This window comes from Spinacia oleracea, chromosome 3 (assembly GCF_020520425.1).
Source record: "Spinacia oleracea cultivar Varoflay chromosome 3, BTI_SOV_V1, whole genome shotgun sequence".
In the NCBI taxonomy this organism is placed as follows: domain Eukaryota; kingdom Viridiplantae; phylum Streptophyta; class Magnoliopsida; order Caryophyllales; family Amaranthaceae; genus Spinacia; species Spinacia oleracea.
The window spans coordinates 64007950-64059623 of NC_079489.1; the positions used below are offsets into that span (position 1 = coordinate 64007950).

Here is a 51674-nt window from a genome sequence, read left to right on the forward strand (position 1 = left end):
AAATATGGTCTGCGAACCATCAAATAGTTGTAATTAGTTATAGCTTATCCTATTTGAAGAAAATGGTGCCTCCCACGGAGATTTTCAAGACGGACTTTGAAGTCAAAGCTTCAAGATGAAGTCGGGCCATACTAGATCACAAATATCTTATGCATGTTTTAAGTTATTTATTGTTTTAAATATGTCTTAAAATGCATGAGATCAAAAGCTTGATTATGTTGCATGATTAAGGATTTTAGTTCACTTAAAATCTAACCAACATAGTAAGAGCCTTAAGTTCCAAACTTAAAAAAATTGAGTTAAAAGGTGCCATGCCAAAATATACACTTGCTTGGATATCCTTTACATCAATCTAGTAATAGTTTTCGCTCAGCGAGGTGTTACTTATTGGTCCTAAAGGGGCAAGGTACACAAATAATTGTGAGTACATGTTAGTTTTGGTGAAACTCAACGATATAAGTAAGGAGTCCTTTTATGTCGTGGCAAATTCGATAGGTTTACCTAATAAGTTCTTAGACGTACCTATCAACCAAGAATAGTTTCTAGACTATTAGCAAAAGGCTTTTGCTTACCTAAGATGTTCTAGGATTAAGTCGACAAACTGTGCTTAGTTCTTCAATGATTTTAGGATCTTGGAATCATTTTATTCACACCTGCCGGAACACATAATTTGAATAAAATGCTTAATAAACATTGAATTATGCATGTATGCTAGAATTTAAGTTTATTAAGAGAAACTGTGAATGGTTATTTATTTGTTTATTCTTTTCAATTGTAGTTTTTTAAATATGGCAAACAACAATTCATTCAACATTCGATCAATTCTCGAAAAGGAGAAGTTGAACGGGAAAAACTTCCTTGACTGGCAAAGGAACTTGCAAATAGTTCTTATGCAGGAAGAAAAGGAGTATGTCCTAGATGAGGCGATGCCCGAAGCTCCAGGTGACGGGGTCACTCAGGCAGCCCTCAATCGTTGGATTGATGCCAACAAGGATGTGAAATGTCTAATGCTCGCCACCATGAGTGCGGATCTGCAGAAAACGTTCATCAACTCAGATGCTTTCACAATCATCAGTGAGTTGAAGAACATGTTCCAAGATCTGGCTCGAGTCGAAAGATTCGAGACTCATAGGCAAATTCTTGAGACCAAGCTTAAGAAAGGCGAGCCCGTAAGTCCACATGTTCTCAAAATGATTGGACTCATTGAGAATATGAGTCGGCTGGATCAGCAATTTTCTCAGGAAATGGCTATAGACACCATCCTCCATTCTCTTCATAGCGGGTATGATCAGTTCAAACTGAACTACAGTATGAATAGTCTGGACAAAACGCTCACTGAGCTTCACGGTATGCTGAAGACCGCTGAAAAGACGCTCAAAAGTGATAAGCAGGATGTGCTTATGGTGCGTGGGGGCAAGTTCAAGAAATCTGGAAAGAAGAGGAATGCTAAGAAAGGTGGCAACAAGGCCAGCCCAACTAAGCAAACTGGCGCCAAATCTGCAAAGAGGAAGGTCAGTCAACCCACTTCTGAATCCGAATGCTTCTACTGCAAGAAGAAGGGGCATTGGAAGAGAGATTGCTTGAAGCTAAAGGAAGATCAGAAGAACGGAACAGTCGTTCCATCTTCAGGTATTTTCGTTATAGACTGTATACTTGCTAATTCAACTTCTTGGGTATTAGATACAGGTTGTGGCTCACACTTATGTTCCAATCCACAGGGACTAAGAAGAAGTAGAAAGTTAAGCAAGGGTGAAGTCGACCTACGAGTGGGAAATGGAGCACGGATTGCTGCATTAGCTGTAGGAACTTACTATTTGTCGTTGCCCTCCGGGCTAGTTTTGGAACTGGAAGAATGTTTCCATGTTCCAAGTCTTACTAAAAACATCATTTCAGTTTCTTGCTTAGATGCTAAGGGATTTTCCTTTATAATAAAAGACAATAGTTGTTCGTTTTATTTTAAAGAGATGTTTTATGGATCTGCTAGATTAGTCAATGGACTTTATTTATTAGATCACGACAAACAAGTATATAACATAAATACCAAAAAGGCCAAAAAGGATGATTCAGATCTCACCTATCTGTGGCATTGTCGATTAGGCCATATAAACTTGAAACGCTTAGAAAGACTTCAAAGGGAAGGAATTCTAGAACCATTTGACTTAGAGGATTATGGTAAATGCGAATCATGTTTACTTGGCAAAATGACAAAGCAACCTTTCTCTAAAGTTGGAGAAAGAGCAAATGAACTATTGGGTTTAATCCATACAGATGTATGTGGACCAATGAGTACAAATGCTAGAGGTGGTTTCAGCTACTTTATCACTTTCACTGATGACTTCAGTAGGTATGGTTATGTCTACCTAATGAAGCATAAGTCTGAATCCTTTGACAAATTCAAGGAATTTCAGAGTGAAGTAGAGAATCAATTAGGCAAGAAGATCAAGGCACTGCGGTCTGATAGAGGCGGTGAATATCTGAGCTATGAATTTGATGACCATCTGAAAGAATGTGGAATTCTATCAGAATTGACTCCTCCTGGAACACCACAATGGAACGGTGTGTCAGAACGGAGGAACAGAACCTTGCTAGACATGGTCAGGTCAATGATGGGTCAGGCCGAACTTCCATTAGAATTTTGGGGACATGCACTAAATACAGCTGCACTCACTATAAATAGAGCTCCGTCTAAAAGCTGTCGAAAAGACTCCATACGAATTATGGTTTGGAAAGCCTCCAAATGTGTCTTTTCTTAAGATTTGGGGATGTGAAGTATACGTCAAACGATTAATTTCAGACAAACTTCATCCAAAATCTGACAAATGTATCCTTGTGGGCTATCCAAAGGAAACAAAGGGGTATTACTTCTACAATACATCTGAGAACAAAGTGTTTGTTGCTCGAGATGGTGTCTTTTTGGAGAAAGATCACATTTCCAAAATGACAAGTGGGAGAAAAGTAGACCTCGAAGAAATTCGAGTCGAACAACAAACTCTAGAGAATGCTCAAGATGACATTCAGGATGAAACTCAGAGATCTTTAGAAGAATCTGGTGAGAATCATGGTCAATCTAGAAATGTTACCCCGCGTAGATCGCAAAGATATAGATCTCAACCGGAAAGGTACTTAGGTATTTTGACGAACGAGAGCTATGACGTTCTATTACTTGAAAGTGATGAACCTGCGACTTACAAGCAAGCTATGACGAGCCCTAGCTCCAAGCAATGGCAAGAAGCCATGCAATCTGAATTAGACTCCATGTCTGAAAACCAAGTATGGGATTTGGTCGATTTGCCAGATGGCTACCAAGCCATTGGAAGCAAATGGGTTTTCAAACTGAAAAAGGACAAGGATGGGAAACTTGAAGTTTTCAAAGCTAGATTGGTTGCAAAAGGTTACAGGCAAGTCCACGGTGTGGATTACGATGAAACCTTTTCACCAGTTGCAATGCTAAAGTCTATTCGAATAATGTTAGCAATCGCTGCATATTACGATTACGAAATATGGCAGATGGATGTCAAAACTGCTTTCTTAAACGGCGTTTTAACAGAAACTGTGTTTATGACACAGCCTGAAGGTTTTGAGGATCCAAAGAATGCTAAAAAGGTATGCAAGCTAAAGAAGTCAATCTACGAATTGAAGCAGGCATCCAGGAGCTGGAATATACGTTTTGATGAAGCAGTCAGTGACTTTGGTTTCATTAAGAACGCGGACGAATCTTGTGTATACAAGAAGGTCAGTGGGAGCAAAATTGCTTTCCTAGTATTATATGTCGACGACATATTGCTTATCGGAAATGACATTCCTATGTTGAACTCTGTCAAGATTTGGCTTGGGAAATGTTTTTCGATGAAGGATCTAGGAGAAGCACAGTACATATTGGGCATCAAGATTTACAGAGATAGATCTAAAAGGATGATTGGACTTAGTCAAAGCACTTATATCAATAAGGTGCTTGATAGGTTCAAGATGGCGGACTCCAAGCGAGGCTACCTACCCATGTCTCATGGAATGACTCTAAGCAAGACTCAGTGCCCAAAAACACTTGATGAGCGTAGACGAATGAATGGGATTCCATATGCATCATTGATTGGTTCAATAATGTATGCTATGATATGTACACGCCCGGATGTTGCGTACGCACTCAGTGCTACGAGCAGATACCAGTCAGACCCAGGAGAGGCGCATTGGACTGCTGCCAAGAATATTCTGAAGTACCTGAAAAGGCACAAAGATGACTTCCTGGTCTATGGTGGAGATGATGAATTAATTGTTAAAGGCTATACGGACGCAAGTTTCCAAACCGACAAAGATGATTTCAGATCACAGTCTGGGTTTGTCTTCTGCCTCAACGGAGGAGCAGTAAGCTGGAAAAGTGCTAAGCAAAGCACCATTGCGGATTCTACAACTGAAGCGGAGTACATTGCTGCACATGAAGCAGCAAAGGAAGCTATATGGCTAAGGAAGTTCATAGGAGAACTTGGTGTAGTCCCCTCCATTAAAGGACCAATAGCCCTGTATTGTGATAATAACGGAGCTATTGCACAGGCAAAAGAGCCTAGACACCACCAGAGAGTCAAGCATGTACTTCGTAGATTTCACCTTCTACGAGAGTTCGTTGAAAGAAAAGAAGTCGAGATAAGCAAAATTGGAACTGATGACAACATATCAGATCCATTAACTAAACCTCTGCCGCAAGCGAAGCACAACTCGCACACTGCAGCTATGGGAATCAAGCATATTGGAGAATGGCTTTGATGTCTCTGTTTAATGTTTTAAAGTTTTAGAGTTTAAACCTTTGTAAAACATTATTGGTTAATCATTCACAATAAATGAAAGGAATTCATTTTTCCATTTAATTTGTGGTTTATTAAATGATGAGTCCCTTCAACTTGACGATATATTCAAGATAGACTGTCAGGACCAGTCCTGTGACTAAGAAATGTCTATCAAGTGAACTTGAATGTCAAAGGTTGAAAATGGTCCCTAATCGGAGTTTTCTATAAAATTGGACGCATAGAAAACGTTAGACGATTAGAATGCAAGATGACTAGTAGTTCTGTTTCTTGAACTATGTGGACATGGCAATGTCATAATCATTTGCATAGATACTTACTTTGGGAAGACTAGTATCGGACAAGACCTATGAAACTTTACTGTAAGAGATGAAAGTCTGTCATAAGTAAATTTCATTAAATTATTAGACACTAAATCCTCAATACCTGAGTGATTTGAGATTACTTGTTTGAGAACTGGTTGCTTTGACGTTGACCAACCGTCGCACCGTAAAAGGAGGCTATAAAGGCAACGCTCAGGTAATCACCTATCAAACGAAGTCTAATCTCAAGATCGCAAGATTGGGATTGTCCTCCCATAAATCGGGAAGAGATGCTTAAAAGTTGTACAAGGTCACTCGGAGAGCTAGAAACTGTGAAATGCATGGCCGTGCTCGGATGAATCATAGGCTATGATTATCTGTTTATTTGATCAGTTGAACTCTGAAACCGAGGAACACCTCTGGACATAATAAGGATGACAACTCTTACCTTATGTTCAAGAGAAAGCATCGAGCGACAAAGGAATTAGGAAATGCACACTTGTCCCTAAGGACAAGTGGGAGACTGAAGGAAACAATGCCCTTGGTCCAAGTATGCATTCTATGTTAAGTCTAATAAATGCGGTTCAGTATTAATTAACAAGTTAATAATTCAGTGAGATCAAGTGAGCTGAATGCCTAGCTAGAGGCCGCTTCAGTTCAAGTGGAATTAATGATATTAATCCACAGCTTACTCTTGACTGAACCCGTAGGGTCACACAAATAGTACGTAAACGGATCAAGTATTTAATGGCATTAAATACTCCATCTATGAATATTCGGAACCGACGGATCTTGGTTTCAGTGGGAGCTAAGATCGTCACAGGCAAGAAATGAATACTCCGGAAACGATGATATTGCCGGAAACGGAAATATGGATCGTATCGGAAATATGAATATTATCCAAATCGTAGATGTTGCCGGAAACGGAAACATGGTACGTATCGGAAAATATTATTGGAAATGGAAATATTACCAGAATCGGAAATATTGCCGGAAACGGAAATATTGTCAGAATCGGAAATATTACCGGAATCGGAAAATAATTCCGGAAACGGAAATATTAAATATTTGTTCGAAACGGAAATTAATTCCGGAATCGGAAATATTAAATATTGTTCGTATCGGAAATAAATTCCGGAACTGGAAATTTAATCGGAAGCGTATCGTACGAATTAGCATCGGACGAGGCCTGCCGGACGAAGGCCCAGCACGAAGCCGGGCCATCGCCCAGCAAGCACGCGCGCCACAAGCCCAGCCAAGGCAGCGCCCAGGCCTACCGCAAGGCAGGCCCAGCGCGCGCCAAGGCCACGGATGCGTGGGCCGCGCTGCGTGGGCTGCTGCTCGCACGCGCATGGGCAGCCCTTGTGGCTGCCGTGTGTGTGTGAGTTTGTGCTCATGCGTGATTCCTAAATCTACAAGAGTCAGTGTATGATTAAATTTCTATTCCTAATTGGATAAATTAATTAAATAGAATTCATGTAGGATTCTAATTTCAATTAATTCGTATCCTACAAGGATTACGATTCCTTTTACATAACTCTATAAATAAAGGCCTAGGGGTCATTATTTATACACAAGTTTTAAGTATTCAAAACTAAGATTTTTAAGCAGAAAAATCAGCCAATATTCTTGCCTACCTAACCGAAAATATTAGAACCTTAAGGGCGATTCTAGTTGGTCAATCTTAAGGCGGATCCGGACGTGCTGTGGACTATCTACGGAGGGACGACACTTGGAGTCCTAAAGACTTGTTCTTGTTCGGTTCGGGCGCAGCTAGGGAAGGCACGCAACAAAGAGTATGCATCTAAACTATGCTAAATGATTATGTGTAAATAATATGTTTCCTGGCTTTATGGTTTTTCCGCATGATTTATGAACTGTCATATGAATCATAACCTAACAGGTGTTGCGCCACAGCGCTCCTGGCTCGCCAAAGCAAAGCAGCAGCAGACGCGACGCAGCACAGGGGCTGCGCGCAACGTGGCCAGCGATGGCTGCGTGTGCGTGTGGCGTGTGGCTGTGTGTGCCTTGTGCAACAATTGGTCGAACGGGGCGCAGCAGCCTCGTGGCTCGATGGGGCTTGGGCGCAAGCCCAAGTGCCTCGTCTTGCTACGATCGATACATTTTGTTTTTAATTTGAGATTTTCAGTTCGGAAATAATTTTAATTAACTTTAAAATTAATAATTTAAATTGTTTTCTCGGAATTTAATTATTAGAAATTTTAATTTATACTAATTATTTTACTAAAATTAAACCTTAAATTAATTTAAATTCGTTTAATTCAACTGAAAATAAATTAAATGGATTCGATTATAATTTTATATGAGCTTTAAATTTTAATTAAACTTGTATGTTTCCGGTTAGACTAGAAATACATTTTTTATGTTTAAAATTAGTAGAGCATATAAAGTTATTGGTTTAAGTGGGAGCCTTTAGTCATAAACTCTTGATTAGGTCTACAATCCTTTAAGGTTAAACAACTTGATTAGAATTAATAAGGACTGAATAATTGGTAGATTATTGGTGCCCTTGATTAATTGCTGCAAATATTTATGTGATGCATAACAATGTGTTTACTAACCAGCTATGTGGGCCATTCATGATAATGAATGGGTGAATGGTATATATTGTATATGTACTGTTTTGCAGGTTATTGAAAGTGACTAGTATGGCCCAAATAGGATAGAAAATATGGTATGCGTACCATTAATTTGAATGTAATATTGGTCTAAAGTACCAAATCTTATTGCTTTTAAATATGGTCTGCGTACCATCAAATAGTTGCAATTAGTTTAATTATAGCTGATCCTATTTGAAGAAAATGGCGCCTCCCATGGAGAAATTCAAGACGGAGTTTCCAGTCCATTTTCAAGACGGACTTTGAAGTTGAAGCTTCAAGATGAAGTCGAGCCATACTAGATCACATTTATATCTTATGCATGCTTTAAGTTATTTATTGCTTTTAAATAAGTCTTAATTATGCATGAGATGTTAGGTTATGATACATATAACATAATATAAATCATGCGGAAAAACCATTAAAGCCAGGAATGCAAATTAATTGCCACATAACAATTAGCATAATTAGGATGCATACTCTTTGTAGCGTGCCCTCCCTTGCTGCGCCCGAACCGAACAAGAACAAGTCTTTAGGACTCCAAGTGTCATCCCTCCGTAGAAAGTCCATAGCACGTCCGGATCCGCCTTAAGCTTGACTAACTAGAATCACCCTTAAGGTACTACAAATTTTCGGCAATATGGGGCAAATAGATGACTGAATTTTTTTTGCTCAAAAATTCTCTCTTTTTGAATACTTAAAAACTCATTATAAATTTTGAGCATTAATCACTTATTTATAGGGGTATGGAAAAGGTATTGGAATCCTACTAGAAAACGAATTAATTAACTAGAATCTAATTAAAACTCTATTAATTAATTTATCCATTAGGAATAGGAATTTAATCATTAAACGAATCCTACACGATTTAGGTTTCATACACAAGCACAAACACACACACGCACGCACAGCAGCCCACGAGGGGCGCCATGCGCGAGCGCGCGCGCTGAGCCCAGGCCCAACAAGTGCTCGCAGCCCACGAGGGGCGCCCGCCTGTTGGCCTTGCTCGCGCTGCTGTGCACACATCCTGGGCGCGCTGGGCCTGGCGTGGCCTTGGGCTGCTGCGAGGCGCGCTAGGCTTGCTGGAAGTGGGCTTGGCTTCGCGCTGGGCCTTCGTCTAGCAAGCTCGTCCGATGCTAATTCGTACGACGCGCTTCCGATTAATTTCCCGATTCCGGAATTCATTTCCGATACGAACAATATTTAACATTTCCGATTCCGGAATTAATTTCCGTTTCGAAAAAATATTTAATATTTCCGTTTCCGGAATTATTTTCCGATTCCGATAATATTTCCGATTCCGACAATATTTCTGTTTCCGGTAATATTTCAGATTCCGGCAATATTTCCATTTCCGATAATATTTTCCAATACGTACCATGTTTCCGTTTCCGGCAACATCTACGACTTGGATAATATTTATATTTCCGATACGATCCATATTTCCATTTCCGGCAATATCATCGTTTCCGGAGTATTCATTTATTTGCCTTTGAGGATCTTAGCTCCCACTGAAACCAAGATCCGTGGATTCCGAATATCCATAGATGGAGTATTTAATGCCATTTAATCCGTTTACGTACTATTTGTGTGACCCTACGGGTTCAATCAAGAGTAAGCTGTGGATTAATATCATTAATCCACTTGAACTGAAGCGGCCTCTAGCTAGGCATACAGTTCACTTGATCTCACTGAATTATTAACCTGTATAATTAATACTGAACCTCATTTATTAGACTTACCATTAAATGCATACTTGGACCAAGGGCATCATTTCCTTCAGTCTCCCACTTGTCCTTAGGGACAAGTGTGCATTTCCTAATTCCTTTGTCACTCGATGCTTGATCTTGAACATAAGGTAAGAGTTGTCATCCTTATTATGTCCAGAGTTGTTTCTTGGTTTCAGAGTTCAACTGATCAAATAAACAGATAATCATAGCCTATGATTCATCTGAGCACGGCCATGCATTTTACAGTTTCTAGCTCTCCGAGTGGCCTTGTACAACTTTCAGCATCTCATCCCGATTTATGGGAGGACAATCCCAATCTTGCGATCTTGAGATTAGACTTCGTTTGATAGGTGATTACCCGAGCGTTTCCTTTATAGCCTCCTTTTACGGTGCGACGGTTGACAACGTCAAAGTAAGCAGTTCTCAAACAAGTAATCTCAAATCACTCAGGTATTGAGGATTAGTGTCTAATAATTTTAATGAAATTTACTTATGACAAATTTTCATCTCTTACAGTAAAGTTTCATAGGTCTGTCCGATACTAGTCTTCCCAAAGTAAGTATCTATGCAAATGATTGCGACATTGCCATGTCCACATAGTTCAAGAAACAGAACTACTAGTCATCTTGCATTCTAGTCGTCTAACGTTTTCTATGCGTCCATCTTTATAGAAAACTCCGACCAGGGACCATTTTCAAATTTTGACATTCAAGTTCCCTTGATAGACATTTCTTAGTCACAGGACTGGTCCTGACAGTCTATCTTGAATATATCGTCAAATTGAAGGGACTCATCATTTAATAAACCACAAATTAAATGGAAAAATGAATTTCTATTCATTAATGTGAATGATTAACCAATAATGTTTTACAAAGTATTAAGCTCTAAAACTTTAAAATATTAAATAAGGACATCAAAGCCATTCTCCAACATGCTTGATTCTCATAGCTGCAGTGTGCAAGTTGTGCTTTGCCTGCGACAGAGGTTTAGTCAATGGATCTGAGATGTTGTCATCAATTCCAATTTTGCTTATCTCGACTTCTTTTCTTTCAACGAACTCTCGTAGAAGGTGAAATCTACGAAGTACATGCTTGACTCTCTGGTGGTGTCTAGGCTCCTTTGCCTGTGCAATAGCTCCGTTATTATCACACTATAGAGCTATTGGTCCTTTAATGGAGGGGACTACACCAAGTTAACCTATGGACTTCCTTAGCCAAATAGCTTCCTTAGCCATATAGCTTCCTTTGCTGCTTCATGTGCAGCAATCTACTCCGCTTCAGTTGTAGAATCCGCAATGGTGCTTTGCTTAGCACTTGTCCAACTTACTACACCTCCGTTGAGGCAGAAGACAAACCCAGACTGTGATCTGAAATCATCTTTGTCGGTTTGGAAACTTGCGTCCGTATAGCCTTTAACAATTAATTCATCATCTCCACCATAGACCAGGAAATCATCTTTGTGCCTTTTCAGGTACTTCAGAATATTCTTGGCAGCAGTCCAATGTGCCTCTCCTGGGTCTGACTGGTATCTGCTCGTAGCACTGAGTGCATACGCAACATCCGGGCGTGTACATATCATAGCATACATTATTGAACCAATCAATGACGCGTATGGAATCCCATTCATTCGTCTACGCTCATCAAGTGTTTTTGGGCATTGAGTCTTGCTTAGAGTCATTCCATGAGACATGGGTAGGTAGCCTCGCTTGGAGTCTGCCATCTTGAACCTTTCAAGCACCTTATTGATATAAGTGCTTTGACGAAGTCCAATCATCTTCTTAGATCTATCTCTGTAAATCTTAATGCCCAGTATGTACTGTGCTTCTCCTAGATCCTTCTTTGAAAAACATTTCCCAAGCCAAATCTTGACAGAGTTCAACATAGGAATGTCATTTCCGATAAGTAATATATCGTCGACATATAATACTAGAAAAGCAATTTTTCTCCCACTGACCTTCTTGTATACACAAGATTCGTCTGCGTTCTTGATGAAACCAAAGTCACTGACTGCTTCATCAAAACGTATATTCCAGCTCCTTGATGCTTGCTTCAATCCGTAGATTGATTTCTTAAGCTTGCATACCTTTTTAGCATTCTTTGGATCCTCAAAACCCTCAGGCTGTGTCATAAACACAGTTTCGGTTAAAACGCCGTTTAAGAAAGCGGTTTTGACATCCATCTGCCATATTTCGTAATCGTAATATGTAGCGATTGCTAACATTATCCGAATAGACTTTAGCATTGCAACTGGTGAAAAGGTTTCATCGTAATCCACACCGTGGACTTGCCTGTAACCTTTTGCAACCAATCTAGCTTTGAAAACTTCAAGTTTCCCATCCTTGTCCTTTTTCAGTTTGAAAACCCATTTGCTTCCTATGGCTTGGTAGCCATCTGGCAAATCGACCAAATCCCAAACTTGGTTTTTAGACATGGAGTCTAATTCAGATTGCATGGCTTCTTGCCATTGCTTGGAGCTAGGGCTCGTCATAGCTTGTTTGTAAGTCGCAGGTTCATCACTTTCAAGTAATAGAACGTCATAGCTCTCGTTCGTCAAAATACCTAAGTACCTTTCCGGTTCAGATCTATATCTCTGCGATCTATGCGGGGTTACATTTCTAGATGGTCCATGATTCTCACCAGATACTTCTAAAGATCTCTGAGTTTCATCCTGAATGTCATCTTGAGCATTCTCTAGAGTTTGTTGTTCGACTCGAATTTCTTCGAGGTCTACTTTTCTCCCACTTGTCATTTTGGAAATGTGATCCTTTTCCAAAAAGATACCATCTCGAGCAACAAACACCTTGTTCTCAGATGTATTGTAGAAGTAATACCCCTTTGTTTCCTTTGGGTAGCCCACAAGGATACATTTGTCAGATTTTGGATGAAGTTTGTCTGAAATTAATCGTTTGACGTATACTTCACATCCCCAAATCTTAAGAAAAGACACTTTTGGAGGCTTTCCAAACCATAACTCATATGGAGTCTTTTCAACAGCTTTAGACGGAGCTCTATTTATAGTGAGTGCTGCTGTATTTAGTGCATGTCCCCAAAATTCTATTGGAAGTTCGGCCTGACCCATCATTGATCTAACCATGTCAAGCAAGGTTCTGTTCCTCCGTTCCGACACACCGTTCCATTGTGGTGTTCCAGGAGGAGTCAATTCTGATAGAATTCCACATTCTTTCAGATGGTCATCAAATTCATAGCTCAGATATTCACCGCCTCTGTCAGACTGTAGTGCCTTAATCTTCTTGCCTTATTGATTCTCTACTTCACTCTGAAATTTCTTGAATTTGTCAAAGGATTCAGACTTATGCTTCATTAGGTAGACATAACCATATCTACTGAAGTCATCAATGAAAGTGATCAAGTAGCTGGAAACCACCTCTAGAATTTGTACTCATTGGTCCACATACATCTGTATGGATTAAACCCAATAGTTCATTTGCTCTTTCTCCAACTTTAGAGAAAGGTTGCTTTGTCATTTTGCCAAGTAAACATGATTCGCACTTACCATAATCCTATAAGTCAAATGGTTCTAGAATTCCTTCCTTTTGAAGTCTTTCTATGCGTTTCAAGTTAATATGGCCTAATCGACAATGCCACAGATAGGTGAGATCTAAATCATTATTTTTGGCCTTTTTGGTATTTATGTTATAAACTTGTTTGTCGTGATCTAATAAATAAAGTCAATTTACTAATCTAGCAGATCCATAAAACATCTCTTTAAAATAAAACAAACAACTATTGTCTTTTATTAAAAGGAAAATCCCTTAGCATCTAAGCAAGAAACAGAAATGATGTTTTTAATAAGACTTGGAACATGGAAACAGTCTTCCGGTTCCAAAACTAGCCCAGAGGGCAACGACAAATAATAAGTTCCTACAGCTAATGCAGCAATCCGTGCTCCATTTCCCACTCGTAGATCGACTTCACCCTTGCTTAACCTTCTACTTCTTCTTAGTCCCTGTGAATTGGAACATAAGTGTGAGCCACAACCTGTATCTAATACCCAAGAAGTTGAATTAGCAAGTATACAGTTGTTGTTCCTAGGTTTTGGTTGATGACACACATATTGCAAACTTCCTGGTTGTGGTTGCTAATGACTTTAGACAGGTAAGTGCCTAAGTTCCTATTAGGATAGGAACTTGAATCAGATGTTGAAGTTCCTGATATGCACTTGGAACAGCTACTGGAGTTCCTGAGCTGGAAGCAGTATTAGTTTGAGTTTTGAAGTCACAAGAGGAGCAACACATTTTACATATCAAGAGTTCTTCATACCCACAAGAACAGTTACAGACTCATAGCCACGAGTTCCTAAGTTAGCATGAGAGGAACTCATCAATGTTCCAGAGCAGGAACAAGTGAAGCTTCAGAGCTGAATGCCTCACAAAAGGAAGATATAAAAGTCTAGGTAGTTTACTATACTTAGAGTTTAATGTAAAGTATTAATTATGCTTTTGATATATATATATATATATAAGGAACTGAAGGAATGTAGGAGTGTTTTAGTGTACTTATCAATTATCTGTCTACTGAGTTTTAAGGAAATTATTTAATTAAATAAATAATTCTTTCCTTTTAATAAAAATCAGATTTTCCTTTAGATTTTGTTTTCTAAATAAAAACAGTTTTGATACTCCTAAAACCTCTCCAAATATTATGTAAAAGCTGCGAATTGAGAGAAAATGAAGAAGGGAGAGCTGTAATCTGAGTAGATTACTGTGAGGAACACGAGTTAGAGAGGAACTTGTGTTAGAGAGTTATTGTAATCGAGGTATTGCCATAATAAAAGAAATTCTCTTCTTGATTAGTGTCAAGAAGTTCTCACAATTGTTATTTTAGTCTTTCTTACTCTTAGTTCCTTTATTGTTCCTTAGTTTCGAAAGAAACTCTATCAAAGTTCGAATTACAATTCACCCCCCCCTCTTGTGTGTGTTCCTACTGGAATATCAATTGGTATCAGAGCCAGTACTCACTAGAATCACAGGAAACCCTGTTTGAGTCAAGTTCCCGATAATATGAACTCACAAGAGAAACTGGAAGAAGGCTATTCCACGCAAAGGCCACCTATGTTCAATGGCAAGTTCTACTCATACTGGAAGAACAAAATGGAGATATTCATCAAAGCTGAAAACTACCAAGTATGGCATGTGATAAAAGTTGGAGATTTTGAGGTAACAAAAACCAATGCAGATAATGAGGTAGTTCCTAAACCAATGTCTGAATTTGCCAAAGAAGATTTTGAAAAACATGAGATAAATGCTATGCTGTTAAAATCTTACATTGTGGACTTGGACCCCATGAACACAATAGGGTCATGGGGTGCAAGAATGCAAAACAGATTTGGGATTTACTACAAGTAACCCACGAAGGAACTAATGAAGTTAAGCGTTCCAAAATTGATCTTTTAATGTCCAAATATGAAAGATTTGAAATGCTTCCAAAAGAAACTATTCAAGAGATGTTTACTCGATTTACTAACATAACAAATGAATTAGTTTCTCTTGGTAGAATCATTCCCACTGATGAACAGGTAAGAAAGATACTAAGGAGTATGCCACAAGATGATCGTTGGAGAACAAAGGTCACTGCACTGTTTGAGACCAAGGACTTTACAAAGTTCAACATTGAACAACTTGCTGGTTCCTTGATGACTCATGAGCTGCATCTTGGGGCTGTTGTTCCTGAGAGCTCCAGAAACCGAGGACTTGTACTGAAAGCTGAGTAACTCGATGAATTTGAACCAGATGAGGAAGAGGCTGCCATGCTGGTTAGGAGGATGAGAAAGCTCTATAGGAACTTCCACTACAAGAAAAAAGGGTTTTAGCAACGCCCTTTTATGCAACAGTTTTACTGGCGTTGCTATATCATAGCTATTGCAACAGTTAAATAATTATTAATTTGAGTAGACTTTCACTTTGAAAAAGTGTTGCTATAAAAAAATTATGGCAACAATTGTATATTATCACTATTTTATTGCAACAATTTTTACTTTCTTTTTTTTATATTCAGATGAAATATTGCAACGGTTTTTGTCAAGTATCTAAAATAAGTTAAAAATTAAAAAATAATTAATAAAAATATTGGATTAGGTTATTGAATTTTTCCATAGACCGCAGTTTTTTTAGGATTCCCTCCTTTCCCACTTTTCACTATTTTGGTTATCCCCAAACCCTCTTCGTTCTTCTTATCTTCCATCCACATCGTGGCTCTTGATCCTTTCATAATCATTTCTTCAAGCAAGGCAAAATGGAGATTGGCGTTTCTGAATTTGCAATTGGGTCACTGAATTGGAGATAACGACAAAATCGGGAATTACATTTCCGATTTGGCGAGAAGAACAAGGTTAGACGGTATATATCTCTTCAAATTCGGTCTTCATTTTCACAATTTTGTTGTTCAAGTTATCAAGTGATTATAATTGATTTTATTTTTGTGTGGTTTTGAGACCTAAATTAGGGTTCTATAAGGGAATTAGGCTAATTGGGGAATTGGAGGTTTCTGAATTGGCGATTGGGACTCTGAGTTGGAGATACAGACAAATTAGCAAATTGCGTTTCTGAATCAACGAGAAGAACAAGGTTAGTTGGTATGGATCTTTTCGAATTTGGTCTTAAAATTCACGATTTAGCTGTTTAAGTTATTAAGTGATTATAATTGAATATTTTTTTGTGTGGTTTTTAGAGCTAAATTAGGGTTCTATTAGGGAATTAGGTTAATTGGGGAATTTGTTTGATTTTTGTTCATGTATTTTTTTGATTCAATGGTTTATTTTGGATGAAATCTGTAATCTGTAATTATTTGTGGAGGGAGTCGGAGTAGATTGTTCATCATGATTTGTAGATAATTAAGATTGATCAATACAACTAATTTAGATTCAAGTTTGTTTCAAAGGGTGTATAAAGATACAAAGTCAATTAGTCATTACATTCATTTTTGTTGTTGAGTTCCCATGTTTAGCGTTTCTTCAGCTTGTACTTTTTCCCCATCAGTGTGTCTCTAAATAGTTTATAACATGGGTCTGCAAATTGTCTTGAACTTCCCATATTAATCCCCTAGCTCCCTGTACTTTCTCCTTGTAAATTTCCGATATTAGCCTGTGCTTTGCGTTTTAAGCACATCACAGTTATTGGGGCAGGCTGAATCTGCCTCTGGTTTGAACGGAGTATTGTAGAAGTTTAACTACTCTTTGAGTCTACATAGAAAATGAAAAACAAGAAAAATTACTTGAAAATAATGTTAAACAAACGATTGTCTGATCTAGGCAGAAATAATAGTGCACCTGTAATTGGTTTGTGATTTAGTGGTCACAGACTCACATACTCAATGCGTTGCTTAGTAAATATTCAGTTGTTTTGCTGCAGTTCTGTTTATTTCTTTTGTTGTCTTGATCAGTTGGTTGTTTGGTGATGATGTTGAGTTGCAATTTGCTGTACTCTAGTCTATACTACTGCTATAGTGATTTTGGTGTTTTTGACGATTGGAGTTGGTTGCTTTCTTGTTTAGTTGGTACGGTTGAGCTGCAGGTAACCTTATTGCCTTTTTTACCTCCTGATCTCACTATCAAATACCATGCCAACAACATGTACAAACCCATAGATACATAAGGTGCACGAGCCTAGCTTGATTTTGATAATTTAGAGGAGATGGGGACTGGCCTAGGCTATGTAACTTAGAGTCTTCCATCCACTGGTGTAAATGTATTAAGACATAAAATTTATGCATTTCAACCTAATATTTTCTGTTGTTGGTTGATCCACTGGTGGATGCTAGTTTGAACTTTCCATGCCTTAAGCAAGTAAACCAAAGGACACATTCTTGACAGGATATGTATTGACTTAAATCCAAAAAAGGCATGAAATGAGTACAACAAACTAATAGCCAACTAATAGTAGACACATTCTGATCTGGTTTTCTTTTTAGTTCTGCTCTGATTTGCTGCTTGCTATTCAGTTCTGTTCTGATATGCTGCTTGCTGTTCAGTTCAGTTATGATCTGCTTTACTGTTCAGTTCAGTTCTGATTTACTTTGCTGTTCACTTTCGTTTTGATCTTCTTTGTTGTTCAGTTATGTTCTGATCTTCTTTGTTGTTCAGTTTTAGGTGATTAATAGGCTAGCAACACAATGTTCATCAGTAATTAGCTATTTATAGATTAGAAAAAATCAACTTGGTCTCCTGAATGATAATTTGCTATGATTCTTGTCGAGTTTGGGTTTACAGCTTAACACTATGGCACCGACTTATTCTTGTTATGTTTTTCTCACTTTTTACATTTGATGTTGCCATCTATGTACTTTAAGCTTTTGTGTGCCACAAATCCATCCATTGTTTCTGTGAAGGTTGAAAATAGATTCCTCGCGTCTCATGGCATCATTGTCCCTCCTCAATTGGTCAAGGTGGTTCAATCCCATTAATGTTAACCTGGCTTCTATTATACAAAAAGATGTTTCACTCGAGTGTTTTTCTAGAGGCTAGCCTAGTTTTCTCTCGTGACAATTTGAGAAAATAATTTTGGTCACCATTGTATTTTCTTGTATTGTACTCGCATGTTGACAGGTTCTACCATGCCAACCATGGTCCATGTATTCGTTGTTTCACCATGACACCCTTCTGTAATGAAGCTGAAACGACTTTGCCAATGGTGTACAGAAGGAACCTCTTGTTACTTGGGTTCATAAAAATATTCAGGTTGGACTCCTATTACTACTTGTGTCCTTTGTCGAGCTTTTCTGTTCTTCTTTTTTCCAGTAGTTGCTGCTTTTTTACTTCGTTAATGTTTCGACTTGGGGATCTTTGGCATGCTTTGTTACTATATAGTTGTCCCTTCGAGCACAAGTGCAGACCCCATAATATTTCTCCCCCCTCCCCTTTTTAAAGCAAATTCTCACAAGGAATAGAAGCCAAGCAAGAGCTCTATGCAACCATTTGCCCTTAAACTTAAAAAGTTTCATGTGGGTGATCTTTTGGATACATTTGTGGAAGTCTTAGACTAATTAGGGTAAGGCTATGCACTATTGTATGTCTCCAGTCCTCTAGACCCTGCATCAACAAGACTTATATCGAGTGGCGAACTGGCGATGGTTGTTTCAGGCTTTCAGCAACGTTTTCTTATAGCTTTTGATAACTTCAGTTGATTTGTCATGATCCTAAACACTGATTTGTACTGTAGCAATATATTGCAGGCAATATGTAATTCATGCTATTAATTCTGCAAATTATTTCATGGTTACTGATGGCAAGACACGAATGTAGGGTATATTGACAAATGAAACGAAGTGCCTGAGGCGTGAGACCGTCACAGTTAGAGACGAGACATTGTTCGATTTAAGTCTTGATATAGAACAGAACAGCTCCATCCAAGGTAATCTACGCTTTTGGCAGCAGTACTCCGATTCTTGTAGATACCCCATCTTTTAAATTTCTTAAAAGAATTTCTAAGCACCTGTAGACCCCAAAAAACACAAACTTTAATTTGATCATATTCAATATCAGGAAATTTTGGTCACATTCCATATCAAGCAACTTTAGTCACATTCAATGTCAAGTTATGTTTTGGAATACACATTCACCAATAGGTACACACAAAGTACATAAAATAAAAGAATACACAATTCAACTGTACTGATATCGTGCTTTTGTAGCCGTTACTTCTGCAATAACTGCACTTTAATCATTGACCGCAACAACAACAGAACATCGGTATGTGCCTTGAATAAGGGTTTCAACCAAGTTACATGTTGTAGCGAGGAAGAAATAATACTGGTAACACAAAAGGAGTTGCTTAATAGAAAAAAGTGTTAGTTGTATGATGTACTCATATGAATTTCAACAGAAAGTGTGCAAACTAGTTTATTTTTAACAAGTCTTTATTCGTGATTATGTGATCCTTTTGAACTCTCTCATCACAAGTGAGTCATCAAGTTTCCTATGCTATGAATCTATTACTATTTCTGACCTTTTGCGTTTCCTTGTAGTGACAAATATCAGTAATTGCTATATTGTTGTTTCATTTCTTTTATTTTTATTAATTTTGTTTTACCCTTATCATTAGCTATGTGTTTTCTCTATCTAATACTATTTTATGAATTAAAGGCCTTTGTTCTTTTCATTCTTTAAAAGTTATTAGGCAATATAAGTTGGTTAAGTTTTGGTTAGGGATTTTAAGTTAATTTTACAACCAATATAAGTTCGGATAAAGTTTAATAAGTTCAGATTCGTACTAAAAAGGCTATGTTTGGTTGAACTTTATTTAACTGAACTTAACTTATTTGAACTTTTTTTTTGTACCTTATTTTTATTTGTCGATTTGTACAAATTTCTTGTGTTGGATTGAAATTATTTGTCATATGGATTTGGAACAGGTTTTAATTAGTTCTATTTTTGTGGATAGTTCAATTACAAATGGAACTCTGCCGGATTTTCCACTTTCACTATCAATTTATGTTTAGACTTTTGTAATACATAAGGGACTACAGTGGGAGTATTGATAAATTTACATGAATCATTGGGTATTGAAAAAAGTTGCCATTTACCTATTATTCTTAAAGTTTAGCTTTAGTCATTCATTTTCATGCTTCTTTTTTCTTTCGTATTTGGATTTTATTCATTGATTATAAGTTTCTCATGAAAATGTTACACTTGATTTGTTTGATGTGCAGGATGGTGCATGTATTCAAGAGTTACAAGCTACTTTAAATATGTGAAGATTTATAGGGTTTTTGGCACATAAATATTACATAGTAGATAGGTTTAAAAAAATAGAGTAATCGGACCGTGATTGCAAGATTTTATTTTATTTTAGTGGATTTAGTTTTAGTACTTATGTTTTCTTTTTACTATTCAGACAATTGTAAAAGATATTATGCTTATGAATTTAAGGTATTTGAAATGTGTACATTTTTGAACTTATTTGTTATGAAATTTCTTATTATACGTAGTTCTTATTTATTACATGAATATGGATAACTAAAATCCATTTGCGAACGTAGCTTTGGACCAATTGAAAGTGTTTCCATAAGCCCAAATAAAAGCGTTATCATAAACTCAAATGAAAATGTTGCCATAATTAATAAATAAAAAACAAAAGGTTGTCATACACTCAATAGAAAGTGTTGCTATAAATACAATTCGATGTGTTACCATAAGTATAAGAAAGTGTTGCCTTAATTTTAAACTTCTACCAAAACCAAACTAATAAGTGTTGCCTTAAGTTAGCGAAAACTGTTGCCTTAAATGCGTAAATGTTGGCTTAAGTTGTTGAATAATTGTTGCCATATGTTAAAAGTGTTGCCTATAAAAAGTGTTGCCTTAGTTATTTATGGCAACGGTTTATCACAAGTGTTGCCTAAATCCGAGAAACTGTTGCCATAGACTTATAGCAACGCCCCCTATTGGTAACGGTTTTTAAACCGTTGCTATAGGCCTATTACAACGGTTAATTGGTCTATGGTAACGGTTTATTGCCGTTGTTATAATCCTGTTTTGTAGTAGTGTTCAAACCAGGCTACCAGAAAGGAAGGAACTTTCCAAGGAAAACTGTCAGTTCCAAGACTGAGCAAGGCTGTTTCAAATGTGGAGAAACTGATCATCAAATTCGTGAATGCCCTATGTGGGAAAATGACAAAGCCAAAGGTAAAGGAAAGGAACAAGTCAATGAACGCTACAACAGGTCAACCTTCAACAAGCCAAACTTCAAAAAGGCTATGATAGCTGCATGGGGCGAAGCAACAGACTCAGAAGAGGATGAGGAACAACCAAACGAAGAAACGACAAATCTTTGTCTTATGGCAAGAACAGATGGAACTGGCCTAGTTCCACCAGAAGAAGTAAGTCCCTCCACTCTTCAATGTCTTTCAAAGTCAAAGCTGATTGAACTATTGCTAGAAACTCTAGATGATTATAAAAAGCTAAGTATACTAAAAGCTCAAAGTAATAGAGCACTGGAACTCAGTAAAGACCATATAAATTATCTAAATAATGTTAGATCAGATGTTCAGGGTAGGTTCTTTGAATTGCTAGATAGGAATACCTCCATTAACGAATCGTTCGAGAAAGCTAGAAATGAAAACATCCTTCTACAAGTGGAACTCAGTCAATACAAGATGTTTAATCTAAGTCTAGACCCTACAAAGTCCCTGGAAATTAACATGGGTATTTTCAATGTCGACCTAGAAAGATTAAACAAAGATCTGATTACCACAAAGGAACAGAAAGAGAAACTAGAAAGGGAACTAGCCATGGCCAGAGCCCAGAAACAACCACCAAAAGTTCCTCCCAAGTGGATTGAAAATGCTCAATCTAAGAGAACAGAAGGTTTAGGCTTTAATCATAAAACTAGTCATAAGAAAAAGTATGTGGATCTTCTAAGTGTGAAAGTCTGTTTCTCATGTGGAAGTGGAAGTCATGTAAGTACTGAATATGCCAAGATGAAGGAACAGGATCAAAGAAACATAAATTATGTAAAGCAAAAATGGGTTAAGAAGTCAGATATTGTAGTTGAAAAGGAACTCGAGGAAACCCGAGTTCCTGTAACTAACCTTTGATCTCTTTACAGGTTCTAGTGAAGGGGAACAGCTCGTGGTATCTCGATAGTGGGTGTTCCAAACACATGACAGGAGACAAATCTAAATTCCTCTCACTAGAAGCCTACAATGGAGGAACTGTGACCTTTGGAGACAACATGAAAGGAGAAATTGTTGGAATTGGAAAAGTTGGAAGGTCAAGTTCCCATGCCATTGAAAATGTATTTTTAGTCGAGGGCTTAATGCACATTCTACTAAGTATTTCCCAATTTTGTGACAAAGGAAACTCTGTAAGTTTCACCTCTGAAAACTGTCAAATTATTAACAATAACACTGGGAAGGTTATTTTGGAAGGAACTCGTAAAGGGAACACATATTCTGTGGATCTCAATACAGTTCCAAGGAACAACTTAACCTGCCTCAGTGCCATTGAAGAAGATCCCCTACTATGGCACAGGATGTTTGGACATGCTAGTTTCTCATTGCTCGACAAACTAAGATCAAAGGAACTGGTTCGAGGACTCCCCTCAATCAAGTTCCTAAATGATAAAGTTTGTGATGCATGTGCAAAAGGCAAGCATGTCCGAAGTTCCTTTAAGCCTAAGAAATTGGTAAGCACAACAAAACCTTTGGAACTCATCCATATGGACTTGTGAGGACCAATGCGAATCCAAAGTAGAAGTGGGAAAAAATATGTTCTAGTTATTGTTGATGATTATTCTCGCTTTACTTGGGTCATATTTCTAACAAGCAAAGATGAAACGTTTGATGAGTTTGTTGCATTTTCAAAGTAAATCCAGAAAACTGCAGGTCATCAACTGATCCATATAAGATCTGATCATGGAACATAATTTGAAAATTACAAATTCGATGAATACTACAAGGAACAAGGTATGGACCACAATTTTTCAGCTCCCAGAACTCCACAACAAAATGGAGTTGTTGAGAGGAAAAATAGAACCTTAGGGGACATGGAAAGAACCATGTTAATAGCCAGTTCCTTGCCTAGGAACTTCTGGGCTGAAGCAGTCAATACAGCTTGTTATATTATAAATAGAGTTATGATTCGAACAATCTTAAACAAAACCCCCTATGAACTGTTAAAAGGTATAAAACCCAACATCTCTTACTTTAGAGCTTTTGGTAGTAAATGTTTTGTCCACAACAATGGCAAAAGGAACTTGGGGAAGTTTGATGAAAGAAGTGATGAGGCAGTGTTCCTAGGATATGCTCTAAATAGCAAAGCTTACAGAGTCTATAACAAAAGATCTATGTGCGTTGAGGAAAGTGTACATATAATATTTGATGAATCTAACAAATCTGATATAGTACAGGAACAAGAACATTTCGAGATTGGTTTATCTCGTGCTGCAGACAATGATGAGGAGTTCCAACCAAGCAGACACACAGCCAAAGGAACAACTCAACAAAATCAAGAAGTTCCTGTAAAAGAGGAACACGAAGAGATCTAAGAAGATCCAGAAACAACTCCAGAACCTGAGGAACCTCACAATGACCAACAAGGAACTCAAGTCACAGAAGGAACTGACGAAAATGCCTCAACACCAGCAGCTCAGTTTCAACCTAGACCTTGGAAACATCAAAAGTCTCATCCAATGGAACTCATTATGAGTGACATTAGAAAAGGAACTCAGACAAGGTCGCAGCTAAGGAACTTCTGTGCATTCCACGCGTTCCTCTCCATATTTGAGCCAAGAAACCACATTGAGGCTCTGGAGGATGCTGACTGGATCATAGCCATGCAAGAAGAATTAAATGAATTCAAAAGAAACAAAGTGTGGCACTTGGAACCCAAACCAAAGCTCCAGAAAGTGATAGGGCTGAAATGGGTGTTCCGGAACAAGAAAGATGAACATGCAACGATCATAAGGAACAAGGCAAGGTTAGTGGTCAAAGGTTATAACCAACAGGAAGGTATTGACTTCGAAGAAACATTTTCACCTGTTGCTAGATTAGAAGCCATTAGAATTTTAATAGCTTTTGCTGCCTTTATGGGTTTTAAAATTTATCAAATGGATGTTAAATGTGCTTTTCTAAATGGTTTCTTAGAAGAAGATGTCTATGTGGAACAACCTCCTGGATTTGAAAATCCCGAATTTCCAAATCATATTTACAAATTAGATAAGGCTCTCTATGGACTAAAACAAGCCCCTAGATCTTGGTATGAGAGATTATCAAAGTTCCTCCTACAAAATGATTTTAAAAGAGGTAGAATAGAAAAAACTTTATTTCTAAAATCTAGAGGAACCGACTTGTTAGTAGTTCAAATCTATGTTGATGATATATTATTTGGAGCAACTAACGAGAAATTGTGCAAGGATTTTGCAAACTTGATGAGCAGTGAATTTGAAATGAGCATGATGGGGGAACTCAACTTTTTCCTTGGTTTACAAATCAAGCAAAATGAGGAAGGAATCATGATCCACCAACAAAAGTATGTGATGGAACTCCTAAAGAAACATGAGCTAGAATCAGCCAAAGTAAATCACACTCCCATGGGAACAGCTACCAGACTAGACACTGATCCAAATGGGAAAAGTGTAAATCAAACAAAGTATAGAGGTATGATTGGATCACTATTATACTTAACAGCTAGTAGACCTGACATTTCTTTCAGTGTAGGACTATGTGCTAGGTTTTAATCCAATCCAAAGTGTGAGGGGGTCGAAAAAGCACGAGGCTAATGCGTGACCTTGTCCCTCGTGGGTGTGACGTTTCTTTTTGTCAAATCAAGTGTAATTGGATTTCCTGTGAGTTTACACCCAATTGACTAGTAATATAGGAGTCGCCATTCAGTTTTTAACGACAATGAGAAAAACTGACAAAACCCGGTTATCGTGACATAAAGGGAGTGCAATTATGTTTGACCACGACGGCCGTAGGTTCCCTTGTGATCCCTGGTGTGGGGATCTCTCAACATACACCCGCAAGGTAGAGATTGAGGGTTCGGGGGACTGTAACTGCCGAGAGGAGTACTCGCTCTTCGATAACTCCAGAGGCAGAATATCCTTACTAGCTCAGCATAAATAATTGAAGGGACATGCGTTAACTATTATACTAATCTGAGTTGATTTTAACAATATGCAACATATAGTACTAGATCGATCGCGATTATCTGATTTAGATTGTTTTAAGGGACCTAGCATGATAATCCAATTTCCCAACATATTATCTTTATTAGGCGTGATAGAACAATCAGATTTAATTAGTTTAACAGTTTATAAAAGGGCGAGGAAAGCAATTAAACCATGGAAAAGGGACACATTACGACGCACCCTTGAGAGGTGCGTCACGGTTCTCAGAAAACTAACCACTTTGACTTTGCTATTTCTCCTTTTATTTAACGAATCTCAAATTATGGGACAGGATACGTTCTGTTCGGTGTTTGGATCGATTGCGAAAGAACGCGTGATCAGTTTTGCAGCGTGAGGCTTAGGCTTAGGGGTTTAGAGTCAATACTCAGAATAATCATTGTGTGTTGTTGTTCTTTTCACGTCGAACTTAGGGCCCTATTTATAGAAAAGAGGTCGTGGAAAGATAGAATTGTAGAACTCTAATCCACGAGGAATTAGGAAAGAACACGTCCCAGGTATTTTCAGCGCCCAGGGCTGGGCGTCAAAGATTTCGGCGCCCAGCTCTGGGCGTTGGAAATAGGATCCAGGCAATTTCAGCGCCCAAGGCTAGGCGTTGAAATTGATGTTTGGGCCGTTTCTTTGTCAGATTCGGACTCTTAGAATCCGGAGTGTATGAGACTTTAATCGAGTCTTTTAGTACGTATTAATTTTATGATGGAATGCATCTGGGCCCGTTACGAACTCTAGGCTCGTTAGGATTTTAATTAATACGTAACTCTTATTTTCGAATCGTATTAGGAATAGGATTCTCACGCAATTTCTATCTCATTTAGGATTTATGTTGGAGTGCAACACCTAATTCTGACAGGTTTCTATCTTTTATGACTTGCCACTTTTAACAACTACCCATTACGGCAGTTACTATTTTTAGCAGGTTTCCATAAATAGCAGGTTTCTATAAATAGCAGGTTTCGGGTGAAACGAAAAGGGGAATTGAGATTCGTTATTTTATAGGAGATGCGTTGTCAAGTGGAGATTTATGTTCTCATCATCGAACCTTCCCTTTCGGGAATGGGGATAAAAGTAGGTGTCTACACAAAGGAGTCTCACTTAACTGATGTAAAAAGAATACTAAGATATCTCAAAGGAACTGATGACCTATGCCTATTCTATCCAAGAAGTGGATCATTCGAGTTGAAAGGATATGCTGATGCTGATTATGCAGGTGACTTGGTGAATAAAAAAAGCACATAAGGTATGGTACAATTCCTAGGTCCATGCATGGTTTCTTGGGGTTCCAAGAAACAAAACACTGTTGCTCTATCCACAGCTAAAGTTGAGTATGTAGCTGCTGCAGCTTGTTGCTCACAAATTCTATGGATAAAACAACAGTTAAGAGATTTTGGTATTATCTATGATTGTGTTCATATCTATTGTGATAACACTAGTGCTATTTGTATTTCAAAAGATCCGGTTCATCATTCCCGGGTCAAACACATCCACATTAGACACCATTTCCTTAAAGATAATGTTGAGAAAGGTTTAATTAAATTAGATTTTTGCCAAACTGATCACCAAATTGCTGACATTTTGACTAAGCCTTTAAACAGGGAGAAACATGAGAAAATGAGAATGGAACTCGGAATGATCAAGCTAAGGTAATTGCTAAATTGAAGTTCCTCTAAGGCAAAGGCAAAAACTATGGTACATATAGACTATTACAAACACAAAATCTTGTGTGCAAACATAGTTGAAGCTTACCATCGTGGCAACAAACTCACACTCCAAATGTGCAAGGTAAGCAGTTCCTTTCAAACTAGTTAATTCAAAGATACAAAATTAAGCAAGTCAATACCAAGTCAAACAAAGTTTTTCTTTTTTTTTTTCTTTTTTAACAAACTTTTAAAATTCAAAAACGAATACCCACATTCAAAGAATGTTTGGAACGGTTCCATTGGCAATAAATAGGAGAAACTCTTCACTTTTGGATTCAACCCATACAACCCCCTTTCTCCCTCTCACACACGCTTTCTCCACTGACACCACCTCTCCCTCCACCTATAAAACGCTTCACCATGGTTCTCATAAGCAACAACACCGATCTCAGTTCCCTCAAACGAAAAAGAAATCCATCTTCTTCAGTTCCCATGGATACCTCACCCATGTAATCACCAATTCCCCTTCGATCTCACAACTCAATACTCGCAATTACTCAGGGGGAACCAATCGACACCGACATTGAAATGAAATCCCCAATTTCAAACCCTAGATCCTCCACAAGAAAATCCAAAAAGCGTCGAGTAGACACTTCTGGGGAACAAATTGAGGAAACAGAGGAATTACAGGAGAGTGCTCAAACTCAGGGGGAAGGAAAGGGGTCCAAGAAACTCTCTGCAAAGGAGAACAATCTGGTCGAAGGGTTTGCAATCAACTCAACATGGTGTGAAGCTACGAAGTTCAATGAGTTGATGGAGATCCTCGAGCACCAAAAATGGGTAAGCCTGTTAAGTACCTATGCCAAATCGCCTCTAATTCCTGAAGCTATGAAAGAATTTTGCAAAAACTTTTCTTGTGTTGATAATGTATGTTCAAGCAAAGTGAATGGAACTCGCATCGAATTTGATGCCTCTTATCTGGAAAAGCTGTTTGGTACGCCCAATAGGGGTTTTGATATGTGGTTGAAAGGTCAAATTACAGTGTCAATTGACAATGTAGATGAGAATGATATTGTAGGATACATCGGAGGAGATTCCAAAGTTTCCACCTCCACAACACACAACTGTTTCTCTCCTCTTCAAAAATTATTATTTAATATTGTGTGGAGAGGTGTAGTTCCTCGAACTCAGAAAAGAAACATAGCTAGTCTGTTTGATGCATGTCTCATGTATTGCCTCGAAAGAAAAATTCCCATAAACTTTCCAACAATCATGATCAAACATCTTTCCACCTGTATCCCCAAATACAAAATCCCATACTCTTCCCTTCTCACTGAAATCTTCAAAAGTTTCTCAGTTGACCTTAGTCCCTACTATGTCATCCCTATAAAATCAACCCAAATCCTACAACTTGAAATGCTCAATCTGTTAAACCTTAAGGTGGTTCAGGGCAAAGTCATTAGGGCTGGAAAAGAGGAGAAACAAGATGAAAAAGATCAAGAGGGAACTGTAGTAAAAGAAGAAGAGGAGGAGGAACTCGATCACTTGGAGGTGACTTTGTCTCGAGTTCCTAAAGGGAAAAGAAAGAGTGTAGGATCCCAAGGGAAAAGGAAAAGCATGAGAGTAGCTATGCAAGAAAATAAGAAGAGAGGTCCAGTGTTTATGGAAATAAATGAGGAAGGAGAGGTTAAGGAGATGCCTACTGAAGAGGATGTTGTTCCTATCAAGCAGGAGGAACTGCCTGAAGTTGATGTGCCTGAAGTAGAAAGAACGCCTGTTTCCCTGTGGATACGATCCCTGCTTCCCTTGCTATATTTTTAGTTGGTGAACGTTAGGTTTATCTTTGATAGGAGTGCGATTTAGCCTGTCATATTTTGGCGCCGTTGCCGGGGAAACGGTTTTATTTTCTGTTATTAATTGTTTTTCTAGATTATTGTTTGTTACTTCTCAAGGGACTCCCGTTCCTTGAGACCGGATCTCACGACTGTTTTCTAGTTTTTGCTTGTTTATGCCCAGGACTGTCCATACCAGCTTTCTGACTTCGTTCGATCCTGAACTTGAACGGACCTTTCGTAGACGGCGTAGATTCGTTGAACAGTTGAGAGACTATTCTGACTCTGAATCCGACTATCTGATTAGCAATGTATTCCATACAGATTCAGAGATGGGTGACCAAGCACCACCACCGCCACCCCCACTTGTGCCAAGGCTTACAGACTACTCTAAACCAAGTCTGTCTATGCTTCCTAAGGCAATCATGCCTTCCATTGCGGTCGAGAATTATAAGATTGAACCCCAGCTGATAAACATGATCGAGAGACACCAATTCGGTGGGGAAAAGGGTGAAGATCCTAATCTCCATATTCAGTCTTTCATTCAGTATTGTGCCACCATTAAGCAGAAGAATTGAACACCAGAGCAGACTATGGAGATACTCTTTCCATTTTCATTGAGTGGGAAGGCAAAGCTATGGATTAATAGTCTCAACCGCGCAGCTATGAAAATCATCGATTGGAATTCTTTGGCCCTTGCGTTCTATGTTAAATATTTCCCACCTGAGAAGACAGCTCGTCTAAGGGGACAGATATTAGGTATCTCCCAACAAGCAGATGAGAGTTTGTTCGAAGTTTGGGAAAGATTCAAGGACTTGCAAAGAGAGTGCCCACACCATGGTCTGGAGGACTGGTTCCTGGTTCAGCAGTTCTATAATGGTCTGGGTAATGAGTCTAGGTGTCTTTTGGATTCAGCTGCCAATGGGAGATTTATGCAACTGGAGGTGCCCAGAGCTTTAGAGGTGATTGAGGAGATAGCCATCCATAGTGTCCAATATGGGAATCCTAGAGGTTTTGCCGATCGTGGTGTTAAGCATGAGATGAATTCTATTGAACAGCTTACTGCTCAGCTAACTGCCCTACATCACAAGCTGGATAACATGCAAAACGCATCTTCCCAAGTCACCCAACAAGCTAGTGTCGCCGCAATGAGTGCTCAGTTGGCCAATGTCTGTAATAGTTGTGGGATGCAAGGTCACTATGCACCGGAATGTAGGAGCTCTATTGAACAATGCAATGCATTCTAGGCCTACAAGCAGAACAATCCGTACTCCAACTCATACAATGAGGGGTATAAAAACAACCCCCTATTATCATATAGGAGTACTAATGTTCAGAACCCCCACCAGATTCAACACCCACCACCACCACAACAACCTTACCAACCACCACCACAGCAGCCCTACCAACCGCGAAGTAACTACAACCCGCAGCCTAGTGGACCACCTGGCTTTCCTCCACAGCCTCAACCCACACAGCCTGATCCCATGCTTGTTGAGATGCGGAATATGATGTTAGAATTGCAAAAGTCTCTGAGCGAAAAGGATGCCAAAATCGATGCCCTCACTGCTCGTAACAAGATCATGGATAAACAGTTGACACAAATGGCTACTACTCTTGCAGAGAGACCCAAGGGTCAACTCCCTTCACAGCCTGTGACCAGAGAGTCTGTAAATGCTGTCACTTTGCGGAGTGGATATGAGTATGATGGGCCGCCTATGACTATAGAGGAAGAGGTTGAAGTATCTGTCAGTGGTGCTGTGCCAAGAGAAAGTGAGAAGGTGGTCAAGGAGAAGGAAGCTGACACAAGGGTTGAGAAGAAAGTTGAGATACAAGTTCCACCTATCAAACTTCCCTTCCCTCATCGTCAGCTAAAGAACAAGCTAGACAAGCAATTTGGTAAGTTCTTAGAAGTGGTAAAGAATTTGCAGGTAACGGTCCCTTTCACTGAATTAATTACTCAAGTACCTGCATATGCTAAATACATGAAAGACATCTTGACTAGGAAGAGAGCATTTAGTGAGGTGGAGACTGTTGCATTTACTGAAGAGTGCAATGCCTTACTACAAAATAAGTCTCCACCCAAGTTGAAGGACCCCGGGAGTTTCTCTATCCCGTGTAATATTGGCAACCTTTTTATTGACAAAGCCTTATGTGATTTAGGTGCCAGTGTTAGTGTCATGCCCCTGTCTGTATGTACTAAGTTGAACATGGGTGATTTAAAAGTTACCAACATAACTCTGCAAATGGCTAATAGATCTGTAAAATACCCCTAGGTGTTTTAGAAGATGTGCCTGTTAGAGTAGGTAAATTTTTTATTCCTGTTGATTTTGTTGTGTTGGACATGGAAGAGGACAGGCAGATTCCTATTATTTTAGGTCGGCCTTTCCTACACACTGCGGGGGCAATCATAGATGTCAAGAATGGCAAGTTGACCTTAAATGTGGGGGATGATAAGGTTACTTTCAATTTAACCCATGTTGCTAAGAGCCCTATGGTAGAGGAGTCATGTTTTTGAGTCAATGTTTCTAATGATTATTTTAATACTGAATTGACTCATACTAACTCTAATAACTCCTCGGAAAAAGCACATGTTTCAAATTGTTTTGCAGGTGGAGGTGATCGGAGTATGAACTCTTCGGCATGGGTTCGAAAGAAGGCACGGGTTGATGATGCCGCGACCCAAAAGGCCGAAAGTTCTGTAAATGGTGGACATCGTATTCATGATCGGGGTCGTGGTCTGTCACTTCCCGCACCACATAGCTCATCCAAGGCAATCGATGTGACACCAGATGGCACCATCTTTGGTGCCCCCATTCGATGAGCTGTCGTGGCTCTCATCCCTTTTCTGTCGATTGTCTGCGCATAAACGGAAATTGTGTAATGAGGACATTGCATCAATCTAATAGGGGATGAGTATTTCATTATCCATTTATTGCTTTCCGTAGTATACTTTTTGATTTCATTTTGTGTGTTTTAGTATACCTTTTGATCAAGTGTGTGATTCAGTGTAGCCTTTGGTATTGGAGAGGCGAGATGAGGGTATTTTACGGTCTTGGTGTTTAATGTTATGCAGGTCTAAGGCTCAAAGTTCGAAAAAAGTTGAATCAAAGCAAACCGGAGCAGCCTGCATTTCGCCCGACCCGGATCGGGCGAGGAGCGCCCGATCGGGCGCGTGTCGAACCAAAGGAAAGTTTGGCAAATCGCCCGACCGGGCGACGGAGGCCCGATCGACACAAATGGCAAGTGGAATGTCCGATCGGGCAAAATTCCGCCCGATCGGGCGGTTGATGATGACGTCGTGGAATAGTCAAGGAAGGGTTCTGGGCTGAAAAAAAAGTCAACAAAAAGGGCATTGCATTTTGCCCGATCCGGATCGGGCGAGGAGCGCCCGATCGAGCGCGCACAGATTCAACGAAAAGGTTTGAAATTCGCCCGATCGGGCGATCTGCTGCCCAATCGGGCGATCTGCTGCCCGATCGGGCGATCTGCGAATCAGCGACAAATAAGCCACGGGTTGCTCACTTTTCATGATACCCCTTGAGCCAATGAGGACATTGTCTGATTTAGCTTGGGGGGGTGTTTCACTCACTTGTACATATTAGGTATGTTTTTCCTTTTATTTTTGCATTTACTTATTTTTGTGTGTTTATTTTGGTGTGTTAAATGTTTTCTAGAGTAGTTTATTGCTTTGAAAAAAAAAAATTACAAAAATACGTTCCGATAAATACAAAATCATGCTTCCCTGTGCCCCTTGATTGGAAATTGTTTTGATTCTTGGAATTTGATGATGGGCAATGTAGATGTGTTAGCCATGATTTGATATTCGACTACTTTGATGCCTTAACATGAGTCAACTCTGACTAACTGTTTGTGGACTTGGTGCTTGACTAGTTGACTTGGTTAGGATGTGTGATAGCTTCCTGGTGTGTCATTGATTTTGAGTATTGATTTACAACTATTAGTAGTGTTTTATGACTCATATACATGCACATTGTGGAGGACGAAGGCATTTTTCTGTTTAGGTAGCCTTCAGATGAATCTAGATACATTTGTTCCCTCCTTTTCTACCCATGTTGTTGCTTGTGCCCCTTTATTCGGTGACTAGCCACATTACAAGCCTGTAAAACCCCATTGGTTACTAGTCCCAAGCCTAGCTTGGGGGAGCTAATAGTAGTGAGGTGAGGGAGTTGTAATGTGCTACATTTTGAGCACAAAGTGGGTATTGAAAAAGGAGTTCGTCTTATCATGTTTGTTGTTGAAAATGAGTTGAAAATGAAAAGAGATGAAAGAACAAAACAAATGTGAAGGTTTCTAAAAAGAAAGAAAAAAAAGAGAGATTGAAAAGGAAAAGAAAGAGAAAAATTTATTACTCTCATAAAAAAGTTCAAAGTATTGTTTCAATCAAGTTTTGCAAATTCATATCCTTATGAGTGATTGGTTACAATTGTGGAAAAAAGGCAAGAAAGTATGGTGTTGGCTATTTTTTGTTTTGTCATGTGTTGAGTGGGAGAGTTATGGTCATTAAATCGGTTGATCATGGTTGTTTTTAGGATTTATGCTCCCCAAAGCCAAGGCTTTAAAGCTCATATTATACCCAAACTTACCGCACCCTTACCTAAGCCTAACATTACAAGCTTTGAAGACCTTCCGACCTTTGTGCATAGAGTCGTACTTATGTGAAAATAGTTGTTTATCAATGCAAGTTATGACATGACACATTTTGAGTCGACTACTAGGTTGAGTGTATGTTTTTTCTAGACACACGAGTGTTATGAGTTTGGGAGGGCATTGTTCACTTATATGTTGGGAGGAGAGCGAACGGGTACATCTTTTATCCGCCACATAAATGAGTGATGAGTGTGTGAGCACTAGTCTTGAATTCCATTGTGCACTTGTGGTTTGCTTTGCATGACGATTGTTAGGGAGGATTTGTGGTTGGGTGGATTTGATTGGTTGACATTGATGCATGCTCGTTGGATTTTGCCTTGAATTATGTTTTTCATTTTGAAATATGTTGGAGGTGAAGTTGGTCTTGTATTCATCGATGATTTTCTTGCTTAGGGACAAGCAAGGATCTAGCTTGGGGGAGTTTGATATGTGTGTTTTATATAGAGTTTTTACCCCCGTCCCTTAGTACTTTTTGATCTCAAATGAGCTCTTCGAAGCGATTTTTAGTACTAATATGCTCCTTGTAGTGTGTTTGTAGTTTCAGGTTCATCATTGTAGGAATTAGCATATTTTTGTGCATTTCCTACTCATTTGAATCAATACAAGAAATTATGTACTTTCGAGAGCACAAACATTAAGTTTGAAGAGTTTTGAAGCAAAGCGAATAACGAAGGAAGTACAAAAATGACTATAGTCCACTATTTTAAGCATAACTCAAGTTCTACAACTCCAAATGATGTAATTTCAATTGGGTTAGATTCTAGACTTCAATAGCTTTCCAACAAGTGGTCATTCGCCTAATTCCGACTAATAACGAAGGAGATATGACGTTTTGAAGATAGAGGATCGTGCAGTTTCAACACGCGCCCGATCGGGCGGGCTTCGCCCGATCCGGATCGGGCGGTCATTCTGGGCGTTGTTCTGGGCATTTCGCAACCGCCCGATCGGGCCGACTATCGAGCACATTGCCCGATCGGGCGAAGCGTCGCCCGATCGGGCGACGCCAACCTCCAGCATATTTTGCGAGTTTTTATTTCCGATTTTGGGCTCTATTTTGGGCAAACTATAAATACTAGCCCCTTATATTTTTAGTGACACCTTTTATTTTTTAGTTTTGAACCTTAGTTTATTTCCTTAGCTTATTATTCTCTCAAATTCGTTCCAATACTTAGTTTTATTTTCAATCAAAAATTCAAGCTTTCATTATTCATTGTTCTTCAATTAGGTATTGCTTCTTGTTCTAATTTAGTTTATTGCTTTAATCATGTTTTCTATTATATTAATTGCTTTGTTATTTATTATCATGAGTGAGTAGTTTAATTTCTAGGGTTTAGGGGATCCATGAATGCATGATTGGGATTATATGTGGACATGATATTTGATTGATTGATTAATTTCTATAGCTTATTATTATTGCTCGTCAATTCTGTTCGGCCGGACTATTTTGATTTGAGTTTGATTAACCTTAGATTATGCGCCGAGAGGTATAAATCTGATATTTTTGGTCTGTGGCTATTAGATAGGAATTATTTCTAGTACGTAGCGAGAGCCCGCTAGTTGTTCTATCCTAAGGAATTCATAAGATTCGAGAGATGCATGTTTTCCTAGTTATGATTGTTAGTTGATTGTTATTGTCCGTTGTCCAATCCCGGTCTGCATTTATGGTGAACCGCTGCCCTAGATTCCTTTAATATTGTTATTTTCCGATTTGATTACTTGTTTTAGTTTAATACACAAACCATTCCAACTCTCGTTACCAGTAGTCTAGATTAGTAATTTAATAGTAGAAAGAACGCCTATTTCCCTGTGGATACGATCCCTGCTTCCCTTGCTATATTTTTAGTTGGTGAACGTTAGGTTTATCTTTGATAGGAGTGCGATTTAGCCTGTCAAGTGGTCGTAGAAACTGCTGGTTCTGGTTCCCCATCCCAAGCTTAATCACCCTCTCCTATGTTTCAATTACTTTTTCCATGGAACAATTTCTTTTTCTTTTTCTTTTTTATTTTGGTCTGTATAAATTTTAAACTAGGGTATTTGTTCCATCTTATCTCGAATTGCTTGGTTAGTATCTTTGTGTTTTCTAGTCTTGATCATTGCTGCTTGCCTTCTAATTTATTGTGTGAGTTGGTCTAACACTTTGAGGCTAGCTTAACTTGCCAAACGTTGATCGTGGGGCACTGTGTTTGGAATGGCTATATTTCGTGCTATGCTTTTTGTTAATGTCAACAGGGGGAAGTCAAAGGTGCAAACTTCCAAAGGAAGAATCAATCCAGTTCCTGAATCACCTTCTTATGTACCCTCTGTAAGTTTTTTTTTGTTTTTATGTTTTTTTTAAGTCTGTATCAGTTCCTGCTTGTGTTTACTCTCTTTGTAAAAAGTTTGCAAGTGTTGCCATCACCAAAAAGGGGGAATATTGTTGTTCCTAGGTTTTGGTTGATGACACACATATTGCAAACTTCCTGATTGTGGTTGCTAATGACTTTAGACAGGTAAGTTCCTAAGTTCCTAAGTTCCTATTAGGATAGGAACTTGAATCAGACGTTGAAGTTCCTGATATGCACTTGGAACAGCTACTGGAGTTCCTGAGCCGGAAGCAGTATTAGTTTTAGTTTTGAAGTCACAAGAGGAGCAACACATTTTACATATCAAGAGTTCTTCATACCCACAAGAACAGTTACAGACTCATAGCCACGAGTTCCTAAGTTAGCATGAGAGGAACTCATCAATGTTCCAGAGCAGGAACAAGTGAAGCTTCAGAGCCGAATGCCTCACAAAAGGAAGAAATAAAAGTATAGGTAGTTTACTATACTTATAATTTTATGTAAAGTATTAATTATGCTTTTGATATATATAAGGAACTGAAGGAACGTAGGAGTGTTTTAGTGTACTTATCAATTATCTGTCTACTGAGTTTTAACGAAATTATTTAATTAAATAAATAATTCTTTGCTTTTAATAAAAATCAGATTTTCCTTTAGATTTTGTTTTCTAAATAAAAACAGTTTTGATACTCCTAAAATCTCTCCAAATATTCTGTAAAAGCTGCGAACTGATTTTTGGCAAAAACTAAGTATTTGATTTGGTCTAAACCATGTTTGTTGAGTGAGGATATTGAGGGAGAAGTGGTCTTCCCTTGATCCTCAAGTTAAGGGACGTGGAAACCTGTGAGGGGGTCGAAAAAGGGCGAGGCTAATGCGTGACCTCGTCCCTCGTGGGTGTGACGATTCTTTTTATTCAATCAAGTGTAATTGGATTTCCTGTGAGTTTACACCCAATTGACTAGTAATATAGGAGTCGCCATTCAGTTTTTAACGATAATGAGAAAAACTGACAAAACCCGGTTATCGTGACATAAAGGGAGTGCAATTATGTTTGACCACGACGGCCGTAGGTTCCCTTGTGATCCCTGGTGTGGGGATCTCTCAATATACACCCGCAAGGTAGAGATTGAGGGTTCGGGGGACTGTAACTACCGAGAGGATTACTTCGCTTGTCGATAACTCCAGAGGCAGGATATCCTTACTAGCTCAGCATAAATAATTGAAGGGACATGCGTTAACTATTAAACTAATCTGAGTTGATTTTAGCAATATGCAACATATAATGCTAATTCGATCGTGATCATCTGATTTAAATAGCATTAAGGGACCTAGCATGATAATCCGATTTCCCAAAAATATCATATTTGTTAGGCGTGATAGAACAATCAGATTAGGTTAGTTTAACAGTTCATAAAAAGGGCGAGGAAAGCAGTTAAATCATCGAAAAGGAACACATTACGACGCACCCTTGAGAGGTGCGTCACGGTTCTCAGAAAACTAACCACTTTGACTTTTCTATTTCTCCTTTTTATTTAACGAATCTCAATTATGAGACAGGATACGTTCTGTTCGATTTATGGATTGATTGCGACAGAACGCGTGAACAATTTCGCAGCGAGAGGCTTAGGCTAAGGGTTGGAGTCAATACTCAGAATATAATTATGTGTTGTTGTGTGTTCTTTCACGTCGAATTTAGGGGCCTATTTATAGGGAAGAGTTCATGGAAAGATAGAATTGCAGAGTTCTAATCCACAAAGAATTAGGAAAAAACACGTACCCAGGTATTTTCAGCGCCCAGGCCTGGGCGCCGAAGATTTCGGCGCCCAGAGCCAGGCGTTGAAAATAGGGTCTGGGCTGTTTTCTTTAGTCAGATTCGGATTCCTGAAATCCGTAGAGTTTGAGATTAATTCGAGTCTTTTAGCGCGTATCAATTTTATGACGGAATGCGTCTGGGCCCGTTACGAACTCTAGGCTCGTTAGGATTTTAATTAATACGTAACTCTTATTTCTGAATCATATTAGGAATAGGAATCTCGCAGTTTTCTATCTCATTTAGGATTTATGTTGGAATGCAACACCTAATTCTGACAGGTTTCTATCTTTTATGATTTGCCACTTTTAGAAGCTACCTTTTACGGCAGTTACTATTTTTAGCAGGTTTCCATAAATAGCAGGTTTCGGGTGAAATGAAAAGGGGAATTGAGATTCGTTTATTTTATAGGAGATGCGTTGTCAAGTGGAGATTTACGTTTTCATCATCGAACCTTTCCCTTGCGGGAACGGGGACAAAAGTAGGTGTCTACAGTTAGCCCCCACTTTGACTGAGTCTTGGAGTAAGACGATGGTCAAAGTATTAGACGGAGTGCGTCACACAAGCCATGGTGTATGTGACCTGTTTTGCGAGGGTCTCACGTGCCCCCGAGTGATAACATTTGACTTAAGGGTCATCACTTGAAGTGTCGACATATCCCTCACGTGTCATTGGGATTTGTCAACTGATAGTATAGAAACTTCCTCACATTGTCATTGGAAGGATCTAAAGGTGCGTAGAAACTCCCTCACTTTGTCATTGGGAGTAGCTACACAGTTTTTCGAAATCAAAGCTATAAAGTGTAATTGGGCCTGGCCAAGCCCAATCACGAGGTAAAAACGTTTTTTTTTTTAAAAGATTCTCATTTTCAGGGCTAGCTAAACGAGAAAACCCCCTTGTTTTTATAGGACGTAAAACGAAGGAAAATCCAGCACCCTTGTTTTTATAGGACGTAAAACGAAGGAAAATCCAGCAAAAGTTATCGCTGCAGCGACTAAGGACCTGCGCGGTTAGTGACGCAGACCCCGCCCGCTGAAGGTGGGCGAGCCTGTTCGTTGAGGGTGGACGCCCCGTCCGATAGAAGTGGACGAATCTGTTTTGATGTTTTGAAAAAAAGGACCTACGCGGCTTGTGACGTAGACCCCGCCGGCTGAAGATGGCGAACCTTGTCCGCTAAGGGTGGACCCCCGTCTGATAGAAGTGGACGAATCTATTTTGAAATTTATTTTGCTTTTTTGAAAATAAGGACCTACGTGGTTTGCGCCGTAGACCCCGCCGGCTGAAGATGGCGAGCCTATTTTAAATTTGAAGACTTTATTTTTTTGTCGAAAACTGAGGACCTGCGCGGCTAGTGACGCAGACCCCGCCCGCTGAGGGTGGGCGAACCCTATATTCGTTTTCTTTTCGATTTGGGAACTCGCGCGGTTTGTGACGCGATTCTTGCCTGACTGAAGATGGGCAAGTTCCTATTTCTTTGGTTCTTTGTGATTTCTTTTGAGAATTTCTTTTTATTCCTTCTTGCAAGAGCGAATTCTTTCGAGGGGTGCTCGAATTTAGTTGTAACCTGAACGTGGGTGACAACGTGTTCAGACGGATCTTTGTCTTGCGACCGTCCGCTTTCGTGATTTTGAGCTAGTCTTTACGGCTCGACTTGGTATTTGATCAGAGGACCGTGCACAAGTATCAGTGATGTCCTTTCGATGAGGTCGAACCTATTGTTGTTCTTTTTTTTTTTTGAGATATCCAAACATGATATGGTGTTTGGCGCAGTCCGGGAATGTGATTTTGATCGCACGCTCCTCGTTGGAGTCTATTTTTCGCGAGCCCCCAAGCACTGGGGCTCGTCGGTTGTTTTTCGGGGGTCATGCTCGTATGTGCGAGCGACCTTCTATAGTAGTGTGCTACTTTAGCGAAGCCGTGGAGTGCGACTTTAGTTTTCAGGCGACATCCGGTTTTAGCTTGGCCCGGATTAACCCTTTGACAGACAAACATTTTTTATTTGGAAAACCAATGACTTGACGACACATATTTTTGGTGTTTCGAAGAATGACCATGATATTTAACTTGTTTTTTTTGAAAGTGTACATAAGCATTTTCTGAGACGAGTCTAAGTTTCGACCAAGTTTTAATGTTATTATTTTTTCTTGCTTATTTGGGAGCTAAAGGTGCTTTGGGCTTGATCCTACTTGCAATAGGGCCTCGTGTTTTAGCAACACGGTCTTAAGTCCTTTCCTGTTCCGTGTTTTGTGAAATCTGGGCCTTGGGCTGCATTTTCAGCGCCCAAGTTCAGGCGTTAAACATTTCGGCGCCTAGGCATGGGCGCTGAAAGTCCTTTCCTGGTGATATTTGATTTTCGGATTTCCTAACACGTTTCCGAATGGGATCAGGATGTCATTGGGTGCGTTCAGCTATATATAGGGGCTAGATACGTCCTTATTTTCCACCACTCTCAAATTCTTTCTCTTCTTTTGCTGTGCTCTAATTATTCACTGCTTTTGCCATGTCGATCCCTACTTTCTCACTCCAACGGACTGTTAGGCGTTGGCTACGGGCCCTTACTCCCACAGAAAAAGCTTTGTTAAAAGAATACCACTTAGAGGCACTTTTAGGCTTACAATAAATTAATATTGATTATAACTTTCTGCATGCTGCCCTAAGCTTTTGGGACTCCGATCATCATGTTTTTTCCTTTCGGGGCAATGAAATATGTCCTTTGCCCGATGAATTTGCTGCGATCCTTGGTTATCCTACTAATGCTACTCCTATTACCCCTGGCACCGTTGAAGAGGGTAAAACAACCATAAGGGCTTTCCTAGGGCTAGATGATAACATGTTTGCTGAAATTGTTGTAGACGATAAGGTTAACTTGGCAAAACTTGTAAAACATCATTTTAGGCCTAGTAAGAATATGACCGAACAGAAATTGAATATTCGAGCCCTTGTATTTTGCTTGTTGAATCATTATTTGCTGTCGAATAACAATGGTGAGTTCGGTGACATAAGGTTGATCCCTTTGATTAGCCAGATGGAAAGTTGCTATTCTATTATGCCGTTGGTTGTTGCCGAGACTTTGCTGAGTGCGGATGAGCTGAAGAAGGATGCCAAATCTGAACATTTTAAGGGAAGCCCCCTATTACTGCAGGTAATCGATTTTTTTCCTTGCGCACATGTATGTTTTTTTTGCATATATTTCTTTTTGCCTGGGGCTGAGTTTCAGCGCCCAGGGCTGAGCGTTGGAATTTTCGGCGCCTGGTCCTGGGCGTTGAAACTGCGCCCCAGGAACCGTTTTTTCTTTCTTTTCATTCTTTTGATTCGATCGTACCTGTTTTTGCAGATTTGGCTTGCGGAACGGCTTAGACTTTTGGAAGCTCCTGCCGATCCTAAACATTATCGCCCTATAGCTTTGGGTAACCGAAAATACTTGCACCAAGGCCAGGACGAGGCCGAATGGACCTCCTTTTTTACTTATGGCATTTGTTCTATTAAGTGGGTGGTACCATGGTGGGGTTTGACTACTATGACAGGGGGGGTCTGATGTATCGGTTTATGTTTCTTTGTTGGGGCTATCTCGTCCCATTTATATTTTCCCTTACCGAGTCATGCGTCAATATGGTTTAAGGCAGACTATCCCCTTTTCTGATACGGTACCACCTAAGGTAGCGGCCTTTTCACAAACACGGGTCTTAGCGTGGGCTAAGTATTATGATGGTCTCCCGCGTTGGGCCGTAGCTACAAATGGCTTTGTGGGTCTTTCTGAAAACTACAAGTTGTGGATGAGCTCCGATGACAAAGATGTGAGGACCGAGGCTCGTAATGGGGAGCCGGCTGAGCTTTTGATACCTCGTATTCGTGTTAAGTATGAGGGTCCTGATTCTGCCAGACCTCGTACCTATAGTGTTAAGACTGTGAAAGCTCGTCCTGATCGAAAGCGAAAGGAAGTTCCTCCCCGTTCCAGTTTAAGGCCTAAAAAGATGCCTAACATGAAGGGGCCTGCTGTTGTTAAAAGAAATGCAAGCTCTCGCGGAGATCGTCGCCGGAACAATGTATGGGTTAGGAAGGCTCAGCCGCCTGTAGAAACAGCGGCTAGTCTAGTTGATGATAATAATCCTTCTCCCATCATTGCCTGTGCCCTCGAGGCTGAGCGGGCTATAACTGAGAACGTTTCTGAAGCTTTGGCATCTTTGGAAGTTAGTGTCCAGGAGCCGGTTCTTATGGAGATTGACATTGGAGCAGCGCAGAGGACTGTGGGAGTGGACCCTGCGAATATTGCCCTCTACAAGACTTTATTTGATGATCCAGAAGAACTAGAGTAGTGTAGTTCTTGCTAGGGTGTAGGTGCCCTCTATTTATTTCAGTCGTGTTTGTTTTTATTTTTAGCACTCTGTTTTCCTTCTTATTATATTTTAATAAAGGCGTATTTTTAGTTTTCATTTATTTTTGTTTCTCCTTTTTTTTTATGTATTTTATATGTCTAACACTTTTTTTGCAAAGAATATATTATTTTTTTATTTGGACCGAATCCTTGGTAAGGATTGCCTACGTATCTTGTCAGAATCAGGTCGCGCGTAGTTCTAGCTTTAGAATAAGTTCTAGTATGCCGGATTTCGGTAGATATGTCCTGAAGTGGAAACATATTACTTAGTTGGTCAAATGAGTGAAGTATTTATCATTATTTTCATCTGCCGTTTTTTTGCCATAGGTTGCGTAAAATTCGACTAATTTGTATAGCTATATTCTTGGTAAACCTATTTGGATACGTACTGTACCCCCCAAGTGTTCGTTATATTTCCGTTGTGTGCGAATAAAATGACGAGCACTTTCAAAGAAAACTTTTGGCAGGCAGAGAGTTTCAACGCCCAGGCTGGGGCGTCAGAAATTTCGGCGCCCTGCCCTGGGCGCTGAAAACGACTTGGGCGGTCAATTTTTGACGCTTTGCTTCACATGTTCTTGCGTTTATTTCTATTCTTTTTTTTTGTGCCTTGATATTTTGCTTCGTATTTAAAGTTAATTTTGAGGCTATTTTTGGAGGCTTTTTTGACTGTTAGCGTGAAATGCACTTTTGTCTGGATTAATTTTTTCTATTGGTGTCTTGAAACAGTTTTGAAAATGGAGTTAGGGTGCGGAAGTTATGAAGATCTTTGTGTAGGCTTTGGAGGTGGGTTGTTAGTAAAGGGTATGATGGAATCTATGTTTTATGAATCTTTTTTTTTTTGGTAACATTTGCATTGTTTTAAATTTTTGATTTCCTTTGATTTTGGGTTGCATGGATTGGCTCTTATGATGACACTGGTTGGCTTTTTAGGTTTTGGGGATATGAATGGAATAGTGTGGTTTATTTTGTGGGTTTCAGGAATTGGTTCCCATGGCACTATTTCAAAACCGAGTGGGCTTTGTTTGTTGGGCCTAGAGTGGGCCGCCTCTTTTATTTTTGTATTTTGCAAGTACATTTGGTGTTTATTTAGTGTTAGAATAAAATTTTTAGGAGAAATATTACGCCTTTATTGATTCGGAAAGTAAGGAAAACACACTGAAATAAAACTGACCTATATTCTAAGCGGCCTTAAGACCATCTAAAGTCTCTATTATTTTTTTTTTCTATCAATCTAAAGAACTACTAGGCGCTTTTTACTAATGGTGCTCTATGTGGCTCAAGCCTGGGGTTTAGTCTCATAAAACTTCGGTCCTTCACCGGTACTCATCTTGAATTCCATTCCTTTTGCGTTGACCCACTGATATGTCTTCACCCATCCGTTCTCGACCTCTTCTAGTGTTGATGCAGGAGAGATTAACCGGGTTGGATCGAAACCTTCATCTTGTAAAGCTAGGGTAGTCATCACAGTCTCGTCCTCCATAGGCCTCGATTCGTTAAACAATGTCCATAGAGCCTGGTTGTCCAATATTTCAGCTGTTTTAGTCTTGGTGAGGTGGGGTGCCTCATCCAAGGTGTGGCAGTCATGGAAAATTTCAAATCCGGGTTTTAGCAAGCCATCCTAAACGAAGGGTTCAGGGAAATCACAGCATAGGTGTTCTTCTCCTTCCCGAATGAACATCCCGTTAAGGGTCCTTTGATATGGGGGAAGGAGGGTGGTTTGTTTGGTTTTGTTAAGGCGTAGCCTAGATAGGCGGTCAGCAATATCTTCCTCCGTTGGTTCATAACCTAAGCCAAAGGGAGTAGATTTGTCGGGAAAAGGATGGAATGTGCATTCCTTCTTCCTTATGCCCAATGGGGTTCCTGGAAAATAGCCTTGAGCTAACAGCATTCTAGGGATGACTCGGGATGCATGCGGGTCTAGGAATGCTGGATCATAATCTTCGATGAACTGGATTGTTTCTTCCATTTGAAACCCATAAAGGTCGTCTGCAGTTTCGGCCGTTCCCACCATAGTACAACTGACGTCGAGAGGAGGGGCGCGAATTTCTAGTATTACCCCGTTATGGTTAAGTTTAACCATTTGGTGCAAGGTAGAAGCCACACCTCCTAAGTCATGGAGCCAAGGTCGCCCCAAGAGGAGGTTGAAAGTGGGCTTGATGTCGATTATTTGAAACTCCGTGGTGCGTGCCACAGGCCCGGTTTGTATGGTAAGGTTGATTTTCCCCAATACAGGCCTTCGGGAGTTATCATAAGCTCGTACCCCTTGCGTGGAGGTTTGGAAGTCATCGCTTCTTAGCCCCAAGCAATGGGCGGTTTGCAATGGGCAGACATTAACCGCCGAACCATTATCTACGAGCGTTAGGGGGATGTTTTGTCCTTTGCATCCAACCACTAGGTAAAGGGCTTTATTGTGAGCACCCCCCTCTTTGGGTAAGTCTTTATCAGTGAAAACTATGGCCTTTTCTCTGGCATCTCTCGTGACATGGCTAACCAATGAGTCAGGTGTGATATCTGTAGGTACTGAGATGAGGTCAAGTGAGCGAATAAGCTTTTCGCGATGTTCCTTTGAAGTACACATAAGATCCCAGATGGTAATCTCAGCCTTGGTTCTTTATAGTTGTTTCAGGAGAGGATTTTCAATGACTTCCGCGACGGTGGCGTGCCGTCCATTCTCATGAGTTTGCCTAACCGGGACGTCGTCCATAGGAGGTGGGTGAATATCCGATTGGTATATTCTTCCGGATCGGGTGAGGTTGTCGACCTCGGGCTCCTGAGGGGTGGTGTCAATGAGAGCATACCCGGGCCAAGTTTCAGTGAAGAAGTCCTGGCCCGAGACTTGAGATAGGTAAATATCTTCAGCATCATCGTTCCACACACCGCACACTTCCCTCTCGATTCGATCCATAGGGACCACAGCGAGTGGTGCACCTTGAGGTGTAATATACACCGTGGGGTCGAAATTCTCTGGTTGGTCGAGAGAGATGTGACAAGAGCCGAGTGGGCTCTTGTTGTTGTTGGGTTTGCCAACGTTAGGGAGAGGTATCACTTCATCCTCTATCATGTCCTGGATCGTATGTTTTAGACTCCAGCAGTTTTCAGTGTCATGTCCATTTCCTTGATGGAATTTGCAGTAAGTACCTTCGGCCCAATATTTGCTTTTGACAGGAGGGTCACGGGTGGGGCCTATAGGTCTTAACTTTCCTTGATTGGTCAGTCTTTCAAAGGCTTGTACCAAAGTTGACCCGAGTGGGGCAAACTTTCGGTCTCGGACCCATCTTACAGGGTTTCTTCGGGCGGGAGTCTCTTCTACAGCATGGACTTCTTGGGCTTGGGATGTGTTACCCCGATTATAGGTGTTGGTCTTATATGTGAGTTTGCTCTATATGGTTTTGGCGAGGTCGTCCTCGATCTTTATTCCCACATCATAAACTCTTTTGAAAGTGTCGAGTCCCAGGTACCTAAGGTGTTGTCTGTAAGCCGGGTCCAGGTTGTCAAATGAATTTTTGGACCAATTCTGTTTCGGGAGGCCTATTGATTAGCTGGGCCGCCTGGTCCCTCCATCTAGCAAAGTAGGTTGTGAAACCCTCATTTTTCTTTTGGAAGAGAACTTCCAGCTCGCGCATGGTGACTTGGAAATCCATGTTCGACGAGTATTGCTTGATGAAGACATTGACAAAGTCTTCCCAAGTGGGGAATAGCTTAGGGTCCTGGTGATAGTACCATTTGAGCGGCACAGGTTCCAAGGACAAAGGAAGGGCAGGTAAGTACATGGACTTGTCCACGCCTTTCAAGTTCATGGTATTCACAAAGCTCAGTAGATGATCGCGGGGGTTGTCCGTGGCCTTGAACTTTGGTAAGTCGGATGAACTGAACTTTTCTGGTAATTTGCCAGGAAAAGGTTCAGGATCGAGGGAGAAGTATTTGCTCCCCATGGTTTGCTGTAGGACCATTTTTTCAATCCTCTTCTCGTTATCGAGGTCATTTTTGGCTTGCGCAGCCGCTAAAGCTTCATTTTCCATTTTTAGTTGGCCCATAAGTTGGGTCATTTGGACCATCTGGTCTCGCAAATCTTCGATGGACATGTTTGAAGGTGCGAATCGAGGTTGGAGAAGCGGAGATCCTTGAAATGAGGGACGACGGACGGAGCTTGGAGTTACTAAACATGGTGTTGGCGATGTATCTTCGAGACGCACTAACCGTTGATTCCCTGATCGGCACCAAGTGGCAGGACCAGTCCTAGGCATAAGATAAGCTAAAGTTTTAGGTTCCCAAAGTTTCAAGCATTACTTAGTCTAGACTTCGACTCTCTAAATTGGTTTTTCACTCTTTCTTTTGTCAGTACACTTTTTGGTTTTTTTTTTTTTTTGATCATTCTTTGGATTTTCGAAACACTTGCCCGTTTGACATTCATAGTTATTAACACGTTCGGTTTTGGTGCCGGGTATTGTCGTCGTAGGAGGCCGAACAACGACACAAAGAGTCATTAAATTTTTTTTTTACGAGTCGCTTTTTGAAATCGAGTGCTTTTCTTACGCCCTCATAGCAATTTTTTTTATGAACATTTTTTTGCGCTACGTATTTTCCTTTCGCGCGGGCACCGAGGCTGCTGCGCCTGACCAGAATGCCAAGCAGCAACTTCAGCGCCCAGCGAGGGGCGTGAGAAATTCTGGCGCCCAGCCAGGGGCGTTGAAAATTCGTCCCTGGCTGGTTCTCGTTTTCTGTTTTCTGTTTAAGCGACTTCGATTTGCGTGCTTGCCTAATAACGTCCTTTATGCGTAACAGCGTTTGTGGGATTCGTTACAGGCCGTCCCGAGCGTCGCTTATTTTGTGGCGATCATTCGGGTTTGCGGAACACGTGTTTCGGTATAACTCTTTGGCAAATTAGTCTATGAATGTTTGGGCTGTTTTTTAAAGTCGTTGGTTTTCTAGGATAGTTTGTCACACACAATCACATATTTCGCTACACATAACTACATTACAAACATGGATTTGAAAGTTAAATATGCCACGTAGTTTATGATAGGCTTCTATGGGTAGTTTATTTGCGCCTGGCTTGGTACCGCTTCTATCGTAGATCCAACACATGCCCCGGTCGAGGTAGTGTCTTCAACAGACGAATTTCGCTCAAGAGGCCAACCCGCAAGTGCAAGCCAAGGGGGCATGCAGGCGAGAGGGACCTAATGAGCGAGCGATTGGGTTCGGGATAGGTGTACTACCTGCACAAGTACCGAGTGGGAAACATGCGCGGCGTATGCACCCCCCTATTGGCGAAAAAAGGTATCCTTAGTCCCAACTCCCGAGGGAGCCGAGATTCGTTATGATGTTCTGCCCGTTCACATTAATATGCTGATTTTCAGGTCGTCCCAACTTGATGGGGAAATAAACGCGGGGTAGGATCGTTTCACCCTTCGGCTATTTTGATTACCTACAAGCACGAGTATTTCCTTCACTATCCCCAGCGGAGTCGCCACTGTGAGGGGGTCGAAAAAGCGCGAGGCTAATGCGTGACCTCGTCCCTCGTGGGTGTGACGATTCTTTTTATTCAATCAAGTGTAATTGGATTTCCTGTGAGTTTACACCCAATTGACTAGTAATATAGGAGTGGCCATTCAGTTTTTAACGACAATGAGAAAAACTGACAAAACCCGGTTATCGTGACATAAAGGGAGTGCAATTATGTTTGACCACGACGGCCGTAGGTTCCCTTGTGATCCCTGGTGTGGGGATCTCTCAATATACACCCGCAAGGTAGAGATTGAGGGTTCGGGGGACTGTAACTACCGAGAGGAGTACTTCGCTCGTCGATAACTCCAGAGGCAGGATATCCTTACTAGCTCAGCATAAATAATTGAAGGGACATGCGTTAACTATTAAACTAATCTGAGTTGATTTTAGCAATATGCAACATATAATGCTAATTCGATCGTGATCATCTGATTTAAATAGCATTAAGGGACCTAGCATGATAATCCGATTTCCCAAAAATATCATATTTGTTAGGCGTGATAGAACAATTAGATTAGGTTAGTTTAACAGTTCATAAAAAGGGCGAGGAAAGCAGTTAAATCATCAAAAAGGGACACATTACGACGCACCCTTGAGAGGTGTGTCACGGTTCTCAGAAAACTAACCACTTTGACTTTGCTATTTCTCCTTTTTATTTAACGAATCTCAATTATGGGACAGGATACGTTCTGTTCGATTTATGGATCGATTGCGACAGAACGCGTGAACAATTTCGCAGCGAGAGGCTTAGGCTAAGGGCTGGAGTCAATACTCAGAATATAATTATGTGTTGTTGTGTGTTCTTTCACGTCGAATTTAGGGGCCTATTTATAGGGAAGATTTCGTGGAAAGATAGAATTGCAGAGTTCTAATCCACAAAGAATTAGGAAAAAATACGTACCCAGGTATTTTCAGCGCCCAGGCCTGGGCGCCGAAGATTTCGGCGCCCAGAGCCAGGCGTTGAAAATAGGGTCTGGGCTGTTTTCTTTAGTCAGATTCGGATTCCTGAAATCCGTAGAGTTTGAGATTAATTCGAGTCTTTTAGCGCGTATCAATTTTATGACGGAATGCGTCTGGGCCCGTTACGAACTCTAGTCTCGTTAGGATGTTAATTAATACGTAACTCTTATTTCTGAATCATATTAGGAATAGGATTCTCGCAGTTTTCTATCTCATTTAGGATTTATGTTGGAATGCAACACCTAATTCTGACAGGTTTCTATCTTTTATGATTTGCCACTTTTAGAAGCTACCTTTTATGGCAGTTACTATTTTTAGCAGGTTTCCATAAATAGCAGGTTTCGGGTGAAATGAAAAGGGGAATTGAGATTCGTTTATTTTATAGGAGATGCGTTGTCAAGTGGAGATTTACGTTTTCATCATCGAACCTTTCCCTTGCGGGAACGGGGACAAAAGTAGGTGTCTACAAAACCTAAGACTCTGGTAGTTGGCAGTTACGTTTTTTAAGGGAACTAACCCTAGGGATAAAACTCTATAAAAGGCCAAATATCTTATTGTAAAAATTACACAAACGTTCTAAGAGTCTTACATTCCTAAATCGTTTTGTTAAAACTTTTCTAAAACAGTTTGTGTCCTAGCAAAATCTGAGTTCCTAAGTTCCATATATATACTAAAGCTTTATTAATATTAAGAGTTCTCAAAACACGAATTTTATTTTTGTATTAGAGAGGATAGAGTTATCTTGTAAAGACTTAGAGTTTAAGTCTGAGAGAAAGTGAAGAAGAGAGAGCTGTAATCTGAGTAGATTACTGTGAGGAACACGAGTTAGAGAGGAACTTGTGTTAGAGAGTTATTGTAATCGAGGTATTGCCATAATAAAAGAAATTCTCTTCTTGATTAGTGTCAAGAAGTTCTCACAATTGTTATTTTAGTCTTTCTTACTCTCAGTTCCTTTATTGTTCCTCAGTTTCGAAAGAAAATCTATCAAAGTTCGAATTACAATTCAGCCCCCCCTCTTGTGTGTGTTCCTACTGGAATATCAACAGTCTATAACAAAAATACCTGAAGATGGAACGACTGTTCCGTTCTTCTGATCTTCCTTAAGCTTCAAGCAATCTCTCTTCCAATGCCCCTTCTTCTTGCAGTAGAAGCATTCAGATTCAAAAGTGGGTTGGCTCACCTTCTTCTTTTTAGATTTGGTGCCGCCAGGTTGCTTAGTCTGGCTGGCCCTGTTGCCACCTTTCTTAGCATTCCTCTTCTTGCCAGATTTCTTGAACTTGCCCCCACGCACCATAAGCACATCTTGCTTATCACTTTTGAGCGTCTTTTCAGCGGTTTTCAGCATACCGTGAAGCTCAGTGAGAATTTTGTCCAGACTATTCATACTGTAGTTCAGTTTGAACTGATCATACCCGCTATGAAGAGAATGGAGGATGGTGTCTACAGCCATTTCCTGAGAGAATTGCTGATCCAGCCGACTCATATTCTCAATGAGTCCAATCATTTTGAGAACATGTGGACTTACGGGCTCGCCTTTCTTAAGCTTAGTCTCAAGAATTTGCCTATGAGTCTCGAATCTTTCGACTCGAGCCAGATCTTGGAACATGTTCTTTAACTCACTGATGATCGTGAAAGCATCTGAGTTGATGAACGTTTTCTGTAGATCTGCACTCTTGGTTGCAAGCATTAGACACTTTACATCCTTGTTGGCATCAATCCAACGATTGAGGGCTGCCTGAGTAACCCCTTCGCCTGCGGCTTCGGGCATCGCCTCATCCAGGACATACTCCTTTTCTTCCTGCGTAAGAACTATTTGCAAGTTCCTTTGCCAGTCCAGGAAGTTTTTCCCGTTCAACTTCTCCTTTTCGAGAATTGATCGGATGTTGAATGAATTGTTGTTTGCCATAGTTAAAACTACAATTGAAAAAGAATAAACAAATAAATAACCATTCACAGTTTCTCTTAATAAACTTTAAATTCTAGCAAACATGCACAATTTATCATTTATTAAGCATTTTATTCAAGTTATGTGTTCCGGCAGGTGTGAATAAAATGATTCCAAGATCCTTAAATCATTGAAGAATTAAGCACATTATGTATTTAGACTCAATTCTAAAATATTTTAGGTAAGCAAAGCCTTTGCTAATAGTCTAGAAACTACTCTTGGTTGATAGGTACGTCTAAGAACTTATTAGGTAAACCTATCTCATTTGCCACGACATAAAAGGACTCCTTACTTATATCGTTGAGTTTCACCAAAACTAACATGTACTCACAATTATTTGTGTACCTTACCCCTTTAGAATCAATAAGTAACACCTCGCTATGGCGGAAAACTATTACTAAGATTGATGTAAAGGTTTATCCAAGTAAGTGTTATTTTGGCATGGCACCTTTTAACTCAATTTTAAAGTTTGGAACTTAAGGCTCTTACTATGTTGGTTAGATTTTAAGTGAACTAAAATCCTTAATCATGCAACATAATCAAGCCACAATCTCATGCATAATTAAGACATATTTAAAGCAATAAATAACTTAAAACATGCATAAGATATTAATGTGATCTAGTATGGCCCAACTTCATCTTGAAGCTTCAACTTCAAACTCCGTCTTTAAAATCACCATGAGAGGCGCCATTTTCTTCAAATAGGATCAGCTATAATTTAAACTAATTACAACTATTTGATGGTACGCATACCATATTTAAATTGAAAAATAAACTTTGGTGCATTAGACCAATATTACATTCAAATTAATGGTACGCATACCATATTTACTATCCTATTTGGGCCATACTAGTCACTTCATAACCTGCAAAACAGTACATATACAATATATACCATTCACCCATTCATTATCATGAATGGCCCACATAGCTGGTTAGTATAACACATTATGCATCACGTAAACATTTGCAATAATTAATCAAGGCTTCCAATAATCTACAAATTATTCAATCCTTATTAATTCTAATCAAGTTGTTTTAACCTTAAAGGAATGTAGACCTAATCAAGAGTTTATGAATAAAAGCTCCCACTTAAACCAATAACTTTACATGTTTTACTAATTTTAAACATAAAAATGTATTTCCTAGTCTAACCGGAAACATACAAATTTAATTAAAATTTAAAGCTCATATAAATTAATAAATGAATCGTTTAATTTATTTTCAGTTGAATTAAATAATTAAATTTAAATTAATTCAAGGTTTTAATTTTAGTAAAATAATTAGTATAAATCAAAATTTATAATAATTAAATTATTCAAAATTAAATTCTGAGAAAACAATTTCAATTACGAATTTTAAAATTAATTAAAATCGTTTCCGAACTGAAAATTCAAAATTAAATTTAAAACGCGTTAATCGTAACAAGACGAGGCACTTGGGCTTGCGCCCAAGCCCCATCGAGTCATGAGGCAGCAGCGCCCCATCGAATGATCGCACGGCATCACACGAGCAGGCCACACGCATCGCAGCCAGCCCAG

The 51674-nt window shown here is 39.6% G+C and overlaps 1 long non-coding RNA gene, 1 other non-coding gene and 1 pseudogene across 2 annotated transcripts; 2 read left to right on the top strand and 1 right to left on the bottom strand.

Annotated features, from left to right (window-relative positions):
• Positions 1–15931: 15931 nt before the first annotated feature.
• Positions 15932–20172, top strand: LOC130469077 (uncharacterized). Its single transcript, XR_008929455.1, has 3 exons — positions 15932–16026; positions 18699–18807; positions 20105–20172. It is a non-coding gene; the product is annotated as an uncharacterized lncRNA (long non-coding RNA).
• A 1420-nt stretch (positions 20173–21592) lies between these two features.
• On the top strand, positions 21593–31067 carry LOC130469731 (uncharacterized; annotated as a pseudogene).
• On the bottom strand, positions 29287–29393 carry LOC130471020 (small nucleolar RNA R71). Its single transcript, XR_008931718.1, has one exon. It is a non-coding gene; the product is annotated as a small nucleolar RNA R71 (small nucleolar RNA).
• Positions 31068–51674: the final 20607 nt, after the last annotated feature.